We start from the raw sequence: 72,089 nt of genomic DNA on the forward strand, positions 1-72,089 counted from the left end.
ACAATCCTGGACTCAATCCCCCTCGCGAATCCGTGTGAAGAAAACGATCTCTCGTATCCCCCAACACCTACGTGTCTCTCTTCTTGGGGCCTAGTTACAACTGAAGAAGTAGGAAACACGCTAAAATCCATAAAGAGCGGATCTCCCAGGGACCCCGCCCCACTCCGGATCCTCAAGGAGGTAGCCCCGACAATCATTCCCCCTCTGACCCAGCTGATCAACGCCTCACTCCAACAGGGATTTGTACCCCCGAGCTGGAAGACGGCCGTCGTAAAGGCCTTATTAAAGAAACCTTCCCTCGACCCCGAAAATCTGGCTAACTACAGGCCCATCTCTCTACTCCCAGGAGTCAGCAAGATTGCTGAAAAATTGGTCAATAGGAAACTCTCTCAGTTCCTGGAAGCTAATAATAAGCTAAAAAGTTCCCAGACGGGCTTTCGACCAGGGCAGGGCACCGACATCGCCCTCCTGGCAGCGGTAGAGGAGGCCAGAGCACTATTGGATGGAGGAGGATCAGTGGCAGTGATCCTCCTCGACCTAAGTGCGGCATTCGACACCGTCAACCACCATCTTCTCATTAAAAGACTTAAAGGAGTTGGTGTGGAAGGCTCGGCTCTATCCTGGCTTTCATCCTTTTTAGCTCAACGGACCTACCAGATCTGGGAGAAGAACGCCCGCTCCTCCGAAATTCCCCTCCAATGCGGTGTGCCTCAGGGCTCCTCCCTGAGCCCCACATTATTTAATATCTATATGTCCACATTGGAGGAGGTCATCACCCCATTCGGAGTGAGCGTCGTCAGCTACGCCGATGACACACAACTAGTGGTGTCTCTATCCCACCCCAGACAACAACCAGCAGACCTATTCAACTGCCTTACGCAGGTCCACTGTTGGATGAATAATTCAGCCCTAAAATTAAACGGTACCAAAACTGAAGTCCTGCTCCTCGGCCCGAAAGGGCTCACACTCTCCCCGAACATCTGGCCAGCTTGTCTGGGCCCCCCACCCGATCCAAAAGAAGAGGTAAAAAGTTTAGGTGTGTGGATCGACACTGACCTCTCATTCACAGTGCAGGCAAAGAAAGTAGCCGGGACCTGCTTCGGACTCTTGAAATCTCTGAGGAAAGTCCTGCCCCTCTTGCCCTTCAACTCCCAAAAATTGCTCATTCAAGGCCTAATACTATCGAGGCTCGACTTTAGCAATGTGATTTACCTGGGCGCTCCTGAAGCCACCCTCAACAAGCTTCAGAGAATCCAGAATACTGCGGCCCGGATTATCACAAATACGCCTGCCAGAACTTCCGCTAAACCTGCTCTAAAACTCCTCCATTGGCTTCCTATAAGGGAGCGAGTCAAATTCAAGGCCTTATGCCTAGTCCACAAACTTATACGAAATCAAGGCCCCCCAGTTCTTAGTAAACTCATCACTCCCTACAAATCCACCAGATCCCTTCGTTCGGACACAGAAAACTTCATCACTACCCCCAGATTCAAGAAAGCCCGCTCAGGAGGAAGACGTTTTTCAGTACAAACTGCACGCCTTTGGAACTCGCTCCCCCGCGACCTGCGGCTCGAACCACAATACCTGCGCTTCAGGAAGCGACTGAAGACTCATCTTTTTCCCCAATGACTCCTCTCCACTCATTAACTGATCTTCTGTCCCCCCCCCTTTTTTTTTACTTTGTTTTGCCCTCGGTCCCGCTGAATTTAAGAGATAGGGTTCCTAGCGCTGGGATACCTCAGGGTGACTATGCGCTCTACAAAAATAAATAATAATAATAATAATAATACCCTTCAGTATGTATGGTATGCGTTCTTGGGAGCACGGGCACTGGACCTTTTTTCCGCTCCCTGTCCCTCTCTTTGTGAAGTGTAGAAAACTAGGATTACCATAATACACCCCCCACATACACCCCCAGGCCTCAGAGCCCATGTTTAGTGTCGCCCAAGACTTTGGGCATTTTGGAAGTGCCCAACGTGCGTAGGGTTAGCCCCTTTATCCCATTGGTTAGGGCATCCCTAGGGGTCATTCCCATCCACGAGCACGTGCCAGGCATAAATGTGGCATCTCCAGACACCCACTTAAGAATACTTCTCGACCTGAAGAAGATCAGAAGAGGACTGAACCTGTTGTCTGCAACCTAAGAATAGCTCTGGAGGGCTGGACCTGCTCTGTTCTTTAACCAGGACAAAGAAGTGGATTCCAAGAGTCATAAGGCAGACCTCCTGTTCAAGCTACAGGGATACAACAAGCTACAAATGGCCTTTCCTGCAACTACCTAGCTAATCAGTGGCAACTGGACCTGTACTGCACTCCTCCTGACACCCATGGAGTGTTTTAGTGGCTTCCCATGAGATCCTGGGACTTTACAATTGTATTCCTATGGTGAAATGGGGCTTAAAGGATGAAGGTCAAAAGTAAAAATCTTTGGCAAGGATATAACTGGTTAGTGTATCTGACCTAAGCTCCTCCGCGATCACCGTCAAATTGTACCTAGGTATTACACTATTTCTACTTAAAAATCTAAAAATGCATGTCTCCGTGTCCCCCTATTGGATTGTTATAATTTTAGAATCATTTCGTTCATTAAATTATATTCTATTTTTCATTTTATTGTAGGAGTTTTAATGTTTTGCATTTTGACTTTATTACTGGTTTGATACTGCCGAATTCATTACACCTTGCCGGAAGTTAACCCTGTCATCTCTATGTTATAGCTATCAGGATTTTGAGCTCAGGTTAATTTAGTGACTTTGAGGATTGAATACAATGAGAATTGTGGTTATTCCTTGGGGTGGTTTCACCCTGCTTAACTAACGACCACATTTCTTACAACAATGTGTACATAATGTCTATAAATGTGAATTGAAGAAGGAAAAGAAGCGTTCACAGTAGTGATTCTTACTGATTGTTGAGGCAAGAGAGTGGATCACTGACTTACTATTGAGCACACAAATATTGTGAAACTAAAATATTGGGCCAAAAATATAATTGACACAAATATCGTTTTACTATAGTTATAAAGTGCAAAAATATAGAGTTAAAAATATTATTTACACTAATATTGTTCAAAATAAGACAAACATATTTTCAATATTTACACTGTTTAAAATAGTAAAACTTAAACATTTTAATACAGAACTTTAATATAATGTATCTTATACAAATGTAAGTACAATTTAATATTAAATATAAACATATACTTTTGTAAATATATACACATAAAAACATATGTGCGTGTATGTTTATATGTACACATCTATAACAAACTACTAATATTAAAGATATATATTTTTTATTTTATTTTATATTAAATACATTTTTTTGTGTTTTTTAAATGTACTAATGCAAAAAATATATTTATATGTACACATAATAAAATATATGTAAACATTAAATACTAAAAAATTAAAACAAATCAAAACATCAAAATATACATTTACTAAAGATATTAATTGAAAAAATAAATTATATATATTTAAACAATACTTAAAATATAGTTAACTCTGTAAAAAACTAGACATACTATATTGACTGCCATCTGTATAACAGTAGGGAAAGTGTTGGACTCCAAGGGGGTAATATGTACTATTTCCACTTACTGTGTGCAACAGTAGGGAAAGTGTTGGACTCCAGAGTGATAACATTTACTATTCCCACTCCACTGTATGCAACAGTAGCGAAAGCGTTGGACACCAGAGGGGTGTAATTTACTATCCCCATTCCAGTCTGTGAAACAGTAGAGAAAGCTTTGGACTCCGGAGAGATAACATTTACTATTCCCACTCTAGTCTGTATGACAGTAGGGGAAGCATTGGAAACCAGAGGGGGAAAATTAAGATTGCCGCTCCGGTTTTTGGAACAGTAGAAAAAGTAATTCACTTCAAACACATAACATTTTTTAATAACTTTATTAGTTGACCAAAAATATAAAGCTATTAATATATAAATGATGTATATAAATTGAAAAAACTATTCAATTTTTAAAAAAAAGTTTAGCAATTAATTTCAAATTTAAAAACGTATTGTTAATAGTTCATTTAAATAAAAATACACATTATACTCCCACAAACAAAGCAACACAGTTAAAATATAATTAAAATAAAAAAGTAACACAATTAACATATTAAATAATACATAAAATAATTATTAATAAACTATTCTTTGGTAATTAATTATAATTGGATAACTCCCCACCTACACCCCTACAAACACAGCACAAAATATAATGTTTAAACAATTTACATGATTATTTAATAATTAAATATTCAATTGAAAGTAAATCATTAATTGATAATTGATAACTGAATATTACTCAATTAACGTCCCACCCTATACCCCTACAAACAAACACCTAACTCCTAAAATATAACTTTAAAAAATATTATTTACACAATTAACATAATTTGTTATCAATTAAATAATGAATATTAATAAAACATTATTTAGTAATTAATTATACTTAATTAACTTCCCAACCTGTACCCCTGCAAACCTCACAGACTGCTACAACACAATAAATGACTATTATTATTTAAATTAAATTACAAATTATAAATAACTTACAATTAAAAACTATATTTAAAAATATTAACAACAATTATACAAATTATATGAAATGAAATGAAGTATTTATAGAGCGATGACTTCCTCTCCGAAAGGAGCATCCTGGCTCTAGATTGGAGGTGAGAAGGAGCTCCGGCAACCTTAGATGAGAGAGAGACAGAATTCATCAGTGGCTCAGAAGATCCAAGTTTTTATATAAGTTGTACATAACATATATAATTAAAATATGAACTGGAACACATTAAAATCATTTTAAAATGATATTTTTTACAACAACATCATTGCAAACAAAATTTTAATCATAGATATTCGTGAATAAATTATGTCTTCATATATGCAGAATGTAATTCAACTAGAAACAATGAAAGATTTATGTAATATTTGCATTATGATGTAGTATGAAACCTTAGGCATTAGAAACATTTACTCATCGTGTTTCTGGGATGACAGCAAAATGGTGGTCAGATGAGGCAACCGCTTGCAGCTACTCATACCTAGACGGGTTGAGGCCCCCCTGTTGAAACCCCCGCAGCATGTGAAGGATGTTATGAGACCTATTTGAAACCTGGCTGAGGCTATTAAATGAAGAGACAAACAATTGTGTCCCTGAATACAAGATCCCGACTGGACAGCAGGAGCTACCATTGATGTGCAAAAAGCTGTATAGCGCTCTGTCCTATCCCGACTGCTGCCGTCCAGGGGTGCACTTGTTTACTGGGATGAAGCCCAAAATCCCAGTGGTGGCTCGAGAACGAGTGACCCAGCACACGGACAGTCCTACAGCGGATGGGATAGCCACCCAAGTCATGGTGGAGATGGGCGCTGGAGCAGAGACAACGACTTGGCAACACAGACGCCGAGGCCACACAGCAATCCAGAAGGAAGACACTCCGGAAAGGAAGGGGCAGGGAGAAGCTGTACTTGCGGAACTGCTCAGTGGCCCTAGACTGTGACCTGGACTAGGTCCTGGGATTGGGACCGTGCAGATGTCAGAGCACCAAGACAGGAATAGATCTAGTGGCCCCTCGGAGAAGCACGATGAGGAGCAGGATGAGGGGAGAGGCCCATTCGAATGTGCTCCAGAGACAGCAACGGGAGAAACATTGAAGGTAAATGACTCCCAGGTAGTCCACAGCCAGATGGAGCCTGGCAGCCCACCAACTCTTGACAGCAGGGATGAGGGGGCTGAGCCGTCCCAAATAGATGCTAAAGCTAGGAGTGGGGGGGAGAAAAAGAGAGCATGAAAGTTTAGAATATGGGTACATGTAACCACCTCAGCAGCAAATGTCTTGGCAACACTGCCCAATCTGAAAATATAGTAAACAAAGCTGCAGAAGGAGGGGAGAAGATGCTACAATTAGTTGGTCTTGAAAACCCCTTTAAAAATTCTCTGTAAAACAGGAAAACCCCTGAGAAGACTTTGACAAAACAACAACGGCAGCTGGCAAAGTACAATAAAAGTGGCAGGGGAGGTATGAAAGATACCGATGTAGAGGCAACTGACTTACGATTCCTTGTTGGAGGATAATAGTTCAGTGGATGGTTCTGTGACATCATTGTACATGAGTGGGAGTCAGAGTGAAAGCCTCCCGGATACCAGTGGGAATGATTCTGCTGCAACTATGTGGAATGCTAGTATGAAATCGAGGCTCTCGGGGCAGGCCAAACGGAAAGGAAAAGATTTGACCTGGCATTACTCCTCAACTAGCCAACTTATGGGGGCTGCTGGGGAGAAAGTATCTGGTTCAGAGGGCATTGTCACTACAGCGCTAGATGCTATTTCACATACTATTAAGGCACATCGTGAAGAGACAAGGCAGGATAGCAGGGGCTCTCAGATAGCAATCGCAAGGTAAAAGGGACGGTGCGGAAAGTTGACAAAGTATCTAGCAACATATCAGATTGGTTAACAGAGCTGGAGACAAGAATTAGTACCCCTGAAACCGATGCTGCATCAGCCCAGAACCAGATGAAGTCACATGAGGCTAGACTAGTCGATATCCAATGGAAATTGGAAGATAAGGAAAACCGTCAATGCTGAAATAACTTGCGTGTTTTGGGTATCCTCGAAAACAGGGAAGGTAGGGACATACGTCTATATATGGTAGACCTGCTAAGAAGAGCATGTCCTGATCTAGAGGGGTGAAACTGGAATCAGGAGATACAATGTTCTCATCGGGTCCCCCTGACCCTTAAACAGCCAGTCGGGCCAGATGCAAAGCCCAGGGCTCTCCTAGTATACTTTGGTAATTACCTAATCAGGCACACCAGCTACGAAAAGGCTAAGCCAGAAAATAGGCGCAAAGTGGATGATTTTGCGTTATTTGTCGAACCAGACTCCTGCCATATAATTGTTGAAAGGCTTTGGAGGCTAAGCCAGATGATTACCCCATTCCAGGCAAAGGGAGCGTAAGCTTACCTCATGAACCCAGCAAAGTTAAAAGTACGAGCTGATGGCAAGGTTCACTTTTTTACATCTGAGGTCAAAGCAAGGGAACTCTTGACAGAACACTGGGGATAAGAGCTGTGATTATGGAAAACATGTATTGAAATATCTGGAGGGTTAGGATGTAGGAGCCAGACTAGATGAGATCAGCACTGAGGGGGATGGAGAAGGAAGGGATCAGTAAGGGATAGATGTGTCGATTATCTATGGCTCTCTTTCTCCCTCTGGGTGTTTTTTTTCTTCTGTAACACAATATGGGGAGGGTGATGAAATGGTGATATTGGGGAGGGGGATGGGAGGGGTTTGTTGTGTTTTTTGTTTTTTACACGGTTGGAAAAATGGGGAAATATGGGGGATGCTTCACTAGTCTAGGTGTAAGGCTGCTTCATCTCAAAGCAGACCATCAGTCTGGAAATTTCAATGGGAAAGGGGGAGGTGTGGGATGGGATGGGGGGAAGATCGTGGGTGGTAGGGCTGGGGGGGATAGAATAAAGGGTAAAAAATCAGAAAAGGTAACTCAAAAGAAGAGATAGGAGGAAAAATCTGAATATCATGATCCAGATGGAAACTGTTAGATATAACTATGGCTAAACAGAGGGTTTGTTTGGTGAATGTGGGTGGATTAAATGACAGAAAACAAAAAAACTTGAGTACATGAGATATTAAAATGTATTAATACCGAAATAATTTGTCTGCAGGAGACCCATATACCTTCAGGAAATAAGGATAACTTTCAGATAAGGGGATATGACTTGGCCGTGTTCTCTACCCAGAAATCCATGATAAGAGAGGTAGCCATATATATTAAGCATCAAGCTGGGGTAGTAAAACGGACACTCGCTGATAAGTGGGGATGTTGGGCAATAGCCTCACTAACTACCGGACTGATGGTAGGGACTGTATATGGGTCAAATCAGGATGACTCAAAAATCTGGGAAGATCTGGAACTGGAGCAAACCTCTTGGCCGACCCCTCTAATAACATGTGAAAACCTGAATATACTTCTTGAGGTTTCAAAGGACGATCCATTAAAATACAGTGGGAGGAAACCCCAAGTATACAGAGCACTAACTGCATTCAAGGATAGTCATGGACTGTCTGATGCTTGGGTGCATAAAAACTCTATCGATCCCGGATATACCTACTTCTCTTACCCTCCTAATAATTAATCCAGCTGGACAATTATTTGGCTCCGAAGACTATGCTTGGCGAAGTAGAACTCATGAAACTTCCCCAACTCTTTTCGGACCGTAATCCGTTACTTTTGGAAGTAAGATGGCAGAGGCGAAGAAGAGTAGTTGGTCATTTGACAGGAAACTAATAGTAAATGAAGAATTTGCCATTTATATAAAACAATGGGTAAAGGAATTCTTTGACATAAACCGATATGGCTCATCATGAAGGATAGTGTGGGATTCCTCTAACGCTGGGCTCAGGGGGGTCATCAGCTATGTGGGTCAATGACATAAGGGGCTGAGAGATGAGGTCAATTCCCTAATAGCATGGCTGACCCAACTGGAGATGGAAAATCTGAAACTGATTAATGAGGGGGAGCAGGAGGAGGAACTAAGGGAGCATACAGCAAAATTTGCTATAACAAAAACTGAAATTAATAGCTATTTTCAGGTAAAAGTGGCCCACATTTATCAAACATACAGAAGGGAGATGTATGAAGATGGGGAATCATCAGGACAGTTGCTGGCCCTACTCACAAGGCAGAAAGCTACTAGTAATAATATATAACCCGAATTAAGAACTGTAAAGGACAGTATGAAACAAGGCCTATGGAGATCATGGGTATCTCCGACAAATTCTATAAAGATCTGTATCAGGCAACCCCCACTAGGCTTAGTCTAATGGGGGTAGTAGATCAACAGCCAGCACTTAAAAGAATTGATGAGGCTTCATATTTGCAAATGGAAGAAGAGTTTGCACTGAGAGAGGAAGTGGATGCATTAGGCTCCTTGTCTTCTGGTAAGGCCGCGGGTCCAGATAAGATTCCCCTGGAGGTATATAAGCTGCTTTAATACTAGCTGGCTTCAATAATGCACAATCTCTTTCTAGATGTGCAACATCATGGGAACTCACCCGCTTCATGGCAGGGAGCAGATATTGTACTTTTTGCTAAAAAAGGGACGCTACCAGAACTACCTGCTTCATACCACTCGTTCTGTTTTATGAACTCCGATGCCAAGGTGTATTCAAAGGTTTTAGTTAATTGGCGGCTGAAGAGGATAGCCAAATTAGTTTCACCATGGCAACATGGCTTTGTTACAGGCAGGGGGACCACAGACCATATGAGTTATCACTCAATTGGATATAGCTGGGATAGCAGAGAGTGATATGGCTGTGATCCTTCTAGATGCTGGAAAAGCTTTTGACCCGGTGACATGGTAATGTCTCTGTGGAGTTTTGGCAGACAGAGGGTTTGGACCACGTTGTAATACTGCTATCCGTTCAATGCACTATGGGCCAGATGTAGGAGCTCAAATACCGGTCAGTAATGGCCGATTTCGGCCGTTACCGACCGGTATTTGGGTATTGTAATGTAGGGGGCTTGAAAATTACAGAATCGGTATATTTACCGATTCGGTAAATTTACCGATTCGGTAAAATACCGAATCGGTAAATATACCGATTCTGTAATTCAATATGTAGGTGGTACAGTTTACAGTGCCACAGCCCCTTAGAAATTCGTTATTTACCACCCAATACTATTGGGTGGTAAATTACGAATTTCTGTGTACATGCACATCTGTGCATGTACACCTGTGCCATGTGGCACACATACATGCCCTAAGGGCATGTATGTGTGTCACATGGCACACAAGCCAGAAACAGGGGTGCAACAGAGTGTCAAAGTGATACCCTGTCCCCCTTGGAAATTCAGTATTTTTACCGATTCAGTAATTACCGAATCGGTATTTGCTATTGAATCCTATGGGCTTCAAGGCCCATAGGAATCAATGGCAAATACTGATTAGGTAATTACCGAATCTTACCGATTCAGTATTTTTCCGATTTTTTTTTCCTACATAGCAATTACCGATTAGTAAATACCGAATCAGTAAAATTCGGTATTTACCATTCGGTAATTTGCTATTACCTACATCTAGCCCTGTAAGCCTTATGCACAGCTGCAGACGATGGGCAATACATCAGCGAAGATCGAGGCAGCTAGAGGGATAGGCAGGGGTGCCCATGCCCCCCAATTCTTTTTGCCATGTATATCGACCCTTTTATTAATCAGACATTACAAAACCCAACAATTGAACCTGTAATAACTAATGGATATAAGATCAAGGTCTTGGTCTATGCAGACGATATTGCTATCACTACACCAGATCCGAAGAAGGCAACCAAGGAAGTCGAAGACATGGCGGAGGCATTTGGGAGCAAATCTGGGTACCTCCTGAATAAGGGAAAGACACAAATAGTGTGCTCATGGCAATGCAATTTTCAAGACCAATGAAAAACTGAGTATGCCATGTATTTGGGGGTTAGGATAAGCCCCAATATGGATCAGGTATGGCCTATAAATTTAGATCCGGTCCTTGATGATATAGAAACAGTATTAAGAGAAGCTACACTTAACAATTGTTGGGAGGACCAATGTTTTAAAAATGAAATTATACCCAAAAGTTTTAAATCTGTTTTGTTCCACCCCCCTCGAATTAGTAGAAGCCACTATACAAAAAAATAATTAGATGTTTTCTAATTTTCTATGGAATTATCAAAAAACTCAATGGGCATTGATTTGAAAACAATGACACATCCTCGAACTAGGGGAGGGTGGGCCACCCTGTATCTATTGTTTTATTACTGAGCAGTTGCACTACAGCAGAAGGGCACTCTGCTTATATCAGATAGTATCAGAAGTGGCGGCCTTGATATACCCACTATTTATGTTTATGTTTATATATGCTTGTAAAGTGCTTGAATGCCGAGGCGTCTTGGCGCTGTGGTGTGTAGAGGGAGTGACTAGGGGGGTGAGATCTTATACGGCTGTGAACAGCCAGGTCTTTAAGCTCCTTCTGAAAAGCTGGAGGTTGGATTGAGTCCTCAGAAGGAGTGGCATCTTGTTCCAGAGTTTGGATGCGCAATGCGTGATTGCTCTGCCCCCCCTATCTTGCCCGTCTTATCCTTGTGGTATTGATGAGGCACTGGTTGGCTGATCTGAGGGGACGGGTGGGAGTGTAAAGTGTAAAAAGAGCTTGGAGATCCTCAGCACCACCACCATAAATAGCTTTATGTACCACAGTTAGAGCTTTAAACTTGACACGCTGTTTGATAGGCAGCCAATGCAGGGTTTTTATGCCAGCCGAAGTTGGCTGGCCTCTGGGAATACCCAGTAAAAGTCTTGCTGCGGCGGTTTGCAAAGACTGCAGTTTTTGCAGCTGGTACTTGTCAATTCCCAGAAACAGGGCATTGCAGTAGTCCAGTTTTGATAATAGGAGAGCGACCATAACGGTCTTTTGGAGGTCTTTAGGAATGTACGGGAGCATTTTCCTCAAAGTTTTTAGAAGATAACAGCATGATGAAATCAAAATGTTTATCTTTGGGCCAAAGTTCAGTTTGGTATCAAAAATGATACCCAAGTTCCTGACTTTTTCTACTGGAGAGGGGCAGTCTCCTGCCTCCAAGGGCCACCAGGACTGGTTCCACAGCGATTGTCCCTGCCCGAACTCCATCACCTCCGTTTTTTATTTTCAGATAATTATTGATTGATAGCTTTAGTTTAATGTATGTATTATTCTGTATTACTTGATATATGTTTGGACAGGTTTCCTTTACCCATTCCTCCTAACCTTTTCAGCAAAAATCCTCTGTCTAATTTATGGCGCGGATGATCTCTGCCAGATAAGTGTATCCCTTCTTTTTATTCAAAACCCACCATTGATAATAATCATACGAGCGGTTGCGGGCTAACGGGCTAGGTCAGTCCCTTTAAACCTGCTCCCTTAGTTCGCCTTGCTCTAATATTTCTGCCATTTACAAGCGTGAGCATTAAAAAAAAGGATTATCGGGAAACAAAGCGGAGCTTGCGCATTTTGATTCCCTTGTCCCCTAGCAACCTGCTGGGAGACGCGGGAGCGTGCTCTTATGACACATTCAATGCGCATTACACGAAATGCTTCCGCCATCTCAGCTTCAGGTTACTGTGGTTACGCCTGATTGTAGAGCCGGTATAGTTAGTAGGCCTAATCTATATAATAATACAGATGCTATTCCATTTGTAGATCTAGTGCAAAACCTAGGGATAGATAGCAGATCACAATTTAAATATATGCACATTAGGGAATGTCTAAAGTGCTTGCCCAGTAGGCCCCTCAATTTAGCTAAAATACCAATATTAGAAACAATAAGACAAGGGGCTGGTAGAATCAGGGATTATTATACAATCTTAATAGAAACCCTCCCGGATGATTTGGAGAAAAATGAGGTTAAGTGGGCAACAAAGCTGGGGGATACAGAGATAGACTTGGATATGTCACTCGAAATAGGGACAAAGATTTTTCGATAAGCAAATCTGATGGCCCAGCATTTTAAAACAATTTTCAACTTGTATTATATGCATGTGAAGCTGTATGGTTGGGAGAAGAGGGAAAATGATAAATGTCCCAGATGCCAGACAGGACCAGCTGACTGTGTACATATGTTTTTTTGTATGTTGCAAGCTGATGCCTTTAAAAACTTGGCATAGAGAATTTCTGGCAGCAAACAATCAATAAGGCAGTCCCTATTAATCCAGCTTTGATGATATTAGGGTATCATGGGTGCATAAACTTAACGACAGCACAAAAAGATTTTATATTTATTACAATAGCCGTGGCCCGGCTACTGACTGCTACGGCACGAACAAGAGACTGAACCCCTCAGGTATCAAGCTTGGCTCTTTCACTTGCTTAATATCCATGTCCAAGAGACTGCTATATATAAGAGTAAAAGCCTTCATACTAGGGAGAGGGGTTGAAAAATGTGTGCACCTATGACAATATGGCTTAGCAATAAGGCAGGGTAAAGTGAACTGCTATAGGTGTCAGCCGAGAATACAGGGATATTTATATCGGAGCTAGGAGGCCGCAATCCTTTTGTAATGTTATAGCAATTTTTTATATTGTTACATATAGGAATGTAGTGTAATTTATGTTAGAGATGAATTAAGGAAAACCCCATTGTGAAATAGGCATATAGATGAAGCATTTATAGGATTGTATATGTATAAATGATGAAATAAGCAATCTATTTATTGACGAAAGTGATATTTTTGTAACTGTATATTTCTTTTCTATCTTTCTGGATAAAAAAAAGAAAAAAAGAAAAAAGAAATGAAAAAAAGGAAACGTTTACTCATTTGTGTTTAAATGTGCATATGCATATTAAATGTGCACCATTGAAATCAATGTTTAACTTGTCACAAGTAAGCCTGAATTTTTACCATGCTGCATAAAGCTGATTGCATTTTTCTGCCAATTCGATATTTTTTGTAGGTAATTACATGGATTGTTAGTTGTAGAACAGATACATTCCTGTACTAGAGATAGAGGGAAACAACCTGAAAAAGGACCTTGACAAAGGTACATGGAGAAACAGAGCAGTAACTGAAGGAACTGTCTTACAATTGTAACCATCTATGTGCACTGAGGGAGAGATGTGTTTCCCATGTCCAGTGTGGGACAAACCAGCTATGTTGCAGTCTGCCGCTTGAGGATTTGATGAATACAATGGACCAATGATGGTGGGATCCAGGGGGTGTTGCCTAATAGACTTTGCACATTATAATAATACAGTTCCGCCTGGACTTTCAGACAGATGCTTTTCAGATCCCTTCCTATCTTTTGTCCTAGCAGATTCCATGCAGACACCATCCTTAAATCTCTCCTATATTCTGAATGGCTTTTGGGAGGTTATACCTCAATGCTTCCTTTAGTCTTGCTTAAGAGTGGCTTAGGCTAACACTTATTCCTGACCCATAGAAGACTTTTAACTGAGATTCTGAGATGCTAATGTTTGCCTATAGATTTCCTTTTGTCTTGACCTGGCTTTCTTCATGGAGCTTCACTGATTTGCGAGGGTTCATTTCCAGAAACCAGCCTCTTTACTTTATAATTCTAGATTACTAATGTATGTTAGAATTCCTCTTGGTCGCCCCCCACAATCACTCTGCCTCATAGAAGAATGACTCAAATAACTTACTGCTCTCAATTGTGCCCCCCTCCCCCCCAAATTATTAACTCTACTAGATCGTTTGGTATAACACTGGATAAACACCTGAATGTGCAAAATCATTTCAGTGCAGCCACCAGGGGAGCCAAAATACCATTTGAGCATACTAAGATAAATCAAACCCTTCTTGACAATGGATGACTTGCAGCCAGCAGTGCAATCCCTAGTCATCTCCCGGTTAGACTATGGGAGTGCTGCTTTTGGTTCTGGTATTGAACTTGACCACCAACCTTACTTTTGTACTTTCACAATAGACCCATGAGTGCCACACCAGTGTGAGTAACAAAAGCTGCTATTTCTGCTTTGTGCGTGCTCACACTGGCTATGAATCAAAGCCATGATGGCATTTGTCATTGATGCCAGACCAACATTCAATTCCACTGCACAGTTCAACTCACAGATAAGGCCTCCAGGGCTACCATGCCAGTCTTCGCCTCAGACCATTGCTTAGATGTGTCAGACAGAAACTCTTATTCCTTTGCAACCATCACCGAAGCTAACACTGCACTGCCTGGAGTGTGGGACAGCAAAGCTCTGCCAAGAAGCTCCAGCCTATCAGAAGCCAATTAAGAAGAGAATCTGGGGTTGAAGAAGACAGGAGAAACTAAAGTAGTTCTGATGGTTACATTATGTTTTATTACACTCTTTTAGGGGGATATAGTCTGTATTGTTAGTATTATAACAAGCATTGGTAACACCAATACATCAGAAACCACAAAAAAGAATTCTATCACCAAAAGGAGATAACACAGTTGAAGAGGTTACATATAGGAAACTTAAATGAACTGATAAAGATGGCAAGGGGAGAATCTAAAATAGAATAAAAAAATATATACTTTTTGAACCATACTTATGATGCAATCATGTACATCTGCTGAAATGTAGAATAAAATAAAGTTATTTCCTTCAAAACAAAGTGGAACAGCTATTAATTACCAATGAGTACAAATGTGTATTTAACCATGGAAACGTGTTGGCAAAAGTCCAATGACTTTCCTGCAAGGATCTTGAAAACAGCTTTTATAAACGCTCAGATTCCTCCAATGGCAAGTCCAGCATTAATCACCTTTATGTCATCTTATATTTAGACTGTGAATAAATCCGAGGAACTAATCAGCTACTTTCCTGAGGAAATTGCCCAAAGCAAGACTGTTTGAAGGGGAGGAGAGGAATCGCAAGCGCTTTTCTATTCAGACAAATCTCTTTTAATGTACTTTTTTCCCCCCTTGAAGCCTTTTCTTCAGACACCGGGAAACACAGTCTTACAGGAAATAATAACAGCTTAATCTCCTGAAAAATTTCCTTCCTGCATTGAGGCCCTCTTTCCAGGTAGTGAGCGCTACCCAGGGAAAATTAGCAGCAGACGAGGCCAGAGCAAGCCATTCCGCGTGGTTATTAGCTCAACTTCCGGTGCATCTATTGTAACAGAGTAGGAAACACAAGGCCCTCCTTTAATTATGCTTTTTTATCTCCTGACTTTTAGTCTTTACATTTACGCTATTAAATCATCTTTGGCTGACAGTTATGTCTTATTTCTCCTTCACACAGTTCTGGCTGTGTTCTCTCGCTCACGTACTGTCAACACATTTGTAAACATATATTTCTATCTTCTGAGGCACTGCGCTTTCTGCACACCGCTGCTCCAAAAATATGTAATATTCTTCTTAAGGTTTACACCTTAGTTTGCAGAGCATTTCCAAACTTTTCAAATTCTTAAAACATTCTCAAAACTATTTATGCGTGCAAGTTCTGCTTAATGGTAAGCATATCAATTTTTCTTACTACTAAAGAATCCCTTTGCCACTAACACAACGCGGCTTTATACTTTAAAAGATGTACTTTTCGTGTGTGGGACATTTTTCTAGAATGGGCAGAGGCTGGATGCACTAGGACAGAAGTCCTCTGAAAGTTTGCGAGTAACCATGAATAACTGTTCACTATACACAATAACTTATAAAGAACTATAGTAAAGCAATTAACATACATTTTCTGGAAAAGGTCACAAGAAAGCTCAAGGGAAGCTGTGAAGTTGCAGCTAGCCAAGAGTTTTCAAAGTATAATCATTTAAACTTGCTTAAATGAACATTTTGTACATTTTAGTGTATGGAAATACTTTGCACATGTTAACTTTTTGCTCTTTTTCTCTGCAGAGAAGTTATTCTTTTCATATCCGTTTACCTTCTTTCACCTCCACTCCCAAGGACATCATATACGGCGTGCCACAAGGATCATCCCTCTTCCCCACTCTGTTCATCATCTTTATGACCCCCTTGCGACTACATCAGATCCCACGGACTCATCGTCTCTTACACTGACAACACTCATCTCGTCTGGAAACATTTTCATCTGTTGATTCTTTGGAAAGAATTGATGGATTCCCAGGTTCTCATGAAGCTTTTGATAATTTTCATTTCCAATCTAATAATATGTTTGAGAATGTTGAAAATAGGATTTTGCCTGAAAGGACTGTTACTAACAATGATGTATCTGAAGATATCAGTGAAGCTGTTTCAGATCATTCCTCGATTTTGAACATAATATTGATCTCACAAGAAGAAGTTCACGTGTTAAACATTCTCCTGTTAAGTTTAAAGATTTTGTTCGATTTTATTTTTTTAATTTTTAATTTTTATTTTTTTGATTTATTTATTTATTTTTAAGGGGGAGGTGTGTTGTATTCTCATTTATGTCACATCTAGAATGGTTGTGGGTCATAATAGAATGTAAGTAGAATTCTGTTCTTGTGAAGTTGGAAGAGGGAGTTCTGGTGAGACGGTTGTACCTACGCTGTCTCTTCCTAGTGGTTGTTAAGCTGTCTTAAATCCTGAATAAATCTTCATTTTGGAACCTGCTATTTCCACTTCTATTTCTACAGTCCTCTCGCTCACCAATGACTCTTCGGACACCAAAACCAACCTCCGTAATGCCATGACTGACGTAGCCAACTGGATGATAAACAGCTGCCTCAAACTGAACTGACAAAACTGAGGTGCTGATCTTCTGAAAGAACACCTCTGCCTGGAACCACAGCTGGTGGTCTGGAGAACTCGGACCCACATTGACTAAGCATGCTTCCAACCTCGGCATAATTCTGGACAGCCAACTGACCATGAAACAACAAGTCAACGCAGTCGCCTCTTCCTGCTTCCACACCCTTTGCATGCTCTGCAAAAGTATCAGATGGATCCCAGTAAACACCTTAAAGATCATTTTACAAGCCCTCGTCACCAGCCACCTCAACTAAGTCAAAGCGTTCTACACTGGTATCTCCACCCAGCTCCTCAGAATACTCCAGACAATACAGAAGATGGCAGCCAGACTCATCCTGGACCTACCCAAGTGTGTTCACATCTGTCCAGAAAAGAAGCCAGTTCAGGCACTCACACATGCCTACAAAGCCCTCTACAAAGAAGGACTTTCCTACATCAACCACCGACTGAACATCCATCTTCCCTCAAGACACCTGTACTCCACTTCACTGGCCCTCGCACATGTCTCCCATATCCATTGCCGACGCAAAGCAAAAGCCTGGAATGACCTCCCCCTACACCTCCCTGGCAGTCTTCAGAAAGCAACTCAAGTCCTGACTTTAAGATGCAGACGCAGCAATATCAGCACCCAGCGCCCCTTAGGGGTGATTGTGCTGTGATTTTGAAATGATTGATTGAATGATTGATATTGAGAAACTCACTTGCAGCTAAAAAGCTCCCTAGGAGATTGAGCCTCTGCAAGGAGATAAAGGGCAAGTGTATGTGAATAATCCCATCTTAGTGCCTGTCACACCTGTCACCATCCTTCAAGGACAGAGGATCCACTCCCTAAGGGGAGGTGATCACACACATACCCACCTTGTTTTCAGTTTTTAAATCTTGCTCCTGTTATGTCTCTACTGTTCCAATGAATTGTTCTTAGGTAAGACCACACTCAGCCTACCAACCGTTTGGTGAGTAATCCTGTCAAGCGGATCCATAGCACTCATTTTTTGCACACACCTGACACTCACAGACAGACACTGATTTACTAAAGAAACCACAGCTTTGTTTCCCAATTTGCCTCCTCAGAGGAATGGGGGGCACTAAAAGGTTGCATATGACCATAACCCTGTGCTCTCCCTTTATGTCCATATCACTCTAAGTTCCAAGAGCTTAGTGGATAAGGGACTTTGGGAGTGAAACACCCCATTTTTAGATGCAAATCTACATTCATTAAACTCCCATTAGTCACTTACATTGGAAAATCACACACAGACACTAATTAATAGCCTGCCAATCAATCTTACAGGGCATAAAATTCAAAGTAAAAGAGGTTGCTAGTGAGAGATCTGGAAAATAAAGAAGGTTGGGAGACAGAGAGATATAGAGGGGGAGAGAGAGACACAAGGAGAGAAAAAGGTGTGCAAGAGAGACCAATATAAATTCGGATGAACAGAAAGGTGTAAAAGTTTAAAAGAGGGAGTGATTGAAAGAAAGTGTGAGCCCCCAAAGAGAAGAAGATATGTTTTGAAAGAAAATAAGAGAAATTAAGGTGAGGGAAGAGAAAGGCAAACCCAGAGTAGGGACAACCATTTTTTAGGAACAATTTGGTGTGGATTTGTAAATAAAGGCAAATAAATTGCAATAGCAGCGTTTATTGCACATACAAATGGTTCAAGTGCCAATTGTAATAGTAATTTCAAATCCAACTTAATGGTCAAGTTGGATTTTATATTACTATATAGCTCCCATGGGCTTTTCACTGCAACTGCCCAGCTAACCAGTACCAACTGGACCTGCCCTGGACTCTGCTGTTTTTCTCTGCTGGAAAGAGTTCTAACCCCTAAGCTGTGCCCTCCAGGTCCTAGATCCTTGACTGGTGTACTACTCCGGTCTCCAAACTGCAAAAAAATCTGGGACTTAGAAACTTTTTGCCAAATTTCTGCCCGGAGAAGCGTCAGAGACTGGGATCGCCATCAAAGCTGCTGCCATCGACGGTGAATTGCCAGTCAGCCTCAGATTGCTGGTTTGCCCCTCTGAAGGAGATCTGACTTCCAGAAAAGTTTCTAAGTCCGAACATAGAAGGCTTCATTGGGGCAGATGGGGAGCCAGCAACCTGTTGAGGTTGAAGTGCTCCTGGACACAGACTTCAGACTTTGTCCACTCAAAGATTTCCCGCCTCCGCTGATGACCACACTGGGACCCTGCACATAAGCAACCCACTGTTGCCATGCCCTGCTTCACATTCAGCTTGCAACTTGTCCCGCTGAAGACTCTTCGATGACCACTTTTTCTCCATAAGAGCTAAGTCATAAGCTCGCCTTTCCAGCAGGACGAACCTGGTCCTTGTATCTGACCCACGCTTAATCGTGGTCATCCTTAACTCTTTTCTTTGACCCTGTCTTGTGCAACCAAGTAACATTGGTTCAAGTAACAGTGGTTACCACTTTCTACTTTTGGTACTATTTTTAATTCAAAAGTTTAAAAATGCATATCTCTGTTTCTAATTATAGTATTTTTATCATGTCATTTTATTTATAAAAAATTACTCTAGTTTTCGAATTTCATTTGGGATTTTTCTTTGGCTGTAGTTTCACTTTATTATTGTTTGAGTGCTGCATAAATACTTTACACATCAAGGGTGGATTACTGCTTACAACTCTGGTGAGCTCGTCACCTCTCTCCTGCACCACTCTCACTCTGAATAGAGCTGCTGCTGCAGGTTTGAGGAGTCAAAGCCAGGCAGAGGTGATATCTTGCTGATATAACCTTGTGCATGGGGTCCTATAAGGAACAACATTTTCTTTTATAATGGTTCAGCAGCACCTATGAGAGTGCCTTTGCATGGGTTTGTGTTGCAAGCAGATCTGTGTTAGCTGAACAAATGCATGTTAAGTGACTCACATAGAGAATGGAGGAGTGGACAACCTATATACACAGATATAATCAGTGTGGTTGCAGTGCACTTGTTACAGCTCCTGAGGACCGTCAACATCAGAGTTTTACTCTGTGTCCAAGGCTTAGGCCAAGATGTACCACATTACTCTTGCCTTGTCCATGCATTGTGCAAACTGATGCAAGGAAACACAAATGCTTAGGTTAGATTTACAAAATGACAAAGTGGTGGATTTGTGTTACTTATTTAGTCCTGAAAGGCGGAAGGTCTGCAATGTCACCTTGCGATATGCATATTTTGATGTATGAAGGTGTGTGTTCCCATGCAAAACCTGTTGCAAGGGTAACATAGTCTTATTTACAAACCAGACACTGTGTCACATGGCGTCAAATGATTGAATTCCACCAGAATCCAATGCATGGTCTTATCAGGCACAAACACCCATGCAATTATATCACTATAATAATGGGCTCAAGTTAACAATCTTTCTCAACCATTTCCAGTTATTCTGTGAGTGAGAAAAACGTTGTGTCAATGCCAGCCACAGAGAAAATGTGAGATGATGATCTTTCATCAGAGGATGAGCTTCATTTATCTAAGGGAGGAGAAGGGTATCTATTCTATCGATCGAAAGAGAGCATCTTGTATTTACTGTTGAAGATTGGATTCATTCTGCAAGCCAGAAGTGATGTTTGTCATGCCATTCAACCACATGTCAAATCAAGAGCAGTACTTCATATGTTGTCATCTGCATCCTTTGAGAGTACTTCTGCCAGGATGACATGAATGATCCAGGGTGGGTTTTCTTCCTTTTCGCCAACTGCTGTGAATGCCATTATCAGCTTACACCTCAATATTTGAAGTTCTCAAATGTAAGGGCCAAAAAAATCAAGCTCAAGCTCTAGCAAGGTGTTTATGAAATTGTTTCCCTCAAGCCTTACCAGCTATTGGCTATGCTCATGTGCAATTTGGTGCTACCTGCTGCAATAACACTCATATACTGTAATAGGAAACACTCCCATCTGTAAATGTCCAGGCTATAGTGGACTTTAATGGATAATTCATCAATGTACTCTCAAAGTATCCAGGAAGCACACATGATGCCTACACCTTCAGACACTGCACTGTAAATCAATGCTTCCAGGATGGTCTCTATGGCACGAAGAAAGTAAGAAAGAATGGTAAGAAAGTTTTATATTACTTATTACATTGCTTAGCTGTATTTCACACACAAACAGAATCTTTATGGTATCTAGCGTTTTTGAGCATCTGCTTACTGTGATTAATTAGTATTTAGATGTTTTACTGTGCTTGAAGTATCTGAAACACAGGCCCCTTTTATACAATGGGGGGGGGGGGATGGGTGGAGGAAGCATTACAGCCATATTTTATTTACCCGTATTCATGCAAGCTGGGTGGAACGCACAACTCAGAAATGTATAGACTAGGACCCATATTCAATTCTCAGGGAGTTATTGAATATGAAAAGGTCATTGATTAGTGTGTCCTGACAACTTGTTATTTATAACATAACCCGGTTAATATAAACACTGCAGATTAATACGATTGTCATAATGAGGGCAGGGTTTTAAGGGAATTTTGTAAAATTAAGCATTCCATGGAAATGAGATGCTCTTCTCACTCCCATGGCCTGAGTTGTTTGCCTACAAATGTGCTTCTTTCTCTTGATTCCACAGACTTATTCCTCTCGCATATGTGGAGTCCACACTTCAACAGAGGCTGCATCCACAATCTTAAAATGTAAGAGTGAGACAGAAATACATTAACGTCTGTTGATGTGAATGATTTAAAATAATGCCTGACTCTTACTTTCATTTCTTTTAGGAACAACCAATTATTAAAATGTCCTCATACATCATCCTTGCGGAAACATGACAACGTTTGGGTCTTATGAGCAACACAGGTACCCAAGTTGTGTAATTAACATTACAGTGTGATTGAACAACACTCAAACCGAAATTCTTTTTAAAAACAAAAAGGCCGGAGACTAGGCATGGGCGGAAAATCCGTTCCGCTCGCGGATTTTGCGGATTTTCGGGAAATCCGCAATCCGCGAGATTTGCGAATTTCCTGAAAAATCCGCAAATCCGCGAGCAGCGGATTTTGCTCGCACTGCTCGCACTGTTCGCGTGAGTTCGCGCCCCGCGAATAAGTGCGAAATTGCAGAAATACGATTTTAGCAAAACTGAAAGTAACTACTTACCAGGTTCAAAAGTTCAGGCTCATCATTAGTAGCCATTTCCTGTAGTGCTTCCTGAGGGGCCCCTCCAGAGTTCAGTTGCCAGTTGCAACTATTATGTGACCCTGCTCTGAACCTCAGAATAGTTACACATATGCCACAAAGGTCCTGAATTACAGCTAAGGGAGACAAGCAGGAGCCAGGCTGGAAGTTAAAATCCATTAATCAGCCCCTAATTCATTATTGTCAGTTGGGGCAGGGCAGGTGTTGTAACTAATTTTGCAACAATGAAAGCACTTAGCAAGTGCAAAAGATCACTAATCAGGGCGCACTAAGGAAGCAGGTGCCAGCTAAAAAAATATTCTGTGACACATTAATCAGCCCCAAATTAATTCAGGTCACTTGAGGCAGGGAAGGTGTGCTTTGCTTTGCCAAAAATAATGTACACTGGACAACCAGAGGGTGTGGTGATGAAACAGAGGGTGGCATGGGTGGGCCAGAGGGTGGCATGAGTAGTCAGAGAGTGGCAGTGGTGACAGAGAGTGGCAGTGATGAAGAAGAGTGTCCCAAACAGGTTGGACACGTAGAAACAACAAGTTCGCAAAACTTGCGACCCGACAGGTAAGTTCGCAAATTGCGAAATTGTAAAAACCCTCGCGAACTGGCAGAAACACGGGCGAACACAAAAAAAAAAAAAAATCCGCAAATTCGCGGGAATTCGCGGATTTTGCGGATTGCGAGTTTGCAAATCCGCAAATTCGCGGATTGCCAATCCGCAAAATCCGCTCATGCTTACCGGAGACCCAACAAGTGGCAGACTTTTAAGACCGGAGGTCCCTGTGAGGATGATGAGTGCGGCTGAAAGAAGGGAGGGCGTTGGAGAATAATGCTGACTATACAGTGACATCAACGTGTCAGAAACAAGTCCAGTTGAGAACAGCACACCGCATATAAAGTCCACTCCTTCATACACATGATAAAAAAGCATTAATCTTAACCTATATATACATAAGCAACACTGATATTTTTGATAGTTTACTAGACGGTTCAAATAAGTCTTACCAAACTGCACTCTGTTAATGTTAGCTGATGTTGGACAGCACATTCAACCTGTGAATAAAAGTATTTATTTAGTGAAACAAACTTAACAATATAACAAAAACTCACTGGCTGCAGCAGCATTTTGGAAAGAGCCACGCTCCAAGGAATGAAAAGGTAGTCGTCCACCTTAAATGAAAAAGAAAATCCTTCGGCATCATTAATGATCCACAATTATTACAGCATATATTATTGTATTTATTGATGTTTTAAAAGCACATTACATACAGTGGTAAGATGGCGTCTGTGTGAGGGGTTGTGTTCGTCCCCTCCTCCCCGGATCGGAGGGCCATGCAGAAATACTGCCATGGTTAACTGTGATTTTTGTGTATTCAGTACAGGGCATGTGTTAGCGCCAAGGAAAGACTTACCGAAAAATGGGGAACCTTGGGGCATATTATCAAGGGGGTTTATCTCTGCTTTTTTGGCTTTAAAAGCCAAGAAAGTGGAGATAACATGATCTCCCTATTACCTAGCTGTCGCTAACACCAGTTAGCGGCAGCTAGTAGGAGATAGCGACCATCTTGGGCCCCGCTTTGCATGTCAGTGATACTTATCACTAATGGCATGCAAAGTGGGCGTGCCAAGATGTTAGCGACTGGAAACAGTCGCTAACATTGCTATCTCCTATTACCTACTTTTGGAGATATTCACGCTAAGCGCGAATATCTCCAAAAGCTAACACCTGCCCCTGAGCAGTTCTTAGCCATGTTATCCAATTGTAGGTGGATAAAATGGCTAAGAGCATTAGCTCGGTAATACATGAATATCGCTGACTTTTCAGCGATATTCATGCATTTCGGACGATTTTTATCGCTTAGGAAGTATACCTTGATAATAGCAAGGCTCCTAAGCGATAAAAATCGCCGCAGCTCGTGATAAAAATATCGCAGCTAAACCAACATAGCGATAATTATCGCTAGTTGTTGGTAATATGCCCTTGTATTTGTGCACCAATACATCAGTAGAAAAAGGATTCAGATATAGGACAAGATGAAACATGATTTTTTTGTCCTGTAGAACACATAGTGTGGGAAAATGGAATGCACTGTTTTGGCACTTTACTAAATGGTGGGAGCTGTCCTGATATGCTTAAAAAAATAAAGGTTGGTCACTTTTTATTAAAACACATTTTTTATGAAACATCTACTATAATATGGTTGAAGGATGTCCTGATAAAATTGACCAAATGCATATGAATTTATGACAAATTGACAATTGATACCATTAGGTCGATATGGTTCCTCGGTTCCATTTACTTGGTTGTTTTTTTATGGATGAATCTCCTCATGTATTTATGTATGTATTATTGATAACATATGCAATAAAAATATTTCTTAAAAATCACATTACACATTTTTAAACATGAATTTTAAGGTCTGGTGTTACTAAAGACACATATGGACATATTCTGCGATCATAATTGACAGCAGACATAAGAATCTATCCACACAAATATAGTCGTTGGCACTCATTACATCCATGCTGCTAGGTATGTGTGCTAGGACTTTATTGCAATAGTGAGTGTGCTGCTGTCTGACTAATGACAATGGTTAACAGGGTGGTGTCATAAACACAGCTAAATGTAATGTCAGTTTTGTGGCAATAAATTGTAGGCAATTTTTAGCACATACTTATGAAATGAATAGAATGGTAGACTTTGGCCATTCAACATGGTTAACTGTAATATTTTCTTGTGTAATTATCACACTTTGCTTTTGAAAATTAATACGTAAGATTGCCCTCATTCACTTGCATTTTTAGAATGATTTGTCCCATTTGTTGTTTGTAGACATTTACAGAACATAATTATGGTATGTAAAAAGCAACACTAAATCAATTTTTTATTTTTGTTTCAGAAAGAAATATTAAAGAAAGCCACGTTGGGGTGCCTTATGTTATTTACTATCATGTAGGAACGACATGGGTGGATAGGAGACATTAATGGCCATGTACCCATTGACTTTGTAAAAAAATAAAAAGTAAAACTCTTTTGGCAAACGTTTTGAGGCTCACATTTACATTAGCCAGGCACTGGCATAAATAGGGCAAGTAACTTTCTATATTTTTCTTGTTTACTATTTGCATATGTGCTGCATTTAGCATCAAATGTACACAGAGTAAAATAAAGGCCATGGGGCCGATTCACAGAACTAAGAAATCCTTAACTTACTAATTCTGGTATTCACAGAAGTTAGGATTTTGTCTTAAATTTGTCTTCAGACAAACTTAAGACAGACTTAAGACAGACTTAAGACAACATCCTAACTTAAGTCTGTCTTAAGTCTGTCTTAAGTTTGTCTTAAGACAAACTTAAGCCAAAATCCTAACTTTTATGAATACCAAAAGTAGTAAGTTTAGGATTTTGTCTTAAGTTAGTTCTGTGAATCAGGCCCCAGATGTTTAATTTGTGCAGAAAGGTTTGTCTTCTTAACAGAGAAGAATCCTAAGCTCAAAACTGTCTCACTTGCAGTACGTTGCTCATGTGTCTGCATTTTCAAAAGGCAATCAGTGGTGGACTTCATTTTGCCAATGCCAAATTTCATAAATTGTAGTTTCAATTTTACATTTCTGTTCTGTGACATTTTCAAAATGCAGCACTGCAGTTTCACTTGCTGCCATTCTTTTTGTGATTTGAATACCATTCATATTTTGGATAAAGAGATACAGCCAATTGATGACACACAAGCATTATCACATACAAAAACACATAGGGGCATTTTAACTAACATTTCACACAACACAGCACAGCATGTGATGTTTCTGTGCTGCGTTGCATGAAAGGGAGGGAGCAGAACAGTGCCCTATGTTATAAAGGCAAGGTGCTGTTCTGATCTTCCCTAGCACTGGCGCACTTGTCACTAGCTAGCACCAAATGCAGGCATACCTTCTAGCACAAAACCTATAATTTGAGGCTATTTCCTCTTTGTACGTGTGCTGCAAAAGGCAAATGATCAGTGGCAATCATGGCTTAGCCCTTACATGGTCTTGATTGCACCTGACAAGATCAAAAGGGCAGCCTTCTCTGGACGCCGACCTGCCACACCGAAATTATAGAGTATGAATGGTAAGATTGGAAACTGGTGCCAAAAAAAAAAGATGAAGAAGTGAAGAAAAGAAGTGTTAACAAGGAATATAGTGGAAAAAAAGCAAACCTTTTAAAAAAGGAGACATCAATAGAACAAGCAAAAACAGTTATAGAACCAGAAACAACAAAATGAGCTAAGAAAAAAATTATTTGAATCACATAGACAAACAAGGCAATTAACTGAAGGGGGCATTGAGCGCGATGAAGATGTCATACCCTAAGCATCATGATGCACCCCTTGAAGGTTTACTCACCTTTAAACAGATGGATCAGATAAGCACTTCTGATGTGACGTGGAAGAGGTAATACTCCATCTTGTATTGGAAGAACAGGAATTGCGTAGAATTGTGCAATGTGGTAAAGTTATCTTTTGGCCACTAAATATCAGTAGAAGACAGAGAGAAAACAAATTAAATCCAAGGACAGCACTGTATGGTTATTTGGAATTTCCCAAAAACAGAACAGTAGAAAGAATGAAGAGCGGCTTGAAGTAAGAGGAAAGAATGGTGAGGGATCATTGTTGCAGCCAGCAAATTCTTTGAAGGCCGAATGCATAACATTAGTGGAGGCGGGTACACAGTTGTCAGTTAAGGGAGCACAAGAGCTGGAAGGCAGAGCAATCCACATGCTTCTTCACATCCTGACAGGTCCATGCATCCAGCCCTGAACGTCGTCTCCCTGATTCTTTTGGGTGGCACACAGAAGCAAAGGACACACCTGAGCTGAGGAGCGAGGAATAACAGCAACAATATTGAGAATGCCTTTTGAGTGCCTCATGTCTATTTGTACAACAATTAGAATGAAAAAATCATACATTGTCTAAAGAGGAAAAATAAATGTCTTCTTTTGGAAACAACAGCAATCTTCTTCCTCAGGAATGGTGAGATCATCTTTAATATAACCATTCAGGAAGCAGCTGCAAACAAGCCAATCTCTGAAGATCATTTCTCTAGTTACTATATGGACCTTCATGGTCACTCTGGACTTAATGGATACTTACTTGAATGTCGGAATAGCCACCTCCCCCAACCTTAGGAACCGTCTGAGGTAACGACGGAGAGAACGTGGCCTCCCTTATTCTGAGCTTAGTCCAGGCGAGGTGAGGTAATATCCCGTCATTATGGGTGAACGATACACCATTTGACATGGAGGAATAGGAATACATATCCTTTATGTTTTTGCTTTATCCACAGTTTATATTGTTTTCTGTGTTTGTAGCATGCACTAGCAGTGGCAACAAACTTTCTTAGAACAGAGGCCCTGAAGAAAGCCTTGGGAGGCAGTCCCCCCCTTTTTGGCAGAAACATGTCGGCCCACAAGCAGTTATTTGTTGACACTGCTTTTTTGCGCTGTTCTTGTTTTTAATTAGAAAGAGGCTTACAGCTATTAAAGTTTCCTTGCTGTCCGTTCTCTATTCTACTTTTAATCCTTACCTTACACACACTCACTTTTTGCACTGCACTTGGTCCCATTTAGTGATCACAGGCATGGTCTACAGGTAATCGTGGGCTTGATCCCAGTCCTATATGGTGGTCCTGGAAGAAGTCTCAATGATCTAGACACACACCAGCCCAACCTTTGGATGACCAGATGATAACATTAGATCACTAACAAGACTTTGATGGGAATCCATCTCTGGACTTTGGGTCTCACCTACCTTTGCTAGTAGTTAGATGCATTGTGTTACCTATCCTGTGTAAGACTCTATGGTTACTTACCTTGCACATTTGCAGCTTCCAGTCTTACGAGTTTAGAGTACATAGTTGACTCTCTCTTTAGACCCCCAGGTTTTGTGTGTTTTACAGAATAGCCATGGCACATCAAAAATATCTAAGCTTTTGTGATCAAAATCTTAACTTTTGCTTCTCAATTCTTCTGTCTGGACTTAGATCTGCCTACAGAGTCTTCACTAAAATGGTGGTAACCTTAGTTGCTCTTCTTCACCTGCAAGTACAGCACAAGTATTCTGATTCGAAACATCATGCAACATTTAAATCACTAGTTTTGAAAGGCCGGAATGCAATCTGAGCTGAACTCGGACAAGACGGAGGTCCTCACCCTCGGATCCAACCCTTCGGCCTGGGACGACTCCTAGTGGCCGACCACACAGGGATCCTCTCCTACACCCACCAACCACGCACGCAACTTAGGGGTCATTCTCGACTCCACCCTCTCCATGACTAAACAGGTCAACGCCGTCTCCTCCTCCTGCTTTAACACCCTGCGCATTCTCCTAGGATCTAAAAGTGGATCCCCACTGAAACGAGAAGACCAGTCACCCAGGCCCTTGTCAGCAGCAGGTTGGACTATGGAAACGCCCTCTACGCAGAAGCCTCGGCCAAAGTCCTGAGACGGCTCCAAGGCATACAGAACGCCTCTGCACGCCTGATCCTCAGCATCCCTCACCGCAGCCACATCACACCCCACCTGAGAGACCTGCAATGGCTCCCGGTCAACAAGAGGATAACCTTCAAGATCCTCACCCACGCACACAAGGCTCTCCACAACACCGGACCAACGTACCTCAACAGACGACTCAGCTTCTACACCCCCACCCGCCAGCTCCGCTCTGCCGCCCTCGCCCTCGCTACAGTCCCCCGCTTCCGAAGAGCGACTTCAGGTGGCAGATCGTTCTCCCACCTCGCCACCAAGACCTGGAACCCCATCCCCATCCACCTACGGCAGACCCAAGACCTGCTGACCTTCAGAAAACTCCTCAAGACCTGGCTTTTCGAGCAGTAGTAGCATTCCCCACCCCAGCGCCTTGAGACCCTCACGAGTGAGTAGCGCGCTTTACAAATGATATGATTGATTGATTGTCTATGGCACGAGTTTCTACGCAACTGGAAAAAGTGTCAGCTGTCTCCGTCCTAAAATTAAGTATTTATAGATGTCAGGTTCAGGGCGGATGTGGACATGATTTTTCTTCTGTTGGAACGAGTAGAAAATTGCAAATTGATATCTTACCTTTCACAATGTTCACAGGTTTGAGCACAAGTGTAGTTGAGAATTCAGGGCCACATGGTCTTGTGTGTGTTTACAATGCCATGACCCTGCCGGTGTCTCTGGTTCACTCTTTCTACACCTTCATACTCCCTGAACTTTAGTCTCCCAGGACTTCGAGGCAATGGTTTCACTGTCAACAAACATATCTCAGGCCGTTAACTGGTGGTTTTGTCCCACATAATTTGTTAAGGGGTCTACTGCTTCATCCATGGATCCTTGAAATGACATTGACAGATGCCAGTTCTCTGCTGTGAAGAGCAACTTTGGAATACTAGACTGTTTAGGGTCATTGGTTCTTAGTAGGGAGCGTGTGCTCCTTCAGTTGGAGGGGATTGACTGTAGAGTTCAGGGCTCTCAGACATTTTCAGCCATTTCTTTCTCAGAAAGAGTTTCATGCTCAAGCCACACAATAGTTTTGAAGAAAGAGATGCCAAAGAACTGCAGGATTCGAAGGCATTTAATTCTACAAGTAAGTTTCTCACGACCTGGACAGATTGGTCAGCTCAGGATCTCAACTGTAACTGGGAAGTGTCATTGTTGAGTCCCTGACCAACACTCCATTCCAGAAAAAGTACACAAAGCACAAGGAAACATTCACATAAATGTGCCATTTGATAGCAATGAAATAATGTTGACACTCTACATTGACTGCAACACCTTCCCCCCAAAATAAAATAAAAGTCTAACAGTAAGTAGAAACATGTTATGTAATGTTAAAAATGCTCTTTTATAGCGCACGGCTACTCCTGGGAATGTCCCGGTGCTTTGGCAAAGAGCCCTAGGAAGAAGAGAAACATAACATGGCAGAATGGAAGAAAGGAGGAGAGCAGTTACTGAGCAAAAAGCCAGGTTTTAAGTCCTTTTCTAAAGGAGAGCAGGTCATCAGCTTTCCTAAGCAGAACAGGGCAAATCATTCCAGCCTTGAGGCGCTAGAAAACGAAAGGAGCGTACTCCGATTCTAGCGAGGTGAATGGAGGGAATCAAAGCTTTAGACAAAGAAGTGGAACGTAGCGTCCTGCGGGGCACATAAAAAGCCAGGCGCTTCTGAAGATATTTAGGGCCTATCTGATGAAGGGCCTTGAAGGCAAAAGTAAGCACCTTAAAAGTGATCCTTTTGGCGACTGGGAGCCAGTGCAATTTTTTTAGCAACTCTGTGGCTCCAGCTCTGCGCTGGAGACCAAAGATGGCTCTCGCCGCAGAATTTGGCACAATCTGCACTTGAGCCAAAAGATATTTTGGCAGGCCAAGATAGAGGACATTCGCATAGTCCAGACGCGAACCTATCAAGGCCTGCACGATGATCTTTCTATGCGTCAGCGACAGCAGCGGAAGAAATTTCCGCAGCATCTTCAGGAGGCCGAAGCATTTACCAGTCAGCCCAATGATCTGGGGACCAAAGACGAGGCCATCATCTATCACAAAGCCCAGGTTTTTAGCTTTGGGAGAGGCGGCATCCGGTGGAAACATATCTAAAGGCCACCAGGTCTTCCAACCAGGATCGGGAGGGCATCCGAAAAAAAGCAATTCCGATTTATCGGAATTGCATTTTAGGCTGTGTCGCTGGAACCAAGCAAAGACAGCTCCCAAGCAGTCTCTAATCCGAGGACCGTCGAAATCCTTGCCCTTATCAAATGTAAAGAGCAACTGGGTGTCATCAGCATAGTTTATGATCTGGGCACCAAAAGATTCCGCAACCGCCGCCAGAGGGGCCATATAGATGTTAAATAGCGTAGGGCTTAAGATGGAACCCTGCGGCACCCCCACCTCCAGCGGCGGCATTTCAGCGGAAAACGGAGGTGCCCAGACCACTTGCCGGCGGCCGGTCAGACATGACTTGAACCAATTCAACACCGTCCCTCGAAAACCGATCTCCTGGAGTCTTAAAAGGAGACCTTCATGGGGGACGGTGTCGAAAGCCGCCGACAAATCCAGCATAACCAAAATGGCCTTCCCTCCAGTATCCAAAACCTCCCTGATGACATCGGTGACCTCGAGAAGAGCGGTCTCTGTACTAAGATTCGTGCGAAAGCCCGATTGAGAATGTTATTACTCTCAATGAAGTTGGAAATGGAGCCATGCACGTGCTTCTCGGTCACCTTAGCCAGAGCAGGGAGGAGAGAGATAGGCCTGTAGTTAGCATGGATAAGAGGATCAAGGTTAGTCTTCTTGATCAGTGGAAGAATCAATGCATGCTTCCATGCTTGAAGGACAACACCCGTGCACAGCGAAGCATTAAGCAGAGAATTAAGCAACGCATTTAAAGCCGGCGCTACTTTCCCCAAACATTTCGCCGGGCAAGGGTCAAGCGGAGAGACGGACTTGAGCCGAGACAGAAGGTCAAGAGAGACCGCGGGAGACATCACCGGAAATTTCGTAAGGAGTGGGCCTTCCTCAGTTGTAGATGTGGACAAGCTAGATGTAAAGCCAGGCACTGGCGTAGGGCATAAATGACGAAAGGAGTCGTGAATAGCTTTGATTTTGTTCACGAAAAAGTCAGCTAACTGGCTAATCCAGACTTCAGTGTGCGCATGGGAGGGAGCACCGAGGGGGGGGGGAGTAAACTCCTTAACTATCCTGAATATCTCTTTGCGGGTGCATGCAATACAATACATACTCATTGAATTTTACAGGTTTCTAAACGCACTGCTAACATAGTTTACAGGACTGACTACAGCAGCTTTACCACGAGGCCGTACTGCCACACGTCGAACTTCCACAGGACCTGCAAACGTTTCCTGACCACTTTCACCTGCTGATGTGGTAAGCCAATTAGGCCAATCCATATCTGCCAAATCTGACTCACCAATATGTCTTCTGGTTTCACTGATAGAGACAGCTTGCTGGGGATTGAGTCTGACCAACTGTCTTCTATTCCACCATCCCTTACCATCCAGTAACAACGCACCTTTACTGACTCTCACCACTTGTAATGGAAATGAAAGCCACCGATGACATCCGAGCCCTGCTCGACAACGTAGAAACAGCGGCCCTCATCCTCCTGGACCTCTCCGCGGCATTCGACACTGTCTGCCACCGCACCCTAGTGCAGCGCCTCTGCAACGTCGGAATCCAAGAGAAGGCACTTGAATGGATCCTCTCCTTCCTCGCCGGAAGGACACAGAGAGTCCGCCTCCCCCCGTTCAGATCAGAAGCCACCGAAGTCATCTGCGGCGTTTTGCAAGGCTCCTCGCTCAGCCCCACCCTCTTCAATGTCTACATGAGCCCCCTTGCGGCCATCGCACGCCAACACAACCTCAACATCATCTCCTACGCCGATGACACCCAGCTGATCCTCTCCCTCACCAACGACCCCGCCACCGCCAGAGCCAACCTACACAAAGGGATGACAGACGTAGCCAAGTGGATGACGACCAGCCGCTTGAAACAGACAAGACGGAAGTTCTCATCCTGGCCTCCTCGCCCTCCGCCTGGGATGACTCTTGGTGGCCCCCCGCCCTGGGCAGCGCACCCAAACCAACAGACCACGCACGCAACCTAGGCTTCATCCTGAACTCCTCCCTATCCATGACCAGACAAGTCAACGCCGTCTCCTCGTCTTGCTTCAACATCCTGCGCATGCTACGTAAGATCTTCCGTTGGATCCCCACCGAGACCAGGAAGACGGTCACCCAGGCCCTCGTCACCAGCCGACTGGACTACGGCAACTCCCTCTACGCCGAAACCACTGCCAAACTCCAGAAGAGACTCCAGCGGATCCAGAACGCCTCAGCACGACTCATCCTCGACATCCCCCGACACAGCCACATCTCCGGACACCTGAGAGACCTGCACTGGCTCCCGGTCAACAAGAGAATCACCTTCCGTCTCCTCACCCACGCACACAAAGCCCTACACAACCAAGGCCCAAGATACCTCAACAGCCGCCTCAACTTCTACACTCCCACTCGCCAGCTTCGATCGACCAGCCACGCCCTCGCCGGCGTCCCCCGCATCCGAAGAGCCACCACAGGAGGAAGGTCCTTCTCCTACCTGGCTGCCAAGACTTGGAACTCCCTCCCCACCCACCTCCACCTGACCCAAGACCACCTTGCCTTCAGGAAGCAGCTCAAGACCTGGCTGTTCGAGCAGTAGCGGACCCCCCATCCCCAAGCGCCTTGAGACCCTCCGGGTGAGTAGTGCGCTATATAAATCCTCTGATTGATTGATTGATTGATTGATTGATGCACCTTTCCTTACCATCACAGTTTTTTTTTTATCTAGACCCAATCGCCAGTTCTAAAAACTACCTCCCTTAGATTGTGCATTTGGTCAAAATACTTTTTCATTGTTGACTGTCTAACAGCCACATTCATCACAGTTATGAACATTTTTGGCCGTCCCTTTGTTAATGTTGCTCTTCAGACAACCGGGAAATAAATTAGTATGTGAAGATCTACCCCTGAACAATGTGAAAGGTGACACACCTATAGTGCAGTATGGTGAGCATTGTAACTCCACACTGTGGTCTTCAAAATCTTGGCTACATCACTTCTTGAAGTGACTGCAGTTTGTATGCCTTCCTTCAAAACTTAGTTGGCCCTTTCAATCAAACCATTAGATGAAGGTGAGTACAAGGCAACTCTCAAGTGTTTGTTGTCATGCTTTTTTAGGAATGCACACACGCGTTCAGAAACAAATGATGTGCCATTGTCTGTCACTATTTCCTTTGGTGCCCCTACCAATCTGAAAATATGTTTTGTCAATGGAAACCAGAAAAACCTAATATATCCATTTTAAAAGTAATCAACCAGTACTATAAGTTAACGCATATCACCTGGTAAAATCACAAAGCCCCCCAAATATCCTCTGCTACCTTCTCGCACATAACCCTAGAAGAAGTTTCAGGAAGTAAGGATGACTCTCCAGTTTTCCATTGCTTATCAGAGATAGGGCATTGACCACATTTGTCATCAAAATGTTTTACCTGACCCTCAAGAGAAGGCTGCCAGTAAAACTATTTCAGATTTTTGCATGTTTTATTGATGCCCAAGTGTCCTTGATGCATCAATAAAATTAGATCATTTCTTAAACCTTCAGGATGTATAAAGAAATTATCTCTCATGACCATGTCATTCACCGTGGGTAACTCATCTAGCACCTGTGAAAAAATGTTTAAATCATTGCTTAGAACCCTAAATTCCGGCCATCCATTTATTACATGTTGCTTTACCTTCTGTAAAGTTCCACCGTTGGTATAAGCCGTCATCCACTGCTCTTCTGAAATGATTTGAGTACATTCAGCTACAGCATCCACCACAGCTAACAAACATTCCAAGTCATCTGTTACCTCATTTTCATCAGTAGGGGTAAGAGGCAAACAAGAAAGACAATCCCCACGAACAGTTCTGCCTCCTGCCAGGTGTTTCATCACAAAATTATATTCTTGAAGCTTGGATAATAATCTGAGCAATCTGGCAGATCCATTATTAGTTTTCCTTTCACATAACATGTACACTAACGGTTTATGGTTAGTAACTATTTCAAACTCATGCCCCCGATATACATCCTGGATTTCTAACCAACCCAGGTGACGGCTTGCATTCAATCATACTGTAGTTCTTCTTACAGTTCCTAAGCATTCTGGAAACAAACCTTAGTTTAGTCCTTATTTCCAACCCACTGACTGAGTAAAGCCCCTAAACCATTCAAGCTTGCATCAACAGTAATGAGGAACTTGCTGCCTTCCTTAAAAGCATGTCAAGCAGGAGCCTCCTCAATCATTATTTTCACCTTCTCAAATGCAGTATTAACCTCATCTGACCAAACAAATCTAGCACCTTTTCTCTATAATACCCTCATAGGTCCAACCAACTTTGCATACCCTTGAACAAACAGGTCATAATACTCGGGTAACCCCAAAGGGGGTGGAGCTGCTTCTCTAATGACTTTCATAAGACAAACTTTAGGCTTGGCTCCTGATGCAGTGATTGTGTGACCCAAATAATCTAGCTCCTGTGTACCAAATCTTAGTCATAACAGAATGTAACAAAATATACAGAGCCTCTCTCAGAATGTTACTATGATTGTTCAAAGTTTCAGCATAGATCACACTATCATCTTGATAGTCTTGTGCTCCTACTACATCTCCAAAAAGATTATCCATACATTTTTGGAACATGTTGGCTGAGGATGGAAGCTTAGAAGGTAATCTAAGGTAGCAGTATGCCCCAAAAGGTGTGAAAAATGTTGCTAACTCTGAAGAGAGTTCAATTCAGTGATATGCGGAACACAAATAGATAACATAAAATACTAAGCATCACCTACATTAGTCAAAAGCTCCTGAATTTTAGGCAGAGGATTCAAATACACCAGAATATTTTTGTTGAGTGTTCTGGGATCCGCACATAAACAGATCTCTCCTGATTTTTTTCTTGTGACCCCTATGGGTGAAACCCATTGAGATGAGCTGCATGGCTCAATGATGCCTTCCAAGAATACATTGTTAACCATTTCTTTAAATTCATCCCTGATGCTGAGCGGAACCAGACAAATTTATGAACAACTGGTTCCTCTGAGGGTTTTAAACTGAACTGATGTTCAAAACCTTTAACAATACCCACATCGTCATGAAAAACATAATTGAATTCTAAAAGAATACCACTAATGTCACTGTTACATTCTCCACTTCAAATAAATGCAATGGGCTCTTCACATCAAATACAGGATTGTCTGCACCAGGTTTGAGCTATAAACCTTAGTTCACATAGTCCTACCAGCCCATAATATACTTTCCTATATCTGCCAAATTGATTTTAGTTTCAGTACATCTCCCCAAACATTCCAAGGACTGAACAAAATACACCAACATGTCTATATCTTTCTCAACAAAAGCTTTTTCGTTTATAAAAAAAAGTATTGAATTTTTCAACATAAGCAATACAAAGAAATAACATTGCAGAAAGGTACAAGTATTCCATGCAATTGCATTTAGGTGTGTGCCTAACAAGGGGGGCCCAGTGCCAGCTCTCCATCCATGGTGGGAAGAAGAAAGGGGGGCAACTGCCTACCTCCCACCCGCCTCCTTAACATTATCTGCTGATGTACTGACAACAGTGAGTGGAGGAGTGGGCACCAAGTCTCAGCAACCAAACCCACCACCGTGTTTATTCAGATACACCACTACAGAACTGTTATGATCCATCAATCGGGAGTCATCAGGGAACTCCTGTGAGCCAGTTGACTCCCTCCATTCATGTTCCTCATCTGTACTCTCACCTCTTCCCTCATCTCTTCCATTTGAGTTCTGCCCTTCATCCTAGTCCTGATTGCTGTCCCTCAATGTATCTAACATACTTGACCACAATCAAGGTCCTGTTCTGCATATTCATCCATTTGTTGTTTGATCTTTTCATTGCCATTTTGTTTTCCATAACTGACTTGTATAATACAGCAGTGAGTTTTACCATGTACATAAACCAATTATCAAAGGTAAATGCACTAACTAGCAATTATGTAACACAGTCCATCAGTTAGCACACTTAGAAAAGGAAAAAAGAAACAATTAAGGTGGGAATGAACATTTTCACTGGCCTTTCCACATTGCAACGAACTACAGTGTCCTTTGTACTTTCCGCAACTTACCATTGTGTGATTACATATCCTCAAATGTAAGCCGTAGATCGATATTTGTGTGTAAACATCAACTTAAACTTTCTCAGGTTACATCAGTACTTAAGAGCACCCCTCATATATATACACATTGCAAAAACCCAAAATATCATACACATTGTATCTCCCTGGTCAGGGCCTTACCATTTTCCAATGAATGGTCACAAGTTTCACAGTAGCCATCCCAGCAGGTATCCCAGCAGGTCATCAAATACTGCCCATCCCTAACCCTGTACAGCACACGGCCCTCCTTGTTGTGAGGATGATATATCTAATTTGAGATTTAGCTTGAGCCGCATTGTCGTGAGGATTGTGCCCCAACTATCCGTAAGCGTGAACTTTCGCAATCCCTGTGTGTCCTCCCTCCTGAGGGACACCCCTCGGCTGATGCCCAGTTCAGCATAGAGCGGGCCCAGGCTAGGAACACAGGTGGCTCCCCTGACTTCCAACGTCTTGTAATGAGTCTTTCAGCCACTATAAAGCCCAAATCTATAAATCTACTCGTGGCCCTATGTGCTTTGCCCCGGGGAAACAGGCCCAATAAACAGGATTCCTAGGAGTGTAGAACTTGCCTATCTGTGCAATCAGCCAGGTGCTCATCATCTTGTTCCAGAAGTCCTGGAGCTTAAGAAAGGTCCAGAGCATGTGCACAATGTCTTTATTTAAGAGGGTGCAGCGGGGACAGTGCTAGTCTGATCTATGTAAATACTGGTTAAATTCTTCCAGGGTGAGATATGCGCAATGTATTATATAATACTGTATCAATTGAAACCTTGCATTCCGCAGGACTTATGTAGGGCTCTCCAATACCATTTTCCATTCTACCTCTGTAAATGAGCGGTCCATGTCGTGCTCCCATTTCTCACGTAGTGGGGTCAAACCCACCACTATATGCTGTCGAAGGGCATCTGCAAACCATTGAATCAGGTGGCTACCACTCCCCATCACATGAATATACTGAATTACCATGTTTGTTTGAAGTTCTTGCATAATATCGCCCCATTTTCTGTGCAAGAACTCACCCAAGAAGTATGTAAAAGAAAGTGTCCCTGGTGTATGTCCTCCTCTTGTACCGATACATTGAATGGTATCAGACTGTTGTTGTTATATAAATCGCCTAGTGTATATATGCCCACCGCGTGCCAATCCGTCAAAGCAGCAAGGGTAGTGTAACCTGAACTCTTTGGCATCCCAAGCAGGGGGAGCGCCGGCGCATACGGTGTCACATCTCTGGTAAGGAACAGTGCCCTGTGGTAGTATCTGTAGGCCACTAGTGATAAAAGTGAAAATAGTTTATTGCTCCTGTTGCAGGGATGAAAAATGAATAGAATAGTGGATATCGCCATTGGAGCACCCCTTAGTGTCTGCTAAGTGTCTGCCTTCTACCCACCGGGCCACCCATTGTAGTTAGAACGCTATGTTGAGTGTTCCAGGTTCGGCACTGCTAACCCTCCCTGCCCCGTCGGAAGATACAACTTTGTAAACGCGACTCTGCAACGAGAAGTATTCCATATGAGTCCCATATTATGCGTTCTATTGGCTTAAAGAAAGGGGGGTGTAAATATATTGGCAAATTTGCAAAATAATATAGAAGACGGGGAAGCACCACCATTTTAACCAAAGAGACCCTACCAGCTACAGAGATTGCAAGCAATTTCCAGAATGTCACCTGCGCTGACAGAGAGGTGAACGCTCTAGTGAGGTTGCCGTCTAAGAGATCTTGGTCATCATGGTGAATACGGATGCCCAAGTAACGAAATACTGAGGGCTGCAACGTGACGAAATTGGCAGCCAATAGCAAACCTCAAATCTGGCATAGTAGATTGGAATGGAAACAGACAGGGCTTGTCCCAGTTAACCCGCAAGCCCAAGAGATGAGCGAATTGAGCAAGTAGGTCCAGTATGGAATCGGAAATCTCACCCAGGTCTTTTATAAATAATAGGAGATCATCCGCGTACAGAGATATTGCATGAGTCAAGTTTCCCATATGAATGCCCCAGTGTTCCCTGGATTCACACATAGCTAAAGTTCCACGGCCAAAGCAAATAGAAGAGGGGAGATTGGGCAGGCCTCCAAGTACTGCTGCGTACTGGTATGGGACGTGATAGTAACTGACCGGTTCTCACCTGGACCACTGGTTCCTGATACAGCAGTTTTAGCAGTGAAATAAAGGATGGCCCCAGGCCATATCGAGGCAACACATTAAAGATGTATGGCCATTCAACTGTGTTCAATGCTTTTTCCAAATCTAGTACCTTACAGCCAGATCTGGGCCAAGTGAGAGGAGCATATCTCATGATGCCAAAAAAACGCCATAGATTTAGGGAGGTGGACCGATCTGGGACAAACCCATTCTGGTCCTCATGAATCAACTGGGGCAGCACTTCCCTCAGCCTCCCGGCCAAGATTGTAGCTAGCACTTTATAATCTGCGTTCAACAGATCCAGTGGGTGATATGAGCCCACGTTAGTGGAATTTCTTTCTGGTTTCAAAAGAGTGATCAAGGTGGCTTCACACGTTGTGTTTGGCAACTGAGACCCCTGTAGTGCTTCCTCAAGCACTCGCAGAAGGTTGGGGGCTAATAGGTCTGCGTTGGTTTTATACACCTCAGAGGGAAAGCCATCTGGCGCTGGTACTTTCCCCGATGCCAGGGCTTTAACCGCGCCCTGTATATCCTCAACTGCTATGGTTGCATTAAGTTTGGCACGCTGATTGGGAGTGAGCTGTGGGAAAGGGAGCGCACCCAGGAAAGTGTACATATCCTCTTCTGTTGCTACCATGGTGAATTTATAGAGCGAGGTGAAGACGAAGACTAGGTCATTATGTATCTCATGTTGGGTGTAGTGTATTTCTCCCTCAGCGGAATAAAGCGCAGTGATAGGGCCGCACGATTGGTCCTGCTTTATCAGCCACGCAAGCATGGATCCCGACTTATCCGTCTTCCCATGTGCCCTGGCAGAATGAGCTGCACAGTTAAGACTGCGCAGCATGGAGTGTTGTTCCCGTAATCTAATAGATCTGGTGTGCAATCTGGGTTCGAAGCCGATTTCGCCTCTAGTGACACCAGTGTTCTTACCAGATCGCCGAGTTCTTGCTCCACCAGTTTACAAATACCACCTCCCAGCCCCATGTAGTTGCCCCTGAGAGTTGCCTTAAAAGTGCCCCACTCCAAGAGTACCGATCCCACCATACCAGCGTTCAGTGTCAAGTAATTGTCTATTGAGGTGCGGAGAAAGTCCCGGAAGGGAGCATTCTCCAGCAAGGAGGGCTGCAGCCTCGAAGACAATGGAGTGGGTCCCTGCATGTCCCAGGCTATATCAACATTGTTAGGATTATGATCTGAATGAGTCCTACCCATGTATTCCACCTGTTTCATGTACAGTTGCACATTTGTTGCACATAGAAATCTGTCAAGCCGAACATGAAGGGTGTGCGGAGCAGAGTAGAATGAATGCACCCGTGTGACAGGGTTGCGGTGTTGCCAACATACACTATTCCCCAGTTTTTCCCCCAGTTCCTCAATAAGGACACCCCATTAGCTGCTGCAGTTCCATTGAGGGGCAGAAAGGAATGGTCAAGCGACAATTCCAGTACACCATGGAAGTTGCCTCCCAGCAACCATGGTATGTGACACTATCTAGAAATCTAGAGCGTACCGTGTTTAACTTATTCTAGAAGGGGCCCTGCTTTGTGTTAGGAGCATATATGTTCCAAATTATCAGAATCCTCCCATTTAGCATTCCCTTTATAAATATATACCTTCCCTCTGCATCTATCTCTGTTTCTTCTATGAGAAGAGGCACCCTCGGCCGTACCCATACCAGCACTCCTCGCGCAAATGCTGATAGTTAGTGGCAATAACCCTGTCCCTCCATCTTCCCTGCAATCTAGTTGATTCTAGGTGATTCAACTAAGATTCCCGTATTAACGCTATCTGCACATTTTGGGCCATATGTAGGTAGCTAAATACCGGTCGGTAACAGCCGAAAATCGGTAATTATCCCGTTACCGACTGGTATTTAGCCTTTTCTAATGTAGGAGGCAGGTTTTAGGGATTCAGCAATTTACTGATTCCTTATTTTAAGGAATCAATAAATTACTGAATCCTTAAAAGCTATGTAGGTGGCACTCAAGTGAGTGCATTTTTGCTGTCAGGATTCGTTATTTACCACCAACTACAAGTTGCTGGTAAATACCGAATACCTTAAATAAAGCAATTTTTTTGCTTTTTTATCAGTGCCATGTGGCAGACATACATGCCCTTAGGGCATGTGTGTGCGCCACATGTTTATACATGCACGAATCAGGGACGCAACAGGGTGTCAATGTGACACCCTGCCACCCTTGAATATGCTCCCCCTATTACCGATTCGGTATTTTTGACCGAATTTTTAGCTACAAATGAAATACCGATTTCTAAATACCGAATCAGTAAAATTTGGTATTTAGGAATCGGTATTTCATATTTACCTACATCGGGCCCTAAGTCTCTTAAGGATATGAGTGGACTGCGTATTTACAGGATGGCGTGTGTAAACTTCTTACGTTCCATGTAATAATTTGTTGTGACTGCATGGTCTAATGGCTCCTACACTTATACTGTGGGAATAGTGGCGTACCTGACCAGGATCCAGAGATTCAGTAACTCTAGGCGATGTCTGTAAACGAGCATAATCACACCTGAGTAACCTGTGTGCACAACAACATAACAACCTTTCAAACATATAATACCAAAAGAGGAAATCCTGCAACATTGGAGATCTACCCAAACATAACATCAATACTATTTCATTGTATCAATCCCGGGGTCGTGGTTGAACGGGGAAACGCGGATGTCAGTATCCTGCTAATCCGGACCTGCCCACCCAGTTATCTCAGAAATGCTTTTTCCTTTTTGTACCCCTCCCAAACTGCATTTGATCTGTACCCGTATCTCTAACCAATATTACATCTCCTGCAATGAGATCTCTTCATGCCCCAGCTCACCCGCCACCCCAACCCACTCCGTCCACTTATCTGCCATCTTCTAGCCTTCCTGCACCAGAGACACCAAAGGTGTCTTGAGATAGTTCCTGCTCAGCTACTCGAGCACCAAAGTTCTATAAGATTCCATCCGAAGTCTGCGGGGTGACATCCTGGAAGCCCAAGGAGTTATTGCCAGAAGGGCCAAGCACCAAGGGACCAAGGGATACATGAGGAGATAAAGGTTCTTTGTCCGATTCTCTGGCAGTATCCGAGATCTTCTTTGCATCATGTAGTGCTTGCGGCCATTCCTTGATGATCTTTTCCAGATTGGGAACCATTGATTGTTGTGACATCTGTGATTTCCGCAGATGCCCCTGCCTCTGAGCTTTTTTAAAATCAGCTAAACACTTAGTGCTTCTGCCGGTGAGTCTAAATCGAACAGCTGATTACAGCCAGTCCCACGTATCCTGTGGTGCATCAAAGAAATGAGTTTTACTATCTGCCACATCTCTCAGCCTTGCAGGAAAAATATTGTATGTCCAGTTTTTGCAGATGCTGTTTTGCTGACAGAAAGGAGCTCCGCTGCTGCTGCACACCTAGTGTATAATCAGGAAAGAATATCACTTTAGTATTGTCCACTTGAACATCTTGCAGCTTCCTGGTTTCTTTTAATATGTTATCTCTGTCTCGGTAATGTCCTGTCTTAAACAGGAAAGGCAGAGGGAGTGATCCAGGAGGGGGTCTCCGAGCTGGTACCCGATGTGCTCTCTCTATGGAGAAGAAGGAGGACATTGACCCATCCGGCATAATATCCCTCAACCACTTCTCCATGAAGTCCACTGGCGCTTGGCCTTCCTTTCCCTCCGGCAGGCCTACGAGGTGGACGTTATTTCTTCTGGAGCGGCCTTCAGCATCCTCTGCTCTTTGTTCAAGCTGTCTGGTACATGCCTCATGGTCCTTAATTTGTTTTTCCATAAGATCCGAGGCCGGCTGCAGTTTCACCACAGCACGCTTCACCATCACCACCTGGTCAGTAAGTTTTCTGTGATCTGCGTGAAGGAGCGTAGGTTTCGTAGCAATGCTTTCAATTTTGGATTCTAGCTATATTCTGGAGTGTTTGATGGCTTGTAGGATAGCATCTGTTGCTTGGCCATGAGTTACGTGAACTCTGGGAGGGTCGAGGTTCTTTCTCAGCTGCTGAAGAAGTCTGGGAAGAGGTCTGGAAGCTCCCTCCCCTTGAGCACCCCTTTGCTTGTAGTGTTTACTCCCCAGTCGCACCGATAATGTGGCCTCCGCAGTATTCACCCTGTGACGATGCTAACAATTTATCTTCCTCTCGACGATTAGTGGTTCTTTCCCTTTAGCTTGGTAGATCTGTATGTCACCACTAGTCCTGCCAGGAATCTAAACTAACTCCAACTAGTGCCTTCCACTGTCAGACAGTTCTTAATGGAGTCCCTGCACCTGTCCCCCAGATTCAGGGTTACGTCACATAAAGCACATAGAAAGACGGTTCCTGGCCGGGAGCTCAACTGCTTTCGCACTTCCTTTAGGCACACTCGGCTCTGCAACGCAGCTTGATCGAGGGAAGAGTGTGCCTCTCCTCTTATTTTCTTGTAGTAGAGCCAGCTCCTATGATTACTGGCTCCAGCTGGCCCCTGACTGCGTCTGGAGTGCGCCCCGTTGTACCGCTCCACACCTTTTGCGGCGCGTGTTCTACCCGCAGCTTCTATCCTTTGAGTCAATGGAGGTGGGAAGGGGGTTCAATGAAGGCGGTCAGCTAGGAGAAGAAGACTCACTATCCATTTAGCGCTGCGCATTGCAGGCAGAACTTATTATTTCAGCCATTTGCAGCACCCTTGCCGGCAACATGCCTGCCAGCTCACACTCTCTGACCTCGTAATCACCGAGGTGGATTCTGCAGAGACCCGGGCCTTTCGCTTCCAGGCATCAGCATGTTCCTAGGAGAGGGTTCCCCTCGTAGCCTCCAGTGGGCCATCGATGCCGCAGGGGGGAGAAAGGGCGCGGGGGTCCACAGTCCTCCACGAGTCACCCGGAGTATGCTAGGCCCACACCCCGATCAGACTGCCTCCCCTGTCTCACCATCATTCTAGTCTCATCGACCCCGCTGGTAGCGCTCCCGCCTTTGGCCGCTTGATTCTTCCATTGGTGCAACCCTGCACAGCGTCTCACCGCTGGCTGGGGACCGCCGCCTGCACTCCCAGGCCCTGGCAAATCCCAGCCAGACCTGCAGCTGAGCTCCGTAGTCCACGCGGCTCCATTCGACTGATTTGAATGCTGCTATCGTCACTGCTCTACTTGGGCCCCTGCACTCAGGATATCACCCGAAGCTGAGAGGGGGGAATATGGTGCGTGGATGCTGCTCCTTTCAGGGAATAATTTACAGATAACCCGGGCGGCCAGCGGGGCGAGTTCAATTCGCGTCCGCTATCTTGCACGCTCAAGCCACGCCCCCTCACCAAAAGCTTTGTGATTAATATCAGTATTTAAGAATGATATAGAACTGCCCGACCAACCATAAATGTGGTGTCCCTAAGAATGGTACAGGTGAACCTGAATCAGCCATGACCTGTAGTGATATACCACCTATCTTTGCTTCACATAGAGGTCATTCGACCGATCCATCATTGCTTACAGAGTTACACTCAATATTAAGTACAACATTATTCAGTCTTTCAGTGAATGCATGGTCCTGAACCTCAATGAAATTGATTCTGACAGAACTCCATTTGACACCTTTACAAACATTTTGTTAATGGCCAATTTGTTTACATGCTAAACAGCGTTTATGGCAGGACAATTTGGACTGTGGCCAATGTGAGAATTCGATCCACACCTGTAACAAACATAATCTGGCTTCTTTTGAAGATGATGTTCCCCTTTACTCCTTGAGATAACCAGAGACACAGAGTCTACTCCTTGTTCAGAATCAGAAGTTGAAACAACATTGATGGAATCACTGGAATTTTTTAACTTTGAAGATATTATAGACCTTTTGATACTTTTAGCCAGATCTATATTTTCCTGTAAAGGAGGATTTCTGCAACTCAACAACTTCTCATGGACAAACTGATCACGGATAAACATTTGCACCAAAGTCGCAAGTTGCAGCCAAAACTGTCAATGCAGAAACGTATTCCTCAAAGCTGTCTATCATAAGTTGTTTCCTTTTACAAAAAGTGTGTTTCTCCAACGGAATGCTGGGTTCCTCAGACTATTGCTTGGTAAGACATTTAATTGCTTCTTAATAATCATCCCAGTCATCATCACCTGAGTCTCCTTGTGGAGCTGGAATGGGTGGCAAATTGACAAAAACCTTGTGTGCTGCCCAGCCTAAACAACTGACTAACAAAGCCAACTTGCGCGCAGGAGTAAACACAACTGCATCTATTGCCACCAAATAATTTTCAAAGAGCCATAACCATGGCTTCCGTTTACCTTGTGGTTTGCCAGGTAAGGCCAGAAATGGACGAGGCTGTGCTAAATGTTCAGCTGTGGCCATGCTAGCCAACACGCAGAAAGGCAACTGCAGAAACAAAGAAAATACATACAGTACCTACTTCTGAAGCGTTTTCAAGAAGCAGCAGTCCCAGAACCACGTTAACGTAATTCAAAACAGAAATCGTTCTCATGTGAGAAAATACTTTGGTTGAACGCGTTGCAAAACAAGCAACTAAACTTGTGAATTCAATATCAAGTACCCTTAAGATGGCTGCTGACGTGATGACAAAATGACTTGAAGATTAATACCCTCTGGGACCAATCCAAAATGGAAGCCGACGTGATGACGATAGAAAAAAGATGCCTGGCATCTATTGAAAGGGTGTGCCATATCAGAAAGGAGCGTGCAAAACAATTGTGCCAAAAGAGGGCTCAAGGTAGCTCCCAAAAGAAACACACGCTCGTGACCCCAAATTACCTTTTGAAGTGTACCAGGGGCAAGCGGAGTCCAACCAATAATGCTCCCAGCGTGTTAAACGGAAACCCCTCAGAGCTTGCAAAGGAACTGCAGAGATCATAGAGCTGGAAAGTGCAAACACAGAATGGAACTCTTGTCGGTGGGAAATAGTGTGGGAATCAGATCATCGCCAATATGTGAAAAAGAAACCAAAGGACTTCAGGAGTCAAAGGCAGTTTATTCTTCAAGTAAGTTGCCCACGACTTGGATGGACCGGTCTGCTCAGGATCTCAACTGTAACTAGGAAGAATCACCGTTGAGTCCCTGACTACCACTCCGTTCCAGAACAAGAACACAAAGCATAAGTAAAAATTCAAATACATCTGCCATTTGATAACAATGAGATAATGTTGACACTACATACGCTACAACAGTCTCAGGGGGATATTCTCAAGAACGTGCGATAATCATGGCCAAAATAGGTTAACAACATTTTTCATCATTTTGCTGCGGCGTCTGGAGGAAGTGGGGATCGTAGGGAAGGCTCTTCAGTGGTTCCGCTCATTCCTCTCGGACCGGTTTTTTAAAGTAGCCATTCCACCTGGCCAGTCCTCGTACCATTCTCTGGAACTGGGAGTCCCTCAGGGCTCTGCCCTTAGCCCCACATTATTTAACTTGTATGTGAAACCGCTGGCTGCCGTCGTCAGGCAATATGGCCTTACTATGACATCGTATGCCGACGACACGCAGCTGGCGGTGACACTCAGTGGGGACCCTGAGGTGACTGCGCCCAGATTCCGGGCAGGACTTATAGCTGTGGCTAGCTGGATGCGTAACAACTGCCTACAGCTTAATGCCAAGAAAACCGAGGTCCTGATTGTAGGGAAGCAGGCGGAACTCTGGGGAGACCAGTGGTGGCCTCTCGAATTGGGGGCGATGCCCATTCCAGTGGCTGAAGTCAAAAATCTGGGGGTATGGCTGGATTCCAATCTTTCTTTTACCAGCCACACAAAGAAGACAGCAGCTACCTGCTATGGTATTCTGCGAGGACTCAGACCAGTCCTCAAATTTTTCGACCCTCCCACGCGACAACTGGTGGTTCAGGCCTCTATCCTTTCCCGGATAGACTACGGGAGCGCCTTGCTCCTTGGAGTCAACCAGGCTGAGGCGACTAGGCTTCAGAGGGTGCAGAACGCTGCTGCACGGGCCATTGTAGGTCTTCCGAGACGATGTTCTGTCTCTCCTGTCCTGGCCTCTCTGCACTGGCTTCCGGTCAGACAGAGAATCAAATTTAAGGCTCTCTGTCTGACATTCAAGATTCTGAAGCTTTCTTCTCCCCCGGCCTTGACGGGCCTTATTTCTTCGTATATCCCCACGCGGTCCCTCAGATCCGAAGCTCAGCATCTGGCGAACAAGCCTAGGTTCAGGCTTAGCAGGATGGGAGGACGTTCCTTCCGTGTTCTGGCGGCGGATCTATGGAATTCCCTTCCTGTACACATTCGCGCCCTCAACAGCTTGACTCTCTTCAGACGGGCCATCAAAACCCACCTGTTCATCTCTGCTATTTAATGTCCCCACTTCTCAGCTCTGATCTGTTGTGTTGTACATGTGATCAGGCGCCAGGACGCCCCTTCGCTGGGGCAGCTGTTGCGCCTAATAAATGTTATTAACATAACATAACATAACATATCACTGTCTATCGTGGGAAAATAACTCAGTGTTAACGTCGTATTCACAACACGGCGGAAACATGCAATAGTTTCCCGATAACACGTCAAATGTCCTCGGTAAAATTACCGGGATGGCAATAAAAATCTAAACTCGAAGCTGAAAAAAGTTGCGATGGGACCAACGGCGATTAAAATTCAGCGATAAGCAGCACCAGGCCTGCAAGTCCCACAAGTTAGGTTGGAAAAATCACTATAAAAGCGGCAACAAAAAACACAAACAACTGCGAAGCACCATGGAGGATGCCGGAGCAAGTACAGAGGACAACCAGTACCGCACAAGCCCCACGGGGGACCAGCCTGGGACCTCGGGGTCACACATACTTGGTTTCCACCTCTTCGCACATTCTGCAATTGTGTGGCTGAGGGGCCATGCCGTTTTCAGAAGATCAGCTGTCTTGTTCCGCTCTGCCTCTGTGGAACTCCGGGGGTGGTCCGAAGGGGGGCCTGGGGGTGGTGGAGGTGGGTGTTGTGGCCCTCTTGGGTCTCCAAGCTGCATGATCAGCAGCTCCATGACATGTGTTGGTCTTCAGATGTGGCTCTGCCTGGGCTTCCTTTCATACTGCAGGTTGTCATCCTGCTTTACACCAGTAAACTATTCGCTACTATTTTGTCTTATCACCTGGTTTTGGTTCGCATCGCAGATCTGGCTGGTCGTTGAGAATATCACGAAGTGGTGTTTTCGTGTGTTTTTGCATGGGATCACCTACTCTGCATATCATTAGCGTTAGTTGTCACTCTCATCATGGCGATGTTTTTTGAGGCAGCTATCGCTGGAAAACTGGTGATATCGGCGGTTTGCACCAGCTTGAGAATAGGGCAAAAAATCTATTGCCACTTTTGCAGTGCTAACGTGACTATAAATCATGATAAGTCCTTGAGAATATGCCCCTCAGTGCCTTAAATCAACAGGTGGGGGACACACAATCGAGATCACTGGGGAAGATAGTAATGAAATTGATGAAGTGAGCAGAGTATCATCTTTTGACAGTAATAGCTACATTTATAAGGAGGGTAGACAGTATGATAGTGGACAACAGTGGTGGCCACCACAAACTAAACATGGTGGGCTGGAGGCATAGGGGATGGGAGCACAGTGGGAGTTTAATAATATAAAAATAAAGAAAAACTTACCTCCAGCTGCCGGCTGCCTTCCGCGTCGCTCCTCAGTCTCCCTAGTCACAGCAGACACTGGGACTACATCACAGACTCTCTGTACAATCTCCGCACTGCTCTCATACTCGGGGATACTGAGGCGGCCGGCCAAACACACTTGCTCACTTAAATAGTGCACATTGCAATACCCCCCCCCCCCCCCCCCCCCCTATGGCTCTGTCCCCTCACCCCCACTGCACGCTGGCTTAGCCAGCAACTGAAAAATAAAACAATGTTATTATACAAGTATATTGGGTTTTTTTTCAGGTGCTGGCTCTGAGCCCGTGGGGCGGAGCTCCTACACCATTATGGACGAGCTGCCCCTGACGGACAATTCCAGCAGTTTTTAAGATCTCCGTGGAATCTGCTACTGTCTCCTCTCACATTCCTGGCATCAGGCAGGAGCTTTGGCACTCCTTTTACATGCTTTCTGCTCCCCAGAACAAAACTCAGCTTCCTCGTTTCTGATTCAATTTCTTAGAGCCGGGTCCATGCTCCTACACTTAAGTGGTATGCCTTCCAAGACTAGTAGCTAGAATCAAGGGGGAAAATCGAGATGTACCATTGTTACAATAGGCTCTTTTGGTCCTCAGGGAACCTGGTTCCCTCAACTCAAGTCAATGGCAACTTACCCTGTTTGGCATCTTCCTTGCCAACCTTTTCTACTCAGCCTGATAGGAGAGCCAATTTCACTAAAACTGGCTCTGTTGGTCTGCAAATTAAGAGGAAAGGTTTGCAAAACAGGGGCTTGCCTTCCCAATTAGATGAGGCAATTCAGAACTTCCACAAGCCTTTAACTTTAGAGGCTTACGCTACAGATTGAGAGAATTTTTAGAAAGGTTACAATTCTAAATCTATTTTTCCCATTAGGAGGGTGTTTGCCATTTATTTTGCAGTTCCCATTTGATGGGTTTTATTTGAATTTCTATACTTCACCACTGAGGGTTCAGTGGGCTTTCAGAGAGCTTGGGCGGTTTGGGGAAAGAGAGAAGTTAAGGAACAGACTTTTCAAGAGTTCCTCTCTTTCTAATCTGATGATTTACCTTCAGTTCTTCCATGGGACCTCTCTTAAGTCATAACGGCCCGTCTATCACTCCCATTTTAGCCATTGATAACACATTTTTGACTATGAAACCATACTTTTTGATAGCAATCCCTTCTGCACCCAGAATAGGAGAATTAGGACCTTTTTGTGCAGAGCTCCTTTTCTCTCAGTCTTGGAGGACAACGTGGTTCTGCACCTTGAACCTGCTTTAATTTCTGAAGGTATCTACCGCTTGGTATAGGGCACAAGAAATGGTGTTAGCGTTATTTTTTCCATTGTCGGCTACTCTGAAGGAGGGATTATATAATCTTTTTTTTTTTTTTTAAATCTTTATTGTGCATTTAAAGAAAGTTACATACAAGGGCCTACAACCACAGGGGCCGGCAGCTAATCAACACAGAAGTATTCATCATATTCCACAGCTCTTTCGCCGACATCCCTGAGGCCCGGCAGCGATTCAGGATGAGATTCGTAGCAACACAGGATAGAGTCATAATGGAGTATTATTTTGTTTTTTACAAAAGAAATAAAATAAAAATAAAAAAAGAAACAAGTCTCAAGGCAGGAAGACATTGTATGCGGAATCGTGTCCGTACGGGAGGGATCCTCAAGTGCAAAGTTGTGTGAGCTGAAAGTTAATTAAGGGGATCGGGGGGGCCAGCGGGGAAGCCAAGAATGGGAACAAAAGTTAAACAAGACATGGAATGTCGGATCAGGGGGAGAGGGAGAGGTCCAGATTGTCATCAAACGGGGTGTACATATGTTCCCGCGGTAGGCGTTCCACTGGCTCCAGACTTTAGTCCACGCCCCCGGTCTACCCCTAGCCAAATACACAGTCTTTTTTCTAAACATACACCAATCCATATTGTCCTTCCATACCGACACGGCGGGCGGCCGCCGGGAACCCCACAACTGTGCAATGTCTCTTTTGGCAATCATGTTCCCAAGGGTCACCCACCGGGTCTGAGAGGCACTATAATCATTCGGTTCCCGCACATTCAACAGACATCGCCGGGCTTCAAGCAACAGCGCGACTCCAGTGACACTCTCCATCAATGCATGCACACGATTCCAAAATGCAGCCACCTCCGGGCACTTCCAAATGATATGGAGGAAGGTACCAATCACTCCACAACCACGCTTACATAGACCATCCGCAGAATAACCCATGGAAACCAAACGGGGACCGGTGACATACATACGGTGGAGAATTTTAAGTTGGACAAGGCGGAGACGGGTGGGAATAGCCACCTCCTTAGGTGAAGATAAGGCAGACTGCCAGTCTTCATTGTCCAGTTCCAGCCCATCCCCAGTCCAGACCTCTCTGAGGTGTACAAGAAGGTCCGCCCGATTATTGATCAACTTCTTGTATATTAATGAGATCGTGCTATCAGGCAAGTGACCATCAAGCACACGATCTTCCAGCGGGGAGGATTCAGGGATATTGACACCTGCAGTGAAGACCGAGGTCAAGGCATTGTGGACCTGTGCGTATCTGAAAAATTCCCTGTCACTCAAATCATATTCCTTCTGCAACGTTTCAAAAGTCTTAACTGCACCCTTGGCCCAGAGGTCGCCCACCCTGCTAATACCAATCATGTCCCATTTCTCTAAACCTTTCGTTGTCCAGAGGCATCCCAGTCTCTCAGACGCATACAAAGGAGTCGCACGTGTCAGTCGATCCTTCCAACCCAGGGCCGCATTCGCATCACACCAGACCCGTACAGCAATCTTAGTGGGACCCGTTAAATTTCTCCCTGCCACCCTAGAGTAGAGCGCCCTGTTATAATTCCCACCTGGCAACTGAAGCTTATCCATCTCAAATGCAGGATTTGGGCTGGGTGCATACGTTGCGTGGTTAATCGCGCTCAACTGAGAGGCCCAATAATACCGCCTGATGTCCGGGAGCGCCATGCCCCCGTCATACCAGGGGAGGGTTAGCTTAGCGAGAGCTATTCTCGCACGCCCGTCCCAGACAAGCCGCCTCTGCAAGCTCTCCACCTCCCGGAAATAGTCAGCAGGGATAATGTTGAATGAATTCTGGAGCGCGTACAAAAACCGTGGCAGGGACATCATTTTAAAAAGTGCAGCGCGACCGAGCGGCAACAATGGTAATCTACGCCAGCGAACGACATCAAGTTTCAGCCTCTGGAGAGGAGGAAGCAAATTGCATTCATAGCGAACAGCGGGGTCTAATGATATAAATATCCGCAAATATTTGAATCCCGTCTGCGAGACCTGGATGAGAAATCTACGGGGCAAAGGGGGGAGACCACCAGAAATTACATAGACAGAGGATTTAGTCCAATTTATGACTAAACCTGAATTCTTGCCGAATGAAGTAAGGACATCGAACAAAACATAAAGCAATTTTAGGGGGGAGGTAAGATACAACAGAATGTCGTCAGCGTAAAGCGAGATCCGGTCTTCAAAATCTGGGGTCCACTGGATGCCCTTTATCGAAGGCTCCCATCGGAGCCAAGCAGCCAGAGGCTCCAAGGCAAGCGCAAAAAGTAGGTGGGACAACGGGCAGCCCTGTCTCGTACTCCTCCCAAGAGTGAAAGAATCAGATACTCGGCCATTAACGACCACCTGTGCCAGCAGTTCCTCATATAGAAGTTTCACCCACCCGATAAACTCGGAACCGAAACCAAATTTCGCGAGGGCGGCCCAAAGATACGGCCATTCTATAGTATCAAAGGCCATCGTGGCATCCAAGGAAGCCAAAATGGCCGGCTCATGGATAGACTCCGCCCTCGCGAGAACGCCATGCAAACGCCGCAAGTTGAGTGCGGTGTTACGATGTGGGATAAAACCAGACTGATCCGGGTGGATCAGGTCACCAATCACAGTGATCAGCCGATTAGCTAACACTTTAGCTAGGATTTTAGGTTCGGCGTTCAACAATGAGATGGGCCTGTATGAAGCGCAGCGATCCCGAGGCTTCCCCTCGTTAGGAATAACCACAATCGTAGCTAAACGCTGATCACAAGGGAGAGAGCCATGGTCTCGCGACTCCAGGAACATATCTCGGAGATACGGTGCAACTTTATCAGGGCGCAATTTGTATAGTTCGATGGCCAGACCATTGGGGCCCACGGCCTTGCCAGAGCGCACAGAGCGGATGGCGATTGCAATCTCATCAGCAGACAGTGGAGCATCCATTAGGTCTCGGTCGGCCTCTGATAGGCGCGGCAGTGCAATATCGCGTAGCAACAAATGAGAGTCTTCCTCAGCTCTATCAGAGACCGGAGAATACACTGCACAAAAGTAGTGCACGAAACACCCCACTATCTCACTCGGATCAGTCACACACACTCCATCCAGTTTCTCAATCACGGGAACCACACGATTCGCCCTTTCTTTCTTATCAAGCCACGCAATCAATTTACCCGCCTTGTCCCCAACATCATACAATCTGCCCTGCTGCTCCCTGTGCATCATTTTGGCAGCATCCGTAACCAGGGATTTGTAGTCCAGCTGTTTCAGACCAAGGGCGTGGAGTTTGGCATGAGTAACGCCTGATTCCAAGGCACTCTCAAGCTCAACTATTTCTGTCTCAAGACGTACAATATCTTGATTTTTGGTTTTCTTAGCATCAGCAATTAAAAATAAGGCCTGCCCACGAATGACCATCTTGAAAGCCTCCCACAGTGACACAGATGAGGACACAGACCCCTAGTTTTCGAGAAATTATTGATCCAGAGACTTCACCAAACCAGCACGGGTCTTAGGGTTACGTAAATACCAGGGGTTTATGGGGGCGACTCGTCCTGCACCACACACTCTACTATCCATACAGAGCCACAATGGGGAATGGTCTGAAATTCCCCGGGCAAGGTGTCTGATCTCTCTGACAGAAGGGGACTGTGCTGCAGGCATCAGAATGTGATCAAGTCTGGAAAGACTTCCATGGGCCCCAGAATGGAAAGTGTATTGTATCTGCTCTGGATGCATCAACCTCCAGCAGTCCACCAGACCAAAAGTCTCCAAAAACCCACTCAGCCACGATTGAGAGTTGGCAAGATCTCTGGGGGGGGGGGGGGGGGGGGTAGCGATCTACATTGCCAGAAACAAAAGAATTAAAATCCCCACCCATAACCAGGGTACCTTCGGGGAGTCCCAGCACCACTTGCCCAATATCTGAGAAAGTAGAGGTCTGTAGACCCGGTGGAACGTATACTGTGATCAGCGAAATAGTCCTGCCCTCCCATCTACCAGTGAGGGTGGCGTAGCGCCTTCTGTCATCGAGGATTACGTCATCTATCTCCAAGGGGAGAGAGGACCGAACAAGAATGCCAACGCCGGGGAGGAGCTTCGCGCGGATCCAAGATGGACGCGTGAGCACAGGGCTCCGGAGACCCTCTTTGCCTCCCGCATCTATCCTGCTACAAATCCTGACTTGATCGATGGGTACTTGTTGACTATGCCCTGCTGATTCTGAGGAAGTTTTCAGAACCGAAATCGGACGCCGCGATCGAGACTTGCTCCGTCCTGAAGTTTGTGGCCTACATCGTAGACCTTCCCCGAGCTGGAGTCACCGAGGTACCCGGGTGGCAAGTCAACAACAACGGCTGGCTGGCCACGCCCACTGCCCCTGTGGTGCTTTCGGTTTCGTTTTGGGCCATTGTCGCAAAGTCTGCGGCTGCCTCATTTGTCTTTTAGTCCCTGCTGAGGATCCTGAATCTGCTCTGGTTTTTAGCCCCCTCGCCCTTGGGGTTAATCGAAAACGTGATCATTCTGACTAGATTGCAACAACTTCGTGGGAGCTCGAGGCCCACAATGGCGGGCAGGCTGGATGCCGAAAAACGAAACACCAAGGGCACGCATCGTGGGGGCCTCATCCAAACCCAGACTATAGAGCGCTTCACCCGCCCGAAAGGGTCCCCTGGTGGAGTGAGTAAGTCCCCTGGAGGGACCGTGGATGATAACCCGCCGTCGGAGGAACCGACACTTAGTGACATCATGGGCGCCATTACCAGTGTCCGGACCGACATGGGCCATCAGTATGAGACTCTTGCTGCCAAGATCGATACGGTGGCAATTGAGGTTAATCTCATCAGAGCTGACCTGGGGAAGACAAATGAACGGGTCAAATCTTTAGACATCAAAACTGCAAGTCTGACCACGGATGTCTCGGACCTTCAGACTGAGGTTCGCACGCTTCGTGCCTCCAACGATCAATTTGCCCGCCGGCTGGAGGATTTCGAGGGCCGGGCAAGGCACAACAACATTCGTATCGTGGGGGTTCCGGAGACCCCGTCGGACGTCTCTACGGACCTTCTGGTGGAAGACCTGGTCCTTAAACATCTCGCGCCTAAAGGACTCAGTAACTTTTTCACAGTGGAACGGGCCCATAGAGTTCCAGGCGGGAAGCCGAAGCTGGGAGCGGTGCCGAGACCCATCATTGCCTGGATTTTCAATTTCGACAGAGATGTTATCCTGCAAGCTTCGAGGACCTCGGGTCCCACTAAATTTGACAATGCCTCGGTTAGTTTCTACCCGGACTTCACCCAGGCAGTCCAGAAACAGCGCATGGGTTTTACCGGGGTGAAGAGACGACTCAGAGATATTGGTCTCAAATACGCTATGCTTTTTCCTGCCCGGTTGAGGATTGAGTATGAGGAGCGGGCCTTCTTTTTCGATCACCCCGAGGCTGCCAGTGACTGGTTGGATACTTTGCCGACACATCGTAATGGCGGCGAGGGCCCTGGAGGTGCCGAGGGCGGCCCGGCCGAACAGGAGGAGTGAGTCTGCAGCGGCGAACTGGTTACTTTGGACCTCTAGCAGTGGCTTTTTCATAGACTACTACTGTGGATACCCGGAGGTGGGGGGCTTCGGGTTTCCTCTTCCTCCTCTGGGGGACTTTTCTCTCTTTTCGTAGGTTAGTTCTATGGGGCGACAGGCACACTGCAAGTTGGGGTGGCTTTCTGGTCTAATGCAGGGGTGCAGGGTGGGGGTGTGTGTTTTTCGGGGTTTCCTGGGGTGGTGGGGAGGACCTTTTCTTCTTGTTTTGATTGAGGCTGCGACATCTCCTGTTTTCGATTCTGTGTACCTCTTCCTGGGCATGGTGGGATGGGTGTTCAATGCTGCAATGGGGGGGGGGGGGGAGCTTAAACTGCTGAGTTGGAACGTTAACGGTCTTGGTGATAGAATAAAGCGGGGTGTTGTCTTGCAATACTTGAAACGTCATACCCCAGATGTGATTTTGCTTCAGGAGACACACTTGGTGGGCAATGCATGCCATGCACTAAACAGACGTGGTTATCGTATGGTGGCACACTCGGGGTTTACCTCCAGCTCGAGAGGGGTGGTGGTTATGGTACGTACTTCCCTCCCACTGGAGATCGATGATGTTTTGCTAGATGATAGGGGCCGCTATGCGGCCATTACGGGGCGGTGGGAAGGGAAAACTGTCTCCTTTTTGTCGGTGTATGTTCCCCCTGGCTTGCAATCTACCACGTTTGCTGATCTTGGCGATGTGATCCTTGGGCTCCTGGGCGATGTGTTGGTGGTGGGCGGCGACTTTAATTCAGTGGTCAGTGGTGATGTAGAGCGCAGTCCCCCCAGAGCTTTGCCTGCTGCACAATTCTGGCTAGGGAAGCTGCTGGATATGTTGGGACTGGCTGACTGCTGGAGACAGTTACACCCAGGTCAGCTTCAGTACACCTTCTACTCGGGTGCGCACAGGAGCTTCTCGAAATTAGATTATATTCTTATGCCAGCGGCACAGATGGTCTCGGTGAGGGAGGTTAGACATTTGGCCAGGGGGATTTCGGATCATTCTCCACTCTTACTAACGATTGATATGCAGCTGGGCACAGAAGGCCGAATTGCCCCGATTAACCCCTGGCACCTTCGAAATCCTAAAATCAGGTCAGAGTTGGTGAAATGTATGGATTGCTATTTTGCTGAAAACAATGGATCGGTTTCCTCCCCAGTTACATTGTGGGAGGCCTATAAGCCGGTGATTCGTGGGCAGGCCCTGTCCCTCATTGCTAGCGAAAGGAGGCTTAGGAATGCGGCGGTGGTGGAACTAGAAAACGAGATCACTGCTTTGGAGGAACAGGTTGGGACTGGGGACAATCCGGAGGTTTTGCATACCCTCGCCCTGAAACAATTTGATTATAGGACCCTGGTCACTGACGCAGCTAGAGCGATGCACCGAGAGCAACAGGGGCGCCTGTATGATGTGGGTGATAAGGCGGGAAAGTTGATTGCATGGCTGGATAGAAGGGATCGATTGAACAGAGTGGTGCCTGTTGTTGAAAGTGTGGATGGTGTTAGAGTGGTGGACCCGACTGACATAGTCCGAACATTTGCCCGTCACTTTCAGACGGTCTATGCACCGGTCTTGGATCTTCCGGAAGAGGACTCGCATCTTTTGCTCCGAGATATCACTCTGCCCGTCCTGTCGGACTCTGACATGGAGCTTATGGAGGCGGATTTTTCCACCGATGAAGTAGCGCTCGCTATCCGTTCACTTCGGTCCGGGAAGGCCTCGGGCCCAAACGGCATACCGATAGAATTGTATAAACTCTGTCCGAACAAAATGGCACCATATATCCGTAAGATGTTTTTGACCTCGCGAGATCTCGGCTCTCTTCCTCGCGCCCTGAGACTGGCATCCATTGTCGTCATACATAAGGATAGCAAACCCCGTGACCAATGTTCATCGTACCGGCCGATCTCGCTTTTAAATGTCGAACCCAAGATCCTTGCTAAACTACTGGCGAATCGATTGGTTACGGTGATAGCAGATTTGATCCACCTGGACCAATCTGGATTTATACCCCACCGAAACACCGCGCTCAACCTACGTCGCCTTCATGGCGTCTTGGCAATGGCGGGGTCTCTTCGGGAGCCGGCCATTTTGGTTTCCCTCGATGCCTCGATGGCCTTCGACACAGTCGAATGGCCGTATTTGTGGGCTGTTCTCGCCAAGTTTGGTTTTGGCCCTAAATTCATTGGTTGGGTTAGACTCCTATATGAGCAGCCACTGGCACAGGTGGTGGTTAATGGAAGGGCTTCCGAGCCTTTTACCCTCGGTCGAGGAACGCGACAGGGATGTCCCTTGTCGCCGCTCCTCTTCGCGCTTGCCCTTGAGCCCCTGGCTGCATGGCTGCATTAAGAACCATCGCTTAAGGGCATCCGCTGGTCGGCGGATTTCGAGGACCGTATATCACTCTATGCGGATGATATCTTGCTGTACCTTACCTCTCCTCGTAAGTCGCTGGGCGTTCTGTTCGACGTGCTGCGTTCCTTTGGAAGGAATTCCGGTCTGGTTATTAATTGGGCTAAATCCTGTATTTATCCACTCACTGACGATGAGCTTCTTCTTCCTCGCCATTGTCCTAGACCGGTTTATAGGGACGGTTTCAAATACTCGGGGATCTACATCTCATTGGACCCTAAGGCTCGCTATGAGCGGAATTTGCTACCTCCGCTTTCCCGGCTCCGTTCGGATGTTACTGCGTGGTGTGGCCTGCCGCTGTCCCCTTTGGGAAGGGCGGCCCTGTTCAAAATGATGTCTCTCCCCCGCGTCTTATATGCCATTCAAAATACACTTGATTTGGTACCTGCTAGCTACTTTTGAGAGATCGACGGCTTGCAGAGGCAGTTGGTTTGGGGTGGGCGACCACGTATTGCACTGGCAAAATTGACTTTGCCTTGGTACGATGGATGTATTGCACTACCCGACATCAAGCGCTATTACTGGGCCTCCCAGTTGAGTGCTGTGAATCACGCCATGTATGGCCCCGTCCCTAATCCCGCATTTGAAATGGACAGATGGCAACTCCCTGGGGGAGACTGCAATCGGGCCTTCTATTCCAGAGCCGACCGCAAACATCTTACGGGCCCTACGGCAGTGGCTGTGCGAGTTTGGGGAAGCGCGACCGCTGCCACGGGATGGACGGATAAGTTGACGAAGTCTACCCCATTGTATGCCTCAGAGGCGCTAGGTAGTCTGTGGAAATCGAAAGGTTTCACCAGCTGGGACCTTATTGGCATCAGCAAGGTGGGCGACCTCTGGGCCAAGGGTGCAGTCAAGACCTTCGAGGCACTACAGCGAGAATATAAACTGAGCGATAGAGAGTATTTCCGGTACCTCCAGGTCCGCCATGCGATTCAATCGGTTTTTCCGGCTGACGCTTCCATTCCGGAGGCCTCCCCTCTTGAGGATTGGGTGCTCGATGGATATGTCCCCGATAGCACTATATCCCTCATTTACAAGAAACTTATTAATGACCGCTCGGATCTACTTTCGCAGTTGCGGACTGCCTGGACCGGAGACGGATTAGAACTGGACGATGAGGACTGGCAGGCGGCGATTTCTTCTCCTAAGGAGGTTGCGATCCCGGCACGTCTCAGACTGGTACAACTTAAAATATTGCATCGGGTGTATGTCACGGGTCCTTGACTGATGCATATGGGTATTTCTGTGGACGGGTTGTGTAGGCGCGGATGTGGTATGCTAGCCACTTTTCTGCATATCCTTTGGGAATGCCCGGAGGTGGCAGCATTTTGGCGCCGAGTGCATGTGGTTATGGGTGAAGTGACGGGTGTAGTGTTGTTGCCTGAAGCCAGGCGCTGTCTGTTGAATGTTTGGGAACCGAATGATTGCACTGTTGCTCAAACTCAATGGGTCACTCTGGGTAATATGGTTGCTAAACGTGACATAGCCCAGTTATGGGGTTCCCCAAGGCCACCAACGCTCCTGTGCTGGAAGGAGAATATGGATTGGTCCATGTTCAGAGAGAAAGTTGTGTATGTTTCCCGCGGCAGACCCAAGAAATGGGGTAGGATATGGGGACAATGGAATGCTTATCGTGGTGAGATTTGTACCCCCCCGCTCACCGACCTTCCGGATCCGCTCCTTCTTCCTTGATCGTGCGTTCCTGATACTCAGCTTTTGTTGGTTGCATTGTATTGGTTGCTACTAGGTTTCCCCCCCCTTGCCCTCTTCGATATTTCTCCTCATTCTCATGGACATCTATGTTTCACCCGTCCCCCCCAGCCATAGGGAACTACCAATTTATACATAGCCATGCCTCGTTTTTCTTTTCTGTGTTTTTTGTTAGCGGGTTATTTAAATAAAATACAAAATGTGGAACCTTTTACGAATCCTACCACACCACAGGCTTGTACGTGATCGTGAAGTATCGCTGCCGAACCCCCGGGTTGTCGGCTGATGAGCTGTGTAACTTGATGTTGATGTTATTATGCTCGACTGACCAGCCTCCGTGGTTGTGGGTCTGTAACTGTCATTTCTTTACACAATAAAGGTTTTCCCCCCAAAAAAAAAAAAAAAATGCCAACGCCCCTAGAACCAGTGGTGAACCCGGAATGTGCAACGAGACGGTACCCCCACCTGTTCATGGCGTGACACGTATTCCCCACCAGATGTGTTTCCTGTAGAAAAACAACATCGGGGGACAGGCGACGCAGAAATTGTAACACCACTCCCCGTTTTATTCTATCACCCAACCCGTTGACATTCCAAGATATTAGCCTCAACCCACTACCCCCATCCCAGCAAGAAATGTGGAACCCACCCCACAACGAACACAGTAGCCAGATCACAAGAAAGAACAATACGATGCCTTGAGAAAAATTAACAAACCCCCAAACACTCCCCCCACCCCCAAATCAAACCTGTTACAACTCACCCCACCCTGCACCCCTGCATTAGACTAAAAAGCCACCCCAACTTGCAGTGTGCCTGTCGCCCTACCATTACACTAATCTACAAAAAGAAACCCCGGAGGAGGAAAGAGACTCGTTTCCCCCGCCACCCTCGGGTATACTACAATGAGGTACAACAATATTAAAATAATCAAACCCAGCTGTGAAAAGTCAAGTATTCGGAGATCAGGAACCACATCGTCACTTCTGTTCTGGCTCGCCACCCTCGGCGCCACCAGGGTGCTCAGTTCAATCGTTCCGGGCAGGCAGAGAATCTAGACAGTCACTCACACTTTCAGGACGGTCAAAGAAAAACGTCCGGTCCTCATACTCAACACAGAGTCTGGTAGGAAACAACATGGCATATTTCAGGCCCAAGTCTCAGAGTCTTCGCTTCACACCCTGAAAGCCCATCCTTTGCCTCAGGACAAGCTGAGTGAAGTCCGGATAAAAGCTTACTGTAGTGTTTTCAAATTTTACCGGGCCGCTCACCCTCGAGGCCTGCAGGATAGCATCCCGGTCTCTAAACTGAAAGAGCTTAGCAATGATAGGCCTCGGAGAGGCGCCCGGCCGCGGTTTTCCACCGGGCACATGATGGGAGTCACGTTCCACGGCAAAGAATTTGCTCCGTCCTGTAGGAGCAAGGTGATTTAGAACGAAGTCTTCCACCAGGAGGTCCGTTGAAGGATTTTCGGGATTTTCAGGAACACCAATAACGCGGATGTTGTTGCGTCGTGCCCTATTTTCAAAATCCTCCAGTCGATGAGACATGAGGTCGTTGGATGATTTGAGGTTGCCAATTTCCGATTGTAGTTTCGACACATCGGCTGTGAGGCTAGAAGTCTTCAAATCCAACGATTTCACTTTCTCATTGGTTTTAGACAGATCGGCTCTGATCAAGGTGACATTGATGGCAACGGTGTCAATTTTATGAGCCCGAGCTTCATATTGCTGGCCGATGGTAGCCTTCATATTGGCAATGGTGCTCATGACGTCTTGGAGAGACAGTTTGGTCGGCACAGCCGGGTCGTCCTTGGCGTCATCCGGAGTGCGGCTGGCGCCACCGGGGGATCCCTTAGATTGGGTATAACGATCCATGATATTAGTTTAGACCGGCCCCCGCGAATAGGCGCCTTGGTTTTCCGCTTCTCGCTGTCGGCCCTGGCTGCCATACTGGAAGATGCGCCCCGAAGGGGCCCGTGAGACCTGGTGAAAATGGCTGCACGCAGGCAAGTCACCAAAAGTCTACAAGAGTAGGCTCGAGTGGCCAAGATGACAACGCAGTTCGATACAGAAGCGTTGAGAACCGAAAGTACACATTGATGAGGCAGAGTCGGACCGGACCTCCGACAACACGGAACAGTTGTGCTATGCTATCTGATAGTGCCAGGACCCAAAAACGAAACTGAAAGTCGATGTAGGGCTACTGGGGGAAGACCCCTCAGCCGTTGTTGTTCCACTTCGTCCCGGCGTGCCAGCTTAACTTCACTGCAAGGTAGGCCTCAAAAGTTCGGATCGACGTAACTGCGGTTCCCGAAGTCCAAATCAAATTCTTGAAAGAGCAAAGATATCTGCTAGGGTTTATCTTCAGTAACCCATCCAAAAATCAGGATAGCGTCAGGATATTTTGCGAAGAGCGGCGAGGGTCCCGGGAGCCCTTTGCTCACGCGGCCATCTCGGATGCTCGCTATATAATCTTCTTGATGCGAAGATAAAGCTGTTAATGGGACTATTGTTTATTCTGTTCATTATATCACTGGGTTCTGCCAAATGAATTTGTTGCCAGTCATTTGTTGTCAAAGCACAGATTGTCTTCATTACTCTTATTCCAGAGAGCCCCTATACCAGTCATCATGATCTGCCCATCCCTGCTTGGACTATTTTCTCCTTCCGCTGGAGTAGGTATGTCAGAAGGATACTGGGAATTACATATATGATATAGTGTTCAGGGTACATGGACAAGGCCTATGTTCACAGCATTTTTTAGATATTCCTGTCTCAATGTGTGTTCGTTCTCAGCAGTACTAACTAATACAAGTACTCTCAGGACTACGAGTAATGAATATTACCTATCAGTAAACTGTTTTATTTTTTTACAGGGAAAATATTTTCCCACCCGTTGTAGCCCATTCATGTATACTACCATACAATTTGCATATGTACCCTTACCCACACTGAAAATTCACTTCCTTGAGCATTTTACAAAAGTAAATGTATATCAGTTTCCAGGGTGGCAGATGGCCTGAAAACTAAGGGGCCCAATGGGATGTCGGGTTGATTGCCTCCGCCAGGCTGGTGGTAGCCTCCGCCGGCCTGGCGGGGGCAATCCGCGCAACATCCTCTCCTGAATTCCCCCCCGCCATGTTAGAATGGTGGGAGAACCGCGGCGGACAGAAAGACCGTCCGCCGCTTTTTCCACTCCGGTCGCCTTGCGGCCGGGGTGGAAAAGGATTAATATGGTGGCGGTGTCTATTAGACATCGGCAGCCATATTACAATGGGCTTAGGGAGATGCATTTCTGCGGCGGCGATGCCGCTAGGGAAAGGCATGCGGTCTTCACTGAAGGAGAGATGGGGGTGCACACGGGGGGTACCTGTAGTACCCCCTTGATTTGCATAAGCAAAGCGGCAGGCACCGCGCGGTGCCTGCAGCTTTGTTCATGCAAATGCTTTAATGCATTTTTAGCATTGTGGCGGGCGGTGCTCTCAGCACCGCTCGCCACAATGTTAAAAATGCAGGATGTGCCCGCCACTGTGGCGGGCACATCCTAATACCCCCTACGGGACCCCCGCCCTTATGGCAGACGGTCCCAATCCCCGCTAAGATGCATCCTAATAGGCCCCTATGTGTCAAATCTGCATATGTAGGAGTTTTAGCATAGTCTCTTAGCCTCCCTCTGATAACTGTTACTGCTCTGCCTCTGCTCCCACAACTATTACTGAGAACACTGTTTATCTGCAAGATTTGTGAACCCCTCATCCTTCCAGCCACGTTGCATTAGATAAACTGAACAATATCTGTGGGGGAAAATCTGGAACTTTTTTATTTGGAAGCTTTTTCACAAACTACATGTATTTGGAAAAGGTGTGTATGGAGTTGTTAAGCTTGATAGCTCACAACTATCCATAATAACTATGAGTATTTACACAACCCGTGGTTTAGAAATATGAAATGTAGATTTTCCTAGTTATTATGACGGAAAGTCTTAATTTTATTAAAGACACGGAGGCGAGTATTATGCTTTCTTATCTTGCATTTTATTCTATAGCAGCCAAGATAAGTGCAAGAAACTACAGTTCCCAGAGGGCCAGGTAACAACTGGGCCATGGAAATGAGAAAAAACGAGAGTACAGTAACAAATCAGCAGTCACATCATAGATAAGAGAACACACTGACTGCGCAGCTTCCTCTTTTCGCTGAGAGCCAGTCAGATAACAATTAAAATAAAGGAAAAATAGCCATAACCAGAAAGAACGCCAAAGTCCAGGAGCAGAAATCCTTAATCACTGGAATCCAGAGCCAAAGTCCAACGAAAGGATCCGAAGAAGGAGCTGGAAGGACCGGAGGGGAAATCCAAGCAGGAGATGAACGGAGCCGCTGGAAAGTAGATCTTCTATGATGAGGCAGGCGGTAAGGCCGGATTCGCTGTTGGGAGGGAGAACACATGTTAATAGTGTAGCGGCGGGATAATACTCGCCTCCGTGTCTTTAATAAAATTAAGACTTTCCGTCATAATAACTAAGAAAATCTACATTTTATGGCAAGACCGGAGGCTCCTATTATGCTTGTTTAAAGCAAATCAATAACATCAGAAGCAACAGAATGAATAGGCTTACAGTAAAACATGCGGAAAATACTGTCATTGGACCAATCTGCTGATCTCAGTATGTCCTCTAAACGGGAGCCAGCCCAAAAGGCCTTAGAAGCCATGGCTCCTCTAGCCGAAGGAGCTCCAAAAACAGAGACATCAATACCGGCAAGGGACATAACCCAGCGAACCCACCTGGCGAGGGTAGGGGAGGAAACAGGGAGGTGGGGTTTACGAAAGGAAATGAGGAGTTGAGAACAAGAGGGCGTTCTGAGATCAGCGGTCTTTTGTTCATACATTTTCAAACACTGTCCCACACAAAGTTGTGGTTGATCGGGAAAATAGGGATAAAAAACAGAGTCTAAATTAGTCTTCGTGCGTCTGCGAATCTGGAACAGCACACTTGTAGGGGAAAATTGGCGAGAAGAAACATCCAAGGCTCTAACATCAGAAACTCTTTTGATAGACACCAAGCAAAGTAACATAGTAAGTTTGGCCGATAACATTTTGAGAGACAAAGCAGAATTAGAGGGCCAATTCAAAAACAGTTTAAGTACAACAGAAACATCCCATAAAGAGGTATACTTAGCCAACGGTGGTTTAGAGCATCGAACACCTTTGAGGAGGCGACAAATCAGAGGATGAGCGCCTACAGGTTTCCCATCAATTTGGGCGTGATTGAGGGAAATGGCAGAGCGGTAGAGGTTGACAGTGCGATAGGCCTTCCCAGCGCTGGCCTGAGAAGCTAAGAAATTGATTACAAAACCTAGAGGGGCTGAAAAGGGATCGAGAGACCTTTCCAGACACCAGCTTGCCCAAAGAGACCAGGCGGATTTGTAGGCTTTGGAAGTGCCTGGAGCCCAGGCCTGGCTGATAAAGTGAGCACCCTCTTGTGAAATGAGGAAGTTAGAAGGGGGAGGCCGGAAACTTTCCAAGCCGACAGAGTGAGGGAGTTGTCCAAGATCAGACTGTGACGCTCGCCTCGAGGGTTGAGAAGAAGATCGTCGAAGGACGGCAGAAGTACTGGAAAATCCATCCCCATCTCCAGAAGAACAGGGAACCAGATTTGAGCTTGCCAGAAGGGAGCTATCAGTACTAGAGAAGTTTCCTGACGGCGGACTTGCGCCAGCACTCTGTTGATCATTATGAAAGGAGGAAAGGCATAATTGAGTTGACGAGACCAATCCTGGAGGAAAGCATCCGTGGCTAGAGCTAGGGGATCTGGACGCCAGCTGAAAAACTGGGGCAAATGGGAATTGAGGCGAGAAGCAAAGAGATCGATGGAAAAGGGACCCCACAAAAGAGAAAGAGAATGAAAGACGGAGGGACAAAGCCTCCAGTCGCTGGAGTCGCGCAGGAACCTCGAGTGCCAATCTGCCACAGAATTGAGGTCGCCTGGAAGGTATTCCGCTGTCAAGGAAAGATGATGGGCTAGGCAATATTCCCATAGGCTTTTTGCTAAATCTGCTAGAGGCTTGGACTTGGTGCCGCCGAGATGATTTATGTAGCGAACCGCTGAAACATTGTTCATGCGTAAGAGTATGGAACAGCGGATCCTGTCTTTGGAAAGACTTTTGATCGCAAAGGAACCAGCAAGCATCTCTAAACAATTTATGTGCAGTCTGGACTCCTCTCTTGACCATGCTCCTCCAGTTGAGATTGGACCACAGCGGGCGCCCCAACCCGATAGACTGGCATCGGATTCTAAAACAAGATCTGGGGATGTGGCGAAGATAGTGCGCCCGTTCCACGCATCTAAATGGTCTATCCACCATTGCAGTTCTGTGCGGGACTCTTGGTCTAGAGCGATGACATCTGAATAAGCTAAACCTTGGCAAAGGTGCCTGATCTTTAGGCGTTGGAGGGCCCGATAGTGCAGAGGGCCCGGAAATATCGCCTGAATAGAAGAGGAAAGAAGACCGACAATCCTGGCCAGAGATCTGAGGGAGATGACAGAAAGATGGAGCACAGAGGCAATCTCCGTCTTGATTTTGGAAATTTTGGAAAGGGGAAGGCGTAAAGACGCCGCTACCGAGTCCACAAGGAAGCCCAGAAATTCCATGTTCTGAGAGGGGACCAGAGAAGACTTCTCGAGGTTCACAAGGAAACCCAAGTCCAGAAGAAGACACTGAGTGGTTTGGAGATCTGCAAGGAGACCCTGTTTGTCCAAATTCAGGATTAGAATATCGTCTAAGTATATTATGAGCCTGATACCAAGGGAGCGAAGAAAAGCGACCACCGGCTTCAGAAGTTTTGTGAAGCACCATGGTGCAGAAGAGAGACCAAAGGGAAGAGAGGTGAAACAGTAGGTCACTCCTGACCACTGGAATTGAAGGAACTTCCAGTGAGACTGGTGGATAGGAACTGTAAGATAGGCATCTTGAAGATCCAAGCGAACCGTCCAATCGTTCGGCCGAAGGGTATCCCTCAGATGAAGGATCGTCTCCATTTTGAAATGACGATACACTACAAAGTGGTTGAACCATTTTAGGTTTATGACAGTGCGTAATTTCTTGTTTTTCTTTTGGACTAGAAAAATGGAGCTTAAAAAGCCTGAAGAGTCGTAGGGAAAAATTTGGATGGCTTGTTTCTGTAATAAGGACTTTATCTCGGTTGAGATGAGGTTTGCCATGTGTGAAGAGAACACTAGAGGAGGAGGGAAAGAGGTCTGGACAGGAGGAGAGTAAAATTCTATGAGATAGCCTTGAACTGTGTTGAGGACCCACGGGTCTACACTTATGGAATGCCATTTTGGAAGAAACAGTTTTAATCGACCCCCTACAGGAGGGAAAGAAGAAAGGCTTACCTTGTTGATTGGAGTTGGTGTTGCGATAACCTTTGCGCCCTCTGCCGCGGAAACCACGTCCTCGTTGTGGATAAAACTGCAGCTTGTATTCTTGGGAGTTGTCGTAAGAACCTTTGGAGCCTTGATTGTAGGGACGGCCGGAAGAGCGACCCCTGCCTCGTCCGGCCCGTCCAAAAACCTGAGGGGCGAAAGTCTTTTTTATGGATTGTTGAGCCTTGTCAAGAGAGGCAAAGGTAGAGACAAAGCGGCTGATGTCGCGAACCAAATTCTCCCCAAAGAGGAGGCCATTTGCCTTAGAGCCGGGGTCCATAGGAGCAAGGTTAGCTAGCTTGGGGTCCAACTTGATCAAAAGACCCTTACGTCTTTCGTGGGTAATGGCTGCGTTGGCATTGCTCAAAAGGCAGACGGCACGTTGAACCCACATGGAGATGTCATCGGCTGAAAGATCTGAACCATCAAGACGGGCAGACTCTGCCATGTCGAAGATACGGGCCAAGGGACCAACAACGTCCAGCATTTTGTCTTGGCATGTGGACCATGCTTTATCAACCCCGCGTCGAGGGTCTTTACCAAATTTAGAAAAGAAGGTAAGGAGAGGTTGGTCGATGGAAGGGACAAGGGTGATTTTATCAGGGAGGGCAGGCTTGGGACATTCAGACTTTAATCTGGAACGCACAGATGCTTCTAGAGGGAGACAAAGACGGGCAGAAATGTATTCACCAACGTGATGTGAGGGAAACCATTCAGTTGGGTTGGGATGATGGATGGAGGACAGGTCAAACATAGGGAGACCCTCCGAGTCATATACTGGATCAAAGTTAAAGGAATCACTTTTGGGAATTTTGGGGGGAGGGGGGTCAGTGATGTCAAAAATATCGCACAAGTCGTCAGCATCAGGCATATCATCATCCGTGTCCAAGATGGTGGAAATGACTAATTTCTTAGTAGGAGACTCTGTGTGCTTGGATTTTTGCTTTCTTTTGCCCTCTGAACCGACAAACCCCTCCTTAGCAGGAGGCCTGGGAGGCACTTCGTCCTCGTCCATAGGCGAGTAAGACTCGCTAACCAATGCTGACGCCTTTTTAGGCTTTTGCACAGAAGCAGAGTGTTCCACCTTACGTTTTCTGCTATCCCCCGCAGATTGGGCCAACACCTTGGACAACATGCTGACCATAGAGTTCTCCATGTTCTTTGACATTCTTTTCATGGAGACTTCAACTGCCTGTTTGACAGAATTATTAATAAATTTGTGAAGGTCCTGTTTAAGAGACCCATTGTCCATGTTAGAGGGATTCTCCTCAGAAGAACTCTCATTCTCCATGTTTTAGAAATGTGGCAGGTAAGGGTTAAATCTGTGAGGAAAGAGAGGGAGGCGTGTATAAGGGGGCGTGTACAGGGAGGGTCGACTGCAGGACACGGAGCGAGGAGACCGGAGAATGACAAGCTGTAGAAAAGAGGCTCCGGAGTGCACAGAAGCAACCGCTGTGGAAAGCGGTGGGCAGAGGCGGCAAACGAAGCACCGGATAGCAGCTCCAGAAGCGGTAAGAGCCTGCGCGAGGAGCGCGAGGACCGCGGAGCAGGGAAAAACCAACTAGAAAGGGCGGGAGGGGGGGAAGAGAAGCCGGTAAACAGAAACCGGGCAACAAAGGAAACGCGCGAGTAGCGTGAACCCAGAGGCGCAATAGCGCTAAACGAGTCAATAGAATAATGCAACAACAATTAACAGTAATACCAAAAGTAAAAATAGTCAAATATCAACATTTAAATTGCGAGCATAGATAAGGGAACACTTATCTGACTGCGAGCAGCAAGAAAAGAGGAAGCTGCGCAGTCAGTGTGTTCTCTTATCTATGATGTGACTGCTGATTGGTTACTGTACTCTCGTTTTTTAGGTCGAGCTGACGTAGCATTCATGCGAAAGCATGAATGCTGTCAGCAAGACAACTAATGCTATCCGTATTTGGGAAAGTGGACAGCAGAGTGCCACGCGCTTTCCCAGTGTCCGATTTCACCGCGGGAGCGAGCGCGATGCGCAGACCGCAGGGCTTGCATGCAAACACGGCGCGCACACAGGCAGGCCCCATTCCCTGCACGCACAGGCACACGTGCGCGCGCACACACACACACACACACGCACACGCAGGCACACGCAGGCACGCACATGCAGGCACACAGCCCCCCCCCCCCGCCCCCTCCCCTCTTACCTCACTGGAGTCGGGCTCGCACCATCTGCCAAGGGAGCCCCGCAGAGCACTCGAGCTCCTCTCCCACTCTACCAAGAAGCGGAGCTCTCCCCATAGGCATGGGGGCCTCGCAGTCTCCCCGCTGGTCTTCACCCGGGCCCCCTCCTGGGACCCGGGACTTCATGCGGCACTTCTCGTCTCCGGGCTCGCGCTCGCCAAAACGAAACTGCAGAGTGGCGCGCATGCGCAGGCAGCCCCCGCCCTCCCACTCATCATCGGCTGCAGGGTGGTGCTCGGCTGATTCTGGTTTTCCTTTGCATTGAGCACACCCAAAACACCGCCCCCATGCCTGCCATAAGCAACTGCTTCTTTGCGATGCTCTTGTTTTCGCTCACTCCCCCGGCCCCCACCCGACTTGTTTTCATTTCGCGGCCGATTTCTGTTTCGCCGCTATTGCTACCCTTGACTGACCCTCCCCATGGGAATGCCTGAAAGGGTGACAAGACTGCATTCAGCCACCAGCAATGGGATGCCTGCGTCCATAAGCCTACCACCGGCCGATGCGGCCTTCACAGGTTGCTTGCTCCGCGCTGCGGTCTGAAGAGTCAGAAGCCACAGCCCATGTGAGCGGGCTGCACCCCGAGGCAGGCAGCCCCGACGAAGGTGCCCACTCCTGGCCCTGTCACACAGCGGAGCCAAGCCAGCTATGCTCCAGACTGCCCTTCATGTACACTCACCGACCAGCCATTAGGCGCGATGACAGGAAAAGAAATGCCAGCCCGTTGACAGTGAGGCGCGCACCCGATCCTCACGAGAGTCCAGCCCACTGCTGCCAAACCTCGAGGCCACACCGGCAGCTTTGCACAGAGCGCGCAGGACATGAAAAGCCTGCAGCCTTGGGCAGTGTGACACGGCTGTGGCACCACCTAGTGGCTGCACTGATCACCGCCAGCAGGAAGGCCTCATCACAGAAGCTGCCACCAATAATAAAAAGAAAATACACAAGTTCTGCACCGGCATCTCGAGCGGGTGTCACGGCCCACGGTCTCCAAGTGACTGCAGCACTCCTACGGGTGGCCTGCCACACTGCACCCTCACCAGCAACTGACGGAAAGCGCTCCGGACCCTCAGTCCAAGAATGCCGTGGTAGAAATGCCTGCAAGGAAAGCCGGCACAGAGCTCCCTGAACAGAGAGGAAGGTGCCTGGAACGTAATCCACTGTAAGCAGCTCCCAACACTTGCCCCAGCTGCTGGAATGCATACAAAGGAGACGGCCGGCCGTATCACTGGAGAAAGGAGAGATGAGGGACGAGATGACAGCATGGCAATGAAGGCATAGCCCAGCACAGTGCTTTTGCCCACAACAGCCAAACCATTCACCGCTCCCCGAGGCCTGACGCTTCAGGAGGCTGATCCAGCCTTGTGTGATGGTGCCACCACGTAGCCATTTAGAAGGAGCAGACTGAGAAAAGAGACTGCACTGTTAAACTGCCTCCAGTGGCAGAATTGGTAACATGAACAGCTTATCGTGCCAGGAGTATGCCTAATGCCCACACATACAGGAGTACATGCTGCAGCTACCTTATCCCAGCGCAAACTTAACAATGGAGTGTTCCCATACAGCAGCTAAAGACAGTCAATCCCTGTAATGTCCCCACTCCATAAGCCACCAGCCACCAGGAGAAACACGACCCCAGCACAAAAGATGCAACTTCGGTAGGGGAGAAACTGAGAACCACACAAGAAGCCACAAGATGCTCACTGCTTCCCCAACATATCCTGTGCTCAGCACAGAACACCCAAAGACTTTGCCAAGAAACCAAAAGTTGTCCTGGACAGGCAAAGCAGTCAAGCTCCAAGAAGAGGCAAGGGGAACACGCATAGAGCACACAACCCCCGGTGGCCGTGTGACGCCACCACAAGCAAGGAAATTGCGCCACCCACCCTCAGTGGTGACTGGACACCATTCCCAAGAACAAGGAACAAGCTCACCAAGCGCCAGTGGAGGGCGCCCACGAAGAGGATGAAGCGCACGAAGTCCCAGGTGTACCACACATGCACCCAGTAGTGTTCATGAGCAAGAGACCTCTCCACAGAGAGAGTACTGAATGACCAGGTATTCTGAAAACTTTGCAAACCACTGACAGGCACCATGTGAAACTCGCTTTGCTGTGTCTGCTGCTCTCACCCTTTCCCTTGCAGCGGCCTGTGAGCAACACCGTGAGTCACCTCCCTCGCAGCCCCCCCTCCACGCCACTGTTTATATTTAACTATGGCGGGCCGTGCACTGCACTTCCCCTGCTATCATCTCCCACAGCATGCCCCTGTTTCTTGTTTACGGCGGCTAGTAGTGCTGTTAATGGGACAGTCCCAGCAGTTTATGGCACTGCGTGAAAGCTTGCACGGTGCTTTGATAAATCACGCAAATACAAAACATGTTGCATTACAAATGCTATAGGTGTCACATTTGCAAAAGGTAAAAGTATTGGCATTGTAAATGACAAAGCTATTAATTTGGCTATTTTCAAAACCAACACATAAATAAAAAAAATGTAATTTACAATACCAATAGCTCAAACTTTCCTAATGCGAGACCTATTGCATTGCAAATGCTTGTTCTCATTCCCATGGCCCAGTTGTTGCCTGGCCCTCTGGGAACTGTAGTTTCTTGCACTTATCTTGGCTGC

The sequence above is a fragment of the Lissotriton vulgaris genome, chromosome 8 (assembly GCF_964263255.1).
Source record: "Lissotriton vulgaris chromosome 8, aLisVul1.2, whole genome shotgun sequence".
Lineage (NCBI taxonomy): Eukaryota > Metazoa > Chordata > Amphibia > Caudata > Salamandridae > Lissotriton > Lissotriton vulgaris.